Consider the following 66,142-nt stretch of genomic DNA (forward strand, 5'->3'; position numbering starts at 1 on the left):
CAATGAGCCTAAATACTAACAAGCTGAAAATGCGAGCATTGTCATAACGAAAACTTTGTATATTTACGTATTTTAATTCATAATATGGAAAATTTCTATTATGAAAAGTAGTTTAGAATTAATAATTATGTTTTAATGTGCAATTATATCATTATAATTTAAATGTTATGAACTATAAAGGTAGTTTACTCTTGATCGAAATTCATATTTTTTATATAGCTCGTATAAAATTAATAAAATTTTATATAAGGTGTCCCAGAAGTAGTGGAACGGTCGAATATTTCGCGAACTGAACATCGGATCGAAAAACTGAAAAATACGTGTTCAATCATTTTCAAAAATCTATCCAATGACATCAAACACCAACCTCCACTACACCCCCTGAAGGTGGGGTGGGGGGTAACTTTAAAATCTCAAATGGAAACCCCTAGATTTTCTTGCAGATTTGGATTCGTTACGTAAAAGTAAGCAACTTTTATTCAAGACATTTTTTCGAACTGTGGATAGATGGCGCTATAATTGGGAAAAACGATTTATCCTGATACCATGGGTAAATTATAGAAACGGTCTAATATCTCGAGAAATACACTTCCAAATGAGAAACCAAACAATTTTTTTAATACTTTTCGAAAACCTATCGAATAACACTAAACATGACCCTCCAACCCACCCCCCTGGAGGTGGGGTGGGGGGTAACTTTAAAATATTAAATAGCAACCCCCACTTTTTATTACAGATTCGGATTTGTCATGAAAAACTAAGCAACATTTATTCGAAACATTTTTTAGAATTGTTGATAGATGGCGCTTTAATTGGAAAAATACGATTTATTAGCGCCAACTATCAGCATTTTTAAAAAATGTTTCGAATACATAAATGTTGCTTAATTTTTCATGACGAATTCGAATCTGCAACAAAAGGTGGAGGTTGCTATTTAAGATTTTAAAGTTACCCCCCACCCCACCTCCAGGGGGTGGGTTGGAGGGTCATGTTTAGTGTTTATCGATAGGTTTTCGAAAAATATTAAAAACCTGTTTTTTGGTTTCTTATTTGGAAGTTATTTCTCGAGATATTAGACCGTTTCTATAATTTACCTATGGTATCAGGATAAATTGTTTTTCCCAATTATAGCGCCATCTATCCACAGTTCGAAGAAATGTCTTGCATAAAAGTTGCTTACTTTTACGTAACGAATGCAAATCTGCAAGAAAAACTAGGGGTTTCCATTTAAGATTTTAAAGTTACACCCCACCCCACCTCCAGGGGGTATAGTGGGAGTTGGTGTTTGGTGTCATTGGATAGATTTTTGAAAATGATTGAACACGTATTTTTCAGTTTTTCCATCCGATGTTTAGTTCGCGAAATATTCGACCGTTCCCCTACTTTTGGGACACGGTTGCATCATAAATCTTAGAACAAGAAGAGCTTTTTATGAAGAATAACTTTTATTTGTCAAATTAAAAATAAAAGAGTTGTAAATGAAAATGTTCTTGGTATCCATAATTTGAGAAAAATCTTCAAATATTTTTTTCCATTAGAAGCATGTACACAGACACAATACTGGCTAGTGATTTTAGTCAATAATTTTGCCAATTCGACAAAAAAATTTTCTAAATAGTTAATAATTATTACTAAATAATTAGTAATTTTGCCAATTTCGGCAAAATTTTCAAAAAACAAAAAAATTACCTTCTACAATCACTAGCCAGTTGTGTCGAGTTTAGGGAACGACTAGATATACATAATATTTTAATTTTATATTTTATAGCAAATGGAACAGTCCATTTATCATAAAGGGGAAGCCGTATTTATACTGGTATAAACCTTTTTAAAACTGTTAATAAATGATTGCTTTTAAAATATTTATATTCAAATTGTATTTTTGAACATCTTATTTATTTTATATAATAATTAAATTCACTATCAAATGTCATTGATGTTTTTTTTTATATTTAGCTAATGTCTCGACAACTAATGGCCATTGTCATGGTAGGTACGGTAATTTTGAACAGTTAGGTACCTAGTGTCATGTGTAGTGTGTGTGTTGAGTAAGTGTCTTGTTACTTTGCAAAGTCGACGTCATTGCCTTTGCAAAGAGACGCTAATTGTATCCGAACGTCTGCGGTCCCTCCGGTGAATACCGATCCCACAAGGACAGAAACTATATTCATTTATTAATTCTGACCCTGGTGAGATTCGAACCCACAACCTTTCGGATTTTTTCGATCCAAAGGCAGGCGCTAATTACCACTGAGCTACGGAGGGGGTTCATTGATGTTTTATTAATATTTAATTTAAAATTTAGTTTGACATTCACGAAGTGTCAAACTCAAATGTAAATAACCTATGCTTGGCAAATCAAGATTTAAAAAAAAGTAGCCTACTTCCTAATCAACCATTTGAGCTGACGTTTAGTGCGTCTGTAGGAGATAACCGGATTGTGACGTCACATTTTAGAGTTTGAGGTCGATTATTTCGAAGACGGTTAGAGATATCGAAATGCAGTTTTCAGATTTGGATTCAGAAGACAAAACTACAAAAGAATTCATCGATACACTTGCTCTAAGTATTGCAGGAGCGGCAACGCAATAACACACAGACTTTTGCAAATTTATAAACGAAAAGTTTTCGTTGAAAAGTCTTTTCTTTTAAACTAAAGTTCAAATCTGCAACCTCGGATACAATACATAAGAATTCGGTCTTACACATATTTATCCTTAGTCTCCATAACTCATATTCTTCATTTAATTTCCTTCCTGTTTCATGTGGAATATCTCCCCGCCAACAAACAACATTCGTATAAAGAATACATTCCTTGCACCTGCACCTGCACCTGCACCTCCATATGTCAGTAGTTCCATGTACGTGTTCCTTGATCCTGGTGCTTTGTTGTTTTTGACTTTCTTTGGTGCTTTAATCATATCTTTCTCTGTGATTTCGGCTTCCTCCGTTATTATTGCCACAAGGTCTTGTGAGATATAGGTATTCGGTCTATTTTCCTGCATTAATATTGTTTAATGCTTTGTCCACTGTTTTAATGTAATTATCTGTATATTTTTACTTCGTTTATTACTTCTGATGTTTCTTATTTTTTCCATGATTTGTTATACCCCATTGTGTTGTCTATGTATCTGCACATTTTCTCCCAATATTCGTTCTTCTTGAGCCTTATTCTTTGCTTCACTTGTTGTTTGATGGTAATATATTCATCTCGTGTTCCAGGGGTTCTGTCGTTTAGCCATGTAGGAAACGTACTTTTTTTTCTTTAATTATCTCTTCTAAATCGTGACTGCATTAATTTATCTAAATATTTATTCTTGTGTTGTTCAATACCCAGAACAACGTTTGCCGCTTAGTTTATTTTTTCTTGTAGGTGTGATACATTTCTGTTGCTGTCCATTTTTCGTTCATCCGTAGCATATTCTTTAGCATATTCTTATTCTGGTATAGTGTTCGAATACTAAATTGTTATAGAAGTACTACCTTATGCCTCGTGATTTTTTGCATCTCCTTACCTCTCTGGATATTGTCTTTTTGTCATCTTCCCGTGTATATAAATTTCCCTAGTACTAATCGGGGATCACTTCTAGGTACCTTCCATGTGTATCTATGCAGGGCCTATTTTACCACTAGGCCCGTGAGGCAACTGCCTCGGGTCCGTATTTGAATGGGGCCCGGAAAGATCACCAAACAAAACATGTTTATTACAATAACAAAACAAATTTTCAAAATTCTTTCATTTTACGAACAGGCAATGATAAATGATAACCATAAGAGTTAAAATTAAGTGGATAGGCGCAAACTTTAGGCTTCAATGCCCTTTAAATGAATTCATTTTTGTAGAATCCTCAAAAAACTAATAAATATTTTTAAAAAATTTAGACGCAGAATGAAAGATTACACTATTACCGAGGGCCGAATGTCCCTTAGAATAAATAAAAAGTTTCTTTTGAATAAGATAGTATTTAAAATTAAAAATCACACTCAATTTTCTCTTTTTTTAACCCCTGTATTTTATTAAAATAAACATTATCGAAGATTTCCGGGACTTTCGGCCCTCGGTAGTAACGTAATCTTTCATTCTGCGTTTAAATTTTTCAAAAATACTTATTAGTTTTCTCAGGCTTCGAAGAAAACAAATGCATTTAAATAGCATTGAAGCCGAAAGTTTGCGCCTATCCCCTTAAACAATGTTTAATTGTTTAAACATAAATTTTATTTATTGTTAATAAAAACTTTATTCTCTTGTGCTACTATATTTCTATTAAATAATTAATACATTTAAGAAAGTTATTATTATTATTAAATTATATTTAGGGGCCCGAAAATTGTGTAGTGCCTCGGGCCTGATTTAAAGTAAAATAGGCTCTGCATCTATGTACCTATATTTTTATGATAAAATCTTGTATTGGTTACAGCTGAACAGTCTTCTCAAATTCGTCCCAGTATATATTCATCTTCCCTTGTTATATGGAGTTACAATCTCCAATTAATACAAAATATCCCTTTTCGTTTATCACATCCAATACATCTTTTCATCCAATGCAGCCTTCATTTTGCAGCTTAATATACAGGGTGTCCCGAAAAGATTGGTCATAAATAATACCACAGATTCTGGTGTCAAAAATAGGTTGATTGAACGTCACTTACCTATATACAATAGTGCACACAAAAAAGTTACAGCCCTTTGAAGTTACAAAATGAAAATGGATTTTTTTTTCATATATCGAAAACTCTTCGAGATTTTTAATCTATCTCTTAAGGTACGTATCCATACAAGGGTGAACCCCGCTCCGTGTAGCAGCTCCACATAGTGGTTACGTCGGTGATCGCCGTTCACTCTCTTAGATTCAACCGGTTTGCGGTTTATAATATGTAGGGGAGCGCATGCCGTATCCATTCGAGCAGCTACATGGAGCAGAGTTCACCCTTGTATGGATACGTACCTTTAGAGATCTAAAAAAAAACAACAGGGTTTGTACGCCGTACAAAATTTTTATGGGGTTTTGTTCCCTTAAATCCCCCCCCCCCCAAACTTTTGTGTACGTTCCAATTAAATTGTTATTGTAGTCCCATTAGTTAAACACAATATTTTTAAAACTTTTTTGTAGGAAACACAGTGTTCTTAAAACTATTTTGTCTCTTCGTATTTTTTCGAAAAGGCACCTTTTATCGAGATGTGGCTTATTTTTTAATCTATATATATAAAAGAAAGTCGAGGTTGTGTTAGTTACACCATTTATAACTCGAGAACGACTGAACAGATTTTTATAAAATTTTACATCTATATTCTAGCGGTCTGGGAATAGGATAATATGGAGTTTCATACCCGTACGTCATAAGGGGTGTTGCCCCCCTTGATATATTTTTTAACTTTTTGGAAAAACCGTTTTTTACTATTTTTATGAGATGTAGAAGCAAAAGATACATACAATCCTAAATTTTCAATTTTTTATCTCAGACCGGTATTTTTTAATAGCCATTTAAATATTTTACATCTATATATGTATATATAAAAGAAAGTCGAGGTTGTGTTAGTTACACCATTTATAACTCGAGAACGACTGAACAGATTTTTATGAAATTTTACATGTATATTCTAGCGGTCTGGGAATAGGATAATATGGAGTTTCATACCCGTACGTCATAAGGGGTGTTGCCCCCCCTGATATATTTTTTTAATTTTTGGAAAAACCGTTTTTTACTATTTTTATGAGATGTAGAAGCAAAAGATACATACAATCCTAAATTTTCAATTTTTTATCTCAGACCGTTATTTTTTAATAGCCATTTAAATATTTTACATCTATATATATAAAAGAAAGTCGAGGTTGTGTTAGTTACACCATTTATAACTCGAGAACGACTGAACAGATTTTTATAAAATTTTACATCTATATTCTAGCGGTCTGGGAATAGGATAATATGGAGTTTCATACCCGTACGTCATAAGGGGTGTTGCCCCCCTTGATATATTTTTTTAACTTTTTGGAAAAACCGTTTTTTACTATTTTTATGAGATGTAGAAGCAAAAGATACATACAATCCTAAATTTTCAATTTTTTATCTCAGACCGGTATTTTTTAATAGCCATTTAAATATTTTACATCTATATATATAAAAGAAAGTCGAGGTTGTGTTAGTTACACCATTTATAACTCGAGAACGACTGAACAGATTTTTATGAAATTTTACATGTATATTCTAGCGGTCTGGGAATAGGATAATATGGAGTTTCATACCCGTACGTCATAAGAGGTGTTGCCCCCCTGATATATTTTTTTAATTTTTGGAAAAACCGTTTTTTACTATTTTTATGAGATGTAGAAGCAAAAGATACATACAATCCTAAATTTTCAATTTTTTATCTCAGACCGTTATTTTTTAATAGCCATTTAAATATTTTACATCTATATAAAAATTCGCAGGTCGCAGTGTTTGTTACCATACTCCTCCGAAACGACTTAACCGATTTTTATGAAATTTTGCAGGTATATTGGACTGTACTGGGAGTAGGTTGCTGTCTATATTTCATACCCGTATGTCATTAGGGGGTTGCCCATGACGCCGTAACTCTCACAATAATGACGTGAAAAATATGAAATTAAGTAGGTAGACTCCTTGCTTCCGAGCAGAACCGTACTAAAATTTTTTGTCTAGCACAATCGGTGTCCGAAATACAATATCTCAAGCCGTAGCAATATTCTGAGGACAGAAGAAGAACGAGCGACAAATTTCATAGAAGAGAAGTGGCACAGTTTAACTTTGGGACTCAAATTGGGCAAAATATGAATTTTTTAATTTTGCGAAATTTTCAAAAAATATCTCTAAACGGAACCGTAAGCAGGAGAAAAATTCTGAGCACACGAAAAGAACAAGCAGCAAATTATAAAATTTTATTTAATTTTAATTCATTTTGTTTAATTTTATTTAGAGTAAGTATTTTATTTATTTCTGTTTATTTTATTTTATTTCATTTTATTAAATTTTATTTATTTTTATTAGACTATATTTTCTTTTATTTAATTTTATTATTATTTTTTAATTTATTTATTATTTTTATTTAATTTTTTTTTAACTTTATTTAATTGTATTTAAGTTAATATGATTTTATTTATTTGTATTTAATTTTATTCAGTTTTATTTATTTTTATTTACGTTTATTCAATTTCATTTAATTTTAATTTACTTCATTTACTTTTTTATTTAATTTTAATTGAATTTAATTTTATTTAATCAACACCTATAGACTTGGAATCTCCCCGAACCTAATAATAAATAGATGGTTGTTTTGAATGTAGATATAATAAAGCTGTTATATTCATTATAAGATAAACAAATTTAAGATTGTAACTGTTGCACTACAAACTTTATTTTGTTACTTCTAACTAAACTTTATTATTTCAAACATCATGTGTAATTAATTAAAAATAATAATAAAACCTCATTCACATCGAGCATTTTTGTTTATTAATTACGAATTCCTTTTGTTAATTTTAAGTTTATTGTATACAACAGTTTGTTTTTATCTATTGAGGCAGTACGAAGTCTGCCGGGTCAGCTAGTATGGTTTAAAATATACCTAAAAATTTAAACTATAAATAAATCGTATTATGTATTACTAGGTCTCTATAATCGTACTTAACCATATTATACAAATATATATTTATATTATGTGGTGGATTTGATAAATATTAAAAATATCTCAATAAAAACTGGCTTTTCGAAAAAGTACTAAGAGGCAAAAAAGTTCTAGAAACATTCTGTTCAACTAATGGTACCACAATTATAATTTAATTGTAACGTACACAAAAGTTTGGGGGTTTAAGGGAACAAAACCCGCATAACATTTTGTGGGTTGCACAAATTTCACTATAATTTTTTCTTTTTGTTATGATGAGCCTGCCATAAGAATGCCACAATATCCATTTTCCATAAAAAATTTCTAATAGTTTTCGATATATTGGAAAAACTCGATTTTCATTTTGTAACTTCAAAGGGCTGTAACTTTTTTTATGTGCACATTTGCACTAAGTTAAGTTAGGTTCAATCAACCTATTTTTTAGCCCAGAATCTATGGTATAATTTATGACTTATGATCAATCTTTTCGGGACACACCCTGTATATTAAATCATGTATATCGATTTTCTCTGGCAAGATATATTCCGGTTTTTTCCATGTATTTAACCAAATCATCGGGAGACCAAATTGGCTCGTAATCGCACAGCTCCAAGCTCCAAGGCTCGTTTCCACTTTCCGATCTCTTCTCCGAGTGTTAATGTCAAAGTCTAGGCCAGTCTGGCTCGTTCGCCGGAATTGCGCCGGAAACCGGCCGGCGTATCCCAGGCAACCGACGCCTTGACGTCAGTGGAGTGTCAGTCGATAGCTCGTCTCCGGTGCGATGCTTACGTCATGTGGACAGGGATGTAAAAAGTTCAGCACTCCTCGCCGGAGGTGAAATCTTAAAAGTTTTATGAACGCAAAGAAAGAAAATCAGGAAGAATGGTTTGGAGCGTGGGTGGGTGTTTATTTTTAGCTCCTACCTATCCTAACTTTAATTATTTATTTACTGTTTTATTTCAGTATCCTCAGGTGGTTTTGCAATCAAATAATTCAACGACAAACTTAAGGGGATGGGTACGTATTTTCGGCTGCAATGCTATTCAAATGTTGATTCATTTTTTTCGAATCCTGAGAAAACTAATGAGTAGTTTTGAAAAATTTAAACGCAGAATGAAAGATTACGTTATTAGCGAGGGCCGAAAGTCCCTGAGAACTTCTATAATGTTTATTTTAATAAGTTACAGGGGTGAAAAGCTAAGAAAAAATTTAATGTGATTTTTAATTTCAAATATCTCATTCAAAATAAACTTTCTATTTATTCTAAGGGACTTTCGGCCCTCGGTAATAATTTAGTCTTTTATTCTGCATCGCACACATCTTATGGAAAATATAATGTCACTCAAATTCAATAAAATTTATACCAATAGATACGTTTTAAATTAACGGTCAAATCCTATCATTGCGCCAACTCTATATTTTCAATAATAAGAGCAGAAATTGATATAAATAAATCTGAAATCAAATGGGTACGTACATAAGTTAGAGAGAGAAAAAATATTTTAAAATACCCAAATTGTCGGTACTCCATAAATCAGCGGATTAGTTTCACTAATCCGCTTAGGCCCAGCGGAGTTTAAGCTCCTTTTGAATAGCACCCAGAGCAATAGTGACACTTTTACTGACTCCAAAAATGTGATTTCGATAAACTTTAATTGCAATTTGCGCCGTAATTAATCATAATTAAGAGTTGGCGCAATGATAAGATTTGACCGTTAATTTAAAACGAATCTATTCGTATAAATTTTATTGAATTTGAGTGACATTATATTTTCCATAAGATGTGTGCGATGTCCTTTTTCAAAAATATTTATTGTTTTTTTCAGGATTCGAAAAAAATAAACACAATGTCCGTGGTAATATTTTTCAAATCTATCTTTGTCATACAACGCACTCAGTCGAATAGAATATTGTCAGTCAGACAGTGACAATCAGTGACAATTTTAAATATTTGACATGAATCGGGAATATTTTGAGTTGTTGATTAAATAATATTGATATATAGATGTATTTGATAAATAATTGATTTAATACGTGAACTTTATAAAAAGTTATTTATTGTGTATTATTTAAGGAAGATCCAAGCAGAGAATACATCAAGATATATTCTGTGATCCAAGTATTTTGTTGTTAAAGATGTTCAAAATTGTAAGCGTTCCATAGTAACAATATATTATTATACCCCCGATATTCTTGGAAACCGCCTCCGATCCAGGTTACCCCCTCTACAATCTGCTCAAGCGCTGCAGCAATCCAACTTTGACTTAAATACCCGATGGAGAGAGGATTGGGAAAGTAGGACAGATCCGCATTACCATAGTCTACCGGACATCATAGGGAAACCTGGCGAATTTGAACGTCCCCGTAAGATTTGGGCAGCCCTTAATCGAATTCGAACAAACTGTGGAAGATTCGCCGACCCCCTCCACAGATGGGGTAAACTCCCCTCGCCTTCTTGTGACTGCGGCGCTGCAAGACAGACGATCAGTCACATTGTTCAGGACTGCCCACGCAGAGCATACACAGGCGACCCTATAGACTTTGTAGTGGCAACCGAAGGGTCAATCGAATATATAAAAAAATTGGACATCTGTTTGTGATGCATTGTATAATGCATAAATCTAAATATATTCTGTGATATACTTAAGCCATACGCTAAATAAATATATTATTAAAAAATCACTTTCACACTTTTCCTCTTTTCTCGATTGCGTATTAGTTTTTGTTGTACATATAAATTATTACAATCACTGAATACATAGTTAGTTAAAAATTATCAGTAGTAATTGCACAAGAGCTCTAAAATTCTATATTAATTTTAGAGATCGAGTGCAATTTGTTGCGATTATTTCATGAATAAGACTGTTCAAAACCAAAATTTTATTGTAATTTATTTATGCAAGTACAAATTAGTATAATTAAACACACAGTTGTTATAAATATTTGACGGTTGAAAGTAATCACTTTTATAATTTTTAAAACATTAATTATCATTAATTTCACTGAATGTATTTTTTCATAGCAACGAAGGGCATCTGACGTAATATACTTGACGACGGTAAATTATCAAAAATTATCGGGTATAATATCACAAGAGAGTGAGAATAAATTGAAAATAATGCGACAGTTTTTCGAAAATTTGTTGTCTGGCAATAGACACGAGAGCCCGCAGGGCTCGAGTGGCTATTCCCCAATGACAACAAATTTGAGTAAAAATGAAGCATTATTTTCTTATTTATTCTTACTGTCGTGTGAGATTCGTAAGATTATTTTTTAATACGTATATTATGGATATTTTCTTAAATGTGACAGTTGTCAAAACTAGGAAACTGGTTGCCATTAAACAGAAACAATCTACTTAAAAAAATTCTATCGGTAATTTTCTACAGTAGATAATTCTCAGTATAATTTTAATCTGATTGGACAGAATTAAACACGTGATCTTACTATACGATTGGAAGTTAAAATCATTAAAATAATCAGTTTATTTTTATTTCTGTAGCTTTCTATTGGTCAGAATCTCCTATGAATGAAATAATCACATTTATTAACTGAATTAATAATTTGCAATTATACAAATAACAGTTATCCAAGAACATTCAAAAGCCATATCTTTAAGTTAATTATGACATTGTCAAGTAGAATGACATTCTAGTAATATTTACATATCCCATACCAGTGTGAATTTTACTCCACGTAATTTGCCATGTAAAGACAGAAAAGGTAGGGATAGCCGTAAAATATTTGCGAATTATGTACCTATGGCCTTAATAATATGATAAGATTGATATTGCCCAGTTTAACAATGGTTTAACATGGTTTAAAAATTCAGCCACAAGAGAATTTATTCCACATATCAAATTAGCAGGAAATTATTTAGAGTGACCTTGAAACTAAGAACGTTTTTTAAAGTAGAGATAGCCCATGGAATAAGTATTCCTGCTTTTGAATAGTCAGCCACTCCCACACAAGTAGTTCAAAAATATACACATAATCCAACTTTAAATTTTTTTAAACTGCTTTAAATCATATGGTAGGGGAGAAAAACTATGCTAAATTTGCAGTCACTCGAGCGTTATGGAGACCTATTGGGTTGTGATTATTAGGTCCTAAAACCAAAAAAAATTAAGTAAAATTTTCCATTTTAGTGGGGACTTTCCATTTTTTAATTTAATTTTCCATTTTCAACAATCGTTTTTTCAGATTATAGCGCCATCTATCCATAATTCGAAAAAATGTCTCGAATAAAAGTTGCTTATTTTTACGTAAAGAATCCAAATCTGCAATAAAAATTTGGGGCCCATTTAAGATTTTGAAGTAACCCCCCACCCCACCTCTGTGGGGAATCGTGTTTGGTACTATTCGATAGATTTTTCAAAAACATTTTGAAAGTGTATTTTGCAGTTTTTCGATCTGATGTTCATTTTGCGAAATATCGCGGTGTGTGTATTTAAAATTTTAAATTTACCCCCACTCCTCTTCGTGGGGGTGATGTTTAGTGCCATTCGATAGATTTTTGAAAAATATTGAAGGCGTATTTTTTCGTTTTTCGATCTGATGTCCATTTCGCGAAATATTCGCTTTTTTCTTGTGAAACTTTGGAACTCACCCATTTTCTTACGCCCCGCTTAAATCGTCAGATTTTTTTAATATACACTCTTTTGCATGTACTTAACTTACCTTATCTTATAGGGCCGGTTGTTCGAACGCTAATCAACATTGATCACTATCAAATACTCAATTACTGTCACAACTGTCAATGTCAACTTTGGTTGGGTTGCCGAAAACATAATTATTGATGACAATTATGAAATTAGTAAATCAATTATGTTAATAATTGTTATGTTAAGTGACTAACTAATCTCATAATTATAATTAACTATATTTTCAGCAACCCAACCAAAGTTGACATTGACAGTTGTGACAGTAATTAAATATTTGATAGTGATCAATGTTGATTAGCGTTCGAACAACCGGCCTTAAATCTGACAATTTCGAGTATTTTTAAGGATAGATTTTTTTGGGGTTCCCCTTAACGAACTTCCCTGTGTTAAGAGCCAATATATGGTAGAGGTACATCTGCAGGGTACCAGGTTTCTCCCCATATGATAATCTGACGCGCTCGAGTAACTGCAAAAATCCCCGCTTGGGCTCTCCTACCATAGAATTAGATCAAAAGAAAGTATGTAATTTAAAAGACGCTTAAGTCCTTTATGTTTGTTATGTAACATATACAGGGTATCTATTTGTCAGGAATGCAATAAAACTCATAAACTCTCTCTTTATAGTCCAAGAGGCAGGGCTGAAAAATTTCTCTGAATTTACTAAAGCTAGTTATTTCACAGTTGATTACTGTGATTGTGTAGAGAAACATACTGCGGTAGGTCAAGCGAAACGTAGAACAGGTGGTACTGACAGCTTGTCAAAGTTGCTTACCTGCGGAGGTAATTAAATCCATTTACTAAGGCTGAAAATCAGTACACACATCCTAAATTGAATATAAATAAAAGTTATTATAGTCGGTCAGCTGTATGACGGGACAGAACCGGTCTGTCGGCCCCAATGAATGTACAGGGTTATTCACTATATTTTGGCCCCCTCTAAACTGCCTTATTTACAGAATTAGAAAAAAAATGTAAAATACAAAACTTATTCAATTTTTAAATTATGATTTTTTGACATATATATCGTACTAGTGACGTCATCCATCTGGGCGTGACACAATGGTTCCAAATTCTGAAAACGTGGTCATGAGGCGAAAAAGGGAGTCCCTATTTAGGGATTTTCATGTTTACAGTTGTTTTCTCATACTATCGTAGAGTCCTAATACGCGTTGTCCGGGATTATTTTGGTCGACAGAGAAAGTGAAAAAGAAGGCGTATATTGAAAACGCTGTAAAACGTTTTGTAGTTTATCAATTTTATCACTGTAAAGCAGATTCTCCCTTTTTAAGTATGTAGTAATGTAAGATGTAACTTAAATCAACATTTATTAACAATAAATGCCTTAAATTTGTTAATGCATAAATAGTGAAAATATACTTGAAATAATTAAAATTTTGTAAAAATGCATTCAAAAAGTACAAAATTCTGCATAATTCTGCGACTAATGTTTATCAATCTTAAAATATATTGTAAGGAGATACAGAATCACTTTGGTTTAGCTGCCTATAACTGCCTATGCATTGCTGGCAGTTGTTTGAATACAAAAGTGGGAAATGACGCATATTACATGATTCTGGCGATTGTTGAGTATGTATGGGCAGTTGTACATAAATAGTATATTCTGAATATTGTACTTCATAAAGAAAATGTATTGGTAATCAGCAGTTTCAAAAGTCCATTATAATATAAAATTTCAAACAAAAATGCGGCTAATATAAAATTTTCGAATTTCTTTCGTCCATATTGGATTCGCCATGTTGTTTAAAAAAAAGTAAAGTTAGATTTGTAATCAGCGACCTTAACCTACCAAATTTGACAAAAAATTTTCCTTTTTGATTGATATTTTCAATTTCTTTCCGCCATGTTGGATCCGCCATTTTGTGTTTTCAGAAAAAAATAATGCCATATTCGTAATCAGCGATGCCAAAAACCCTTAAGAACGAAAGTAATTCCAAAATGTTAAACAATATACGCTTTTAAAGGTTCATGACCACGTTTTCGGCATTTGGAACCACTGTGCGTGATGACGCAATCGACTATTTTTTTAAATGAGAATAGGGGTCGTGTGCTAGCTCATTTGAAAGTTTATTCAATTCCCTATTCAGTAGTATAAACATTAACATGATTGTTTATAGAGGGTGTCCAAAAAAATTGTTTTTAATGAAATTAATTGTTTAATTAATATTTCAAAATTTTTTTTGGACACCCTGTATAAATAATGATCTTAATGTTTATATTACTGCATAGCGAATTGAATAACCTTTCAAATGAGCTAACACACGACCCCTATTCTCATTTAAAAAAATAGTCGATTACGTTATCACGCCCAGATGGATGACGTCACTAGTACGATTTATATGTCAAAAAATCATAATTAAAAAATCGAATAACTTTTGTATTTTACTTTTTTTTCTAATTCTGTAAATAAAGCAGTTTACAAGGGGGTCAAAATATAGTGAATTACCCTGTACATTCATTGGGGCCGACCGACCGGCTCTGTCCCGTCATACAGCTGACCGACTATAATAACTTTTATGTACATTGAATTTAGAATGTGTGTACTAATCTTCAGCCTTAGTAAATGGATTTAATTACCTCCGCAGGTAAGCAACTTTGACAAGCTTTAAGTACCACCTGTTCTACGTTTCTCTTGACCGACCGCAGTATATTTCTCTACACAATCACGGTAATCAACTGTAAAAAAACTAGCTTGAGTAAATTCAGAGAGATTTTTCGGCGCTGCCTCTCCGTCTATTAGTCCTGACCATCCGAAGGGAGTGGTCAGGCTCCGAGTTTCTACCTTTCCTTGGATAACAGGTTTTTCCATGTTTTCTCTGTCTGCTCTTATAACATGTCCAAAGTTGAAGATGGACTGTGGTAAAGAGCCGTTTGCTTACGTCATGTGGACAGGGATGTGAAAAGTTTAGCAATCCTCGCCGCCGGAGGTGAAATCTTAAAAGTTTTATGAACGCAAAGAAAGAAAATCAGGAAGAATGGTTTCCAGCGCTTCGAGTGTGTGGGTGGATGTTTATTTTAACTCCTACCTATCCTACCATTAATTATTTATTTACTATTTTATTTCAGTATCCTTAGGTGGTTTCGCTAATCAACTTCTAAACTCAAGGAAAAACTTAATAATACACGGTTTAATAATGTGCTACTTAAAAAATCAGCCACAAGAGAATTTATAAGAAATATCAAATTAGAGGGAAAAATTGAGAGTGACCTTGAAATTCTTCTTATTCAAGTATACTACATTCGCTCTCGCGAGATTTTTTTTGACACATTCGGAATAGGAAACATAAAACACAAAAATTCCTACCTCACACTATTAACTGATAAAATCAACTCAAATCAACTTTAATCTTTCATTAAAAAAAGAAGAATTATTAGCAATAGTGCGAGTAGCAGTGTCTACTAATCTCATAAAATTTTGTGAAGTTTATTTCTACAAAATATTTTTATTTTGTATAATAAATAATTTTCTCATTTGTTATCAATACATTATAATGGTACAAATAAATAATTATTGATTGGCGTAAGGTTTATGTTATTTTTATGTCTGTTTACTATTAATAATATTGGATATGAGCAGGTGCGTTGGTTTTGTAGTAATTTCCAGTCACTTCTGACATCTGAACTTTTCAAAAAAGAAATTACTAACCGTCAGTGTCAAAGTGAATCTCGATAGAGCGAATTAAGTATACCATCTCAGCGATATACAGGGAGTGGGATGTTCTGGTCTATAATTCTTTTAATTAGGTGATTGGTTAGGTGTTTATGCTTCTTGCATTCAAAAATATGTGGTTCAAGTCACTTTTAACCTCACATTCTTGACAAATATTTGAATGTATTAATATGTTTATTTTAAATAAATGTGCAGGATAACATGCATGTCCAAATCTAATTCTACTGATGGTGGATATGTATTTGCGAGGGAATTTCACCCTCCCTCGCAAATACATATCCACCATCAGTAGAATTAGATTTGGACATGCATGTTATCCTGCACATTTATTTAAAATAAACATATTAATACATTCAAATATTTGTCAAGAATGTGAGGTTAAAAGTGATTTGAACCACATATTTTTGAATGCAAGAAGCATAAACACCTAACCAATCACCTAATTAAAAGAATTATAGACCAGAACATCCCACTCCCTGTAAATATTCTCTTTATTCTGTCACTGAATAAAAAGAAAATTTTTGACTGTTTGGTATCTTTCTTGTCGGATAGTAAAATATTTTTGTAATTAGTTATAGGTATTTGTAAAATATGTTTAAAAAAAATTAGAAAAAAAAATATTAAAAAAATAAAAAAAATAAATAAAAACATGAAACAAAAAAAAATAAATAAAAAATAAATAAATAAAAAAAATAAATAAAAAAAAATTAATAATAAAAAAAAATTAATAATAAACAAAAATAAATAAAAAAAATTAAAGAAAAAATCACTAAGAGGATTTAAACCTCCGCGGGGTTGAACCGGGTTGACATACTATCGTAGTGACAAAAAAAACATAACAAAATACAAAACAAAAAAAAAACTAAAATAAAATACAAAAAAGAATGCATTTATTTTAATATTAATATTAATATTTTTATTTGTAAAATGTATACACTATGTGTTCTTGATAAACATTAAGTAGTATAATATATTTATATTTTTAACATAGTATGTACATTAGCTGTAATGAGTAGGTAAATAAGAAGTAAAAAATTGTAATAATATTATAATAACCAAGTTTCACTAATTGGCAATATCTTTAATACATTTACTTTTGATTGAGACTGGCTGAATGACCATAGTCCAAGTAAAAAAAAATCTCCGCGATGAAGGTCGGCAATCATCATAGCTCTTCGGATTTTAGAGACGGCTGTTCTGAAAAGTTCATTTGATGTACACCTGTATACCATTCTCTCAAGTTGCACAGCCATGATATTCTACGTCTCCTTATGCTCCTTTCTCCTTAAATCTTTCCCTATATAATCCGTTGCAGCAAGTTGTATCTCTCTCTTCACGTGTATTCTGTCCCGAGACATTCCAATTTTTTTGTTTTGGTTGTATTTAAGATTTCCATTTCTTTATTCATCTTTCTCAAATAGTCTTTATTTGTGACGTGTTCTGTCTACGATCTTTGAAAATTCTTCTTTACACTTATCTACTGATTCCAGTTTTTTCATTGATGCCGCCTTCAAGATCCAAGCTTCCATTCCTAAAACGTCGAGAAAACGCAGCACCTAGCCAACCTAACTTTTAGCTCCAAATTCAAATCTCTTAAAAATTGTCAAAGTACTGTCAAAGTATAAAGACGTATTTAAAAAGTTCTTTCCAAAACTTTAAATATTTCGAAGTTCTAAACCTTTTTGAAGGATCAGACAGGCTGCCGACGAGTTTGTACAACATCGAATATCTTAAAAATAGGTATACATTTCGTGGGGCAGAAAAGTAAGTTAAAAAAAAAAACAATTATAAAGAGGACCGATGGAGGTAAGTCCAAATATTTACTCAAATCTTCCGCTGTTTGATAATTCTGATATTGATATTGATCAAAATAATGAAAATTTAACGTGCAATGCCTTAAACGGCGTTTCTAAAACACCTAAGGCCATAGCGGAAAAGAAAAAACAGAACAACATGGAACCAGAACAAGAATCAGAAATAGTAGAGAAAAATAAAACTAAAAACAAAAATAAGAAGGCAGCAAAACGTCAAAGGCCGAATGAGTGCCAGGAAGATGAAGATTCAGTGGCTGAAATGAAAAAGCAACTAAAAGAAAAGGACGAAGAAATTAAAAAACTCAGAAACCAAATCCATCAATTGAATGAAAAAATCAATGGACTACAAAATACAATAATAAACTCACAAGAAAAAGTAATCGAAACTATAGATAAAAGATTCGACGAACTTAAAAACGAAAACCAGACAACCGATATACAAATAAATGAAAAAAAATCGATGACAGCAATCCCAAAGAAAAAAATTGAAGATACTAATAATAACATCGCAAATACAAAAAATTTACCCATAACACCCACAACAAAAACAAATGAAGATTTCCCTTCCCTGCCAAAAAAGGTCGGAAAAGACAACAGCGTGCCATCAACATCTAAGATACAAGAACTATTTCCTTCCCTACCGAATAAGGGCAGGGAAGAGACAATGGAAACAAGCGAAATTGATAATATCCTTATCACCGAACAAAACAATCAAGAAAGCACTATAAACAGGTCCAAACCAAAACCACCCGTCATAAAACTACAAACAGTAAACGAAACAGGAACAATATTGAAAATTGCTGAAACTCAAAAGATATACACAGACAATAAAATCTCCAAAAACGGAAGAGAAACACTCATTCAAACAAAATGCCCTGAAGATTATAGAAAATTTACCCATATCTTGGAAGATTATAACAAAGAAATCAAAATTCAGTGGATCGCCTTCCCATTAGACGAAGATATCAAGCCCAAAATGGTTATTAGAGGACTTCCCTCAAATACAAAACCTATAGATATACAAACGGAACTATTAAATAAACATGAAATAAATACAATTAACGTAACAAACATGAAGTCTAGCAAGGCAGACAAAAAATCTCTGCCAATGTTTATAATTACAGTGGAAAAAGAAGACGTATCCAAAGCCAAGAAAATTACCAACCTTATGTACATGAGAGTAGTAATAGAAGATCTAAGAAAGAGCAACGGACCAACTCAATGTTTTAATTGCCAGGGCTTCCACCACGCCCAAAATGCATGCTTCAAAGACGCTAGGTGCGTAAAGTGCGGAGAAAATCACAAGAGTAAATTCTGCCAAATTCCAGCAGAACAAAAAGCAAAATGTGCTAATTGCCAAGGGCAACACCCGGCAAGTTATAGAGGATGCCCAAAGATACCTGCCTGGGGAAGACCCAGACAAATAACAATAGAAAACAGAACACAACAACCTAAAAGAAACAATGGGCAATCGTACGCCCAAATCACCAAACCAACCCAAAACCCAACAACAGATTCGACCATATTAATTTCAAAAGAACAACAAAAAGGACTGGCCACGATGATAGAAGAGCTAGTCATAAAAACGGTAAGTGAAGCGATTAAAAATGTAAAAATAGCACTGAACTAAGGCACGAAACTAGGGGATACCTGAAGATAGGCTCCTGGAATTCAGGCGGCATAAGAACTAATACAAACGTGCTGGACGAATTAATAAATAGATATGAAATGGATGTCGTAGCATTGCAAGAAACTAAACTAACTCATACCATCAATATCAAGTTTCCAGGATACGACATCTACAGGAACGACCACAGAGCAAATTCAGGAGGAACTGCTATCCTAGTGAGAAAAGGAATAAATCATACATTACAACATACGCCACCACTAAACACTATGGAAGCAACAACAATAAAAGTCCAGATGAGACAAGGTGAAATAAGGATCACTTCAGCATATGTAAGGCCAACAGATCCTTTAAACGACGACGACCTGAATACGTTCCTGAACGCCGAAGAACCGTCCATAATAATAGGAGACCTAAACGCCCGATCCCCTAACTGGAACGATAGAGCTACAAACAGAAACGGTAGAATACTGAATAATTATCTAGTGAACAACGAAGACACCATGGTGATTGGGCCTATCGAACCAACCTACTTTCCTGGAAATGCTCTACCAACCCATTTAGATATAGTAGTGGCCAAAAGCCTAGGACTACAAACAGACATCCGAACCTTAAACGAAGGATCAGCAGACCACAACCCCATACTCATAGAAATAGGTACATGGGAAGAAGATAACAGAACAACAAAGAAAAGAAAGAAAACCAAGTGGTCTAACTTCAAACGCCTAGTGAGCATAGGAATTGGAAACATTCCTACAATTGACAATCCACAAGAAATAGAGGAAAAAGTCCTAGAGCTCGAAAACATCATAAAAGAAGCACTAAGAAATAGCACTACTGAAGAAGAATATGAAATTCATATGGGAAGATTTAGAGACATAAATCAAGAAATAAAAGAAATGATAAGGGAAAAGAACAGAGCCAAAAAGAGAGCCAGAAGAACAAGAAACCAGGAAGATAAAAATAGGGCAAATCGACTGAATCGACAAGTCAAACAGGCACTAATAGACCATAGAAGCCAAAAGTGGGAAAACTACATAAAAGAAATGGAGGAAAGGAGCCAAAATATGCAAGAAATATGGAGGCTCCAAAGAACTTTAAGAAACGATAGAAAACCCATTCCCCCACTACATGGAGAAAATGGGATCGTCTACACAGAAGAAGATAAAGCCGAGGTGATGAGAAGGACACTTGAAAGAGAGTGTACACTGAATTATCACCAAGACGAAGATATAGACTTTATCGAAGAAGTCGAAGAAACAGAACTAGAAACGCCCGAAGAACAAGAAGAAACAATAAATCCCACATCACCAAGAGAAATAAGTGAACTGATTCGAAAAAGTTCACCAAAGAAAGCACCTGGTCCAGACGAAATCACTAACAGAGCTCTGAAGTATCTTCCCTCGAAAGCAGTTGTGTATTTGACAAATATAACAAACGCAATACTAAGATACAGGCTCTTCCCAAATCGATGGAAGGAAGCCCATGTAATTATGATACCCAAGCCAGGAAAGAACCACATATTTCCTCAAAATTACAGGCCGATTAGCTTACTTCCAGCAGTCAGTAAGATAGTGGAGCGGGTCATCCAAACCAGGCTCCAATCAGAGACAGACAGGCTAGGCATAATCCCAGAATCACAGTTTGGATTCAGAGCTCAACATTCCAGCGAACTTCAAATATTAAGACTTACCGAATATATAGTAGCTGGATTCAATGACCAACAATATACGGGAGCAGCCTTTCTGGATGTAAGCAAAGCCTTTGATAGAGTGTGGCATGAAGGACTGACATACAAAATGAGAGATTATGGATACAGCGGGGCCATGACGAAACTCATCTCCTCGTACCTAAGCGACCGGAAGTTCAGGGTCCGGATAGGACCAGTTCTATCAGAACACGGAATGCCGGAAGCTGGAGTACCACAGGGGGCAGTTTTATCACCCCTTCTGTATACCATATATACAGCAGATGTTCCAAGAACACCCGGAACATTGATCAGCCTTTATGCAGACGACACTGCAATTGCTGCAAAACACATGAACCTAGATATAGCTGTAAGAAATCTACAGACGGCATTGGATACAATAGAAGAATGGAGTATCCAATGGAAAATAGCAATAAATCCAGATAAGACCCAAGCGGTTATCTTCAAAAAGAGAAGAGATAACCCAGAAGAACAGCTAACATTGCAAGACAGACCCATCGAATGGCAAAACGAAGTTAAATATTTAGGAGTCACAATGGACCAAGGTCTTACATTCACATCACATGTCAACGCAACAGTCCAGAAAACAGCAGCGGCCAGATCGGCAATAAGAGGACTCACAGGAAGAAGAAGCAAATTAGCTATGAAAACAAAATTAAGACTGATAAATAGCATTATACTGCCAATAATTACATACGCATCTCTTGCATGGGGTCACATAAGTCAAAGTAACAAAAAGAAGATACAAGCGGCACACAACAACTGCCTCAGAGAAGCTGCAAACGTGCCCAGATACGTCGCCGAACGGTTCTTATTTAGAGACCTAAAACAAATAAGAGTACTGGATATTATGGAGGAAAAAGCCAGAACAAAATTTGCTGAGCTAGAAGACCACCCAAACCGGATCTTGCAAGAGATATTAAGGTATGATGTGTACCATAGATGGAAACATAGGAGACCCAAACAACAAATATTAGTAAATATATAATAAAGGCTAGATAATCGTAGCTCTATCAAAAGAAGACAACTTGCTCACCTTTGGCATCTCATTATATTTATTAATGTTGATTTTTATAATTTTCAGACATCCCTCAAAAAAAATATACAAAAAACTTCAAAACGGCTTCAGCCAATAAACAAATCAATAAAATATTAACAATAGGCGAAAGCCACAAAAAAAAAATTAGTAACAAAACCCAAAAAAGGGCACGAGGGGCCCACATCCTCGAGCGCCGAGTCGCCGAACTGGACATAGCCCAGAGCGGGGACTCGGCGCCCGAGCAAGCAAAACAGATCGAAGATAAGTCACTAGAGATAGCGGGAATAGAGCGCCTCACGCTGGCCTGCATTGATCGGGGTAGGATTTCATATGGGAGTCCGTGTACCCAAGACTCCCATATGATAAGCACTTTGCTGATTGAGAGCCCCTATAGCGCATCAGAGTGCTATCGGGGGGTAAGTGGATGGTCTGGAGCATTGAAGCGGGGTGGAGTGATTCCTGCTTACGGGAGTTAATCCTCCTCGCCCCAATGAATTGTATCACCCGAATGTCATTCTCTAGGGGTGAGCAAGTCTCTCAGGCTGGGTTAAATCACTATGCTTGCTTGCTTGCTTCAAATCTCTTGTGTAGAGCAACTCTTTTCATTTTGTTAACAGTAGACATTAGCTAGCTAGACATGAAGAATTTGACAGCCAGACTGTGGAGTTAACGGAGACAGTAACAGCAATGGTTACCAGAATAACAAACGATGAAGTGGCTCAAGCGCTTCAAAAAATAAAGAAAGGAAAAATATACAGGGTGGTCAAAATAATAATTTTTGAATTAAATTAATTGACGAAAAAAGAAGAATGTATGCAATTTATTTAACTCAAAATGCATTCTATCGCCGTCAGAAAATAGAAAAAGAATGTTTATTTGGCAAATAAACATTGCTTTTCGCTTAAATTAAATGTTCAAACTGTCTAGAGGTAGGTGGGAGGCTGTTTGTGATTTAATTTAAGCGAAACGAAATGTTTATTTATCAAATAAACATTTTTTTCTGTTTTCTGTCAGCAGTAGAATGTATTCTGAGTTAAAAAAATTACATACATTCTTCTTTTTGCGTCAACTAATTTAATTCAAAAATTATGTTTTAATAATATTATCGTTTATATTAATGAATAGAGAATTGAACACCCTTTCAAATGAGGCGGCACACGACCTCTATCCCCATTTAAAAAATCATTGATTACGTCATCACGCTCAGATGGATGACGTCACTAGCATGAAATATATGCCAAACAATTGTAATTTAAAAATAAAAATCGACATGTTTCAGGATTTTTCTCTAAAGTCGTCCATTTTAGAGAAAATGTATTCCATAAATATACTGTATAATTACAGTGCTAGTCAAAAGTCCGTACCCCCCCTCTTATCTTTTGAACGGTTATACCTATAATAGTGAATGTTGTTCTGAAGCTATTTCCTTGTGGCATTTTTATGATTAAATATTTATATGGGAAATAAGCCACAATTAAAATGAAAAAAATAATTTTATTTAATTTTTAAATAAATAATTTAATAAAATTATTTTTTTCATTTTAATTGTGGCTTATTTCCCAATATAAATAATTAATTATAATAGTGAAATTTGGAGGGAGGAAATAAACGGACGTAAGCTTCTTAACTAGTCATGACAGGTGACGTAACAGTGACAGATGACTTTACAGCGCCACTGTGACAGATAATTTTAAATGGGACCTTATGGAAAGTGATACCTCGTTTGAAAGGTATTGAAATCAGTCATACTAATTTTGTTTGAGCTTAAGCTAATTTTGATGAATAAATGAAATAAATATAAAATTGTAGTTTTGCATTTAATTAATAAAAATTCAAAATTCCGGATATGATTACTTGTCAAAAAGGTTGACGTTGACGTAAAAACTACTAGAGAATTGAAAACCGGCAACTTTTTTGACAAAAAAACCATAGGCGGACATTTGAATTTTTATATGTATAAATGCGAAACTACAATATTATATTTATTTAATTTATTCCCCAAAATCAAAATTAACTAAAACCCAAAAAATTAGTATGACTGAATATAGGTCTTTTGAATACCTTTCAAACGAGGTATCACTTGCCATAAGGTCCCATTTAAAATTATCCGTCACAGTGGCTCTGTAACGTCATCTGTCAGTATTACGTCACCTGTCATGACTAGTTAAGAAGCTTACGTCCGTTTATTTCCTTCCTCCAAATTTCACTATTATAGGTATAACCGTTCAGAAAATACGAGGGGGGTACGGACTTTTGACTAGCACTGTATAATGTGTAAAATATTCTTTATCGCCAACCGTCACTAAAGTCATTCATTATTGTACTCATTTGACGCCATTTGCGGCAGTAAAGTAACACTTTATTGTACTGAAAGAAGAATTTTACTTTACCTGCCGCGATTAATCAAATTAACTGAGATTGAATGTAAGCGGTCGATGGCAGTAATCGATTATTTATTTGAGTGAACTTAAAATTTATTTACTTAAATTATTATAAATATTGTATAAAATCTACGTTATTATTAATTAAATTTATGTCAGAAAGTGTAACTCTGTAGTATTTTGCAATTATATTCATAAAACATAAATCGAAACTTTACAGATTTAGTAATTAGGTACTTATTCAATATTGATTAATTGAACAACTATCGATTAAACATCGAAATTGGCCATCATGCAAAAGCATTCTGTCATCGTCATTACTGTCATACGAAATTTTTATTTCGTCTAAAAAAATTAATATAATTCTTAAATCTTTTAAGTTTTGTATTAATGCAAATATATTATGAAATGGTGATTTTGTTAATTCGATTATATATAGGACGGTGACAGATATTAATGATAATTTGTTAGCAAATATATTTAATTAGATTTATTACTATTCATCAAGGGAAAAACAACTGCGCTGAGGAAGTTTACACTTCATAAACAATAACGTAACTATTAACGGTATTTTTAATTTTTGATATTTTATTTTAAGTGTTAAAATTGGTTTAATATTTAAATAAGAATACGATTAAACTGTTTAAAATATATTTATTCCGTTGAAATTATAATACTAGAAGTATATCGTCTTATGTGCGTACCAAGTACACACACTCTTTTTTCACTAGGATGTAATTAAGTAAGTGTTAAATAAGTGTTAATCTTTTTATGATTGGCGATAAAATTTTGCATGCACCACGTCAGTAAAGACTCTTTATCGAACTCGTCTGTTATTCGCCTCGCTCGCTAACGCTCGCTCTGCTCATAATATCAGACTCGTTCGATAAAGAGTAACTTTACTGACTTGTAGGCCAGGGTAATAAGACAAAAATATACCCTGTTCGTGACACTTCAGCAGCCAGCGTACTGAAGCGTTTTTTCGACAAGTAATACCTATAAGAACAAGTTGTAACTATTTCCTGCGTAGGATCTGGCGGCCATTTTTATTTATAAACAATTAAGTGTCAAAAAATGGCATTTTTCCCTTTTTTTTTCAAATCAATGGAAAACAGTGAAACTTATGGTTTTTATGAAAAAGCTTTAAAATGACGTATTACATAGTTTGATACACTCATTTATTGTTAATATAATTGCGAAAAAAGGTCGAAACTGCAAAAAAAATTATTTTCGCAATAACTGCTGTAAAAATTAGTGTACAGGTTTGAAATTTTTGTCAAATGAGGGTTCTTTGGTGCTTAATCTGTGATAAAAATTTCAAAGCGATTCATTGAATTGTTTAAATTTTATTCGAATTGTTTATCTCAGAGAGCATTTTTTTGCAATAACATAAGTCAGAAAAAGATGACGTTAGAACCATTCCACAGGTGTCAAATGGAAGAGCATGAGCTATATTTTCAACTTGGTTTAAAGAAAGCGAATAAAAAATGCATTTATTAGTAATAAATAATTATGCAAAAGTATCGTAAATCGTTCCTTATAAACTTTTTGAATAACTTTTTCCAAAAAAAATTAACTTTTTTACCCTGTTTTAAGTGCACAACTACCAAGTAATGTTATTTATATCATAATTGATAAAAAATTGTAATAAATATATATAATTTCTTATATAACAAAATAAAAAGTTTATAAGGGAAGATTTACGATACTTTTGCATAATTATTTATTACTAATAAATGTATTTTTTATTCGCTTTTTTTAAACCAAGTTGAAAATATAGCTCATGCTCTTTCATTTGACACCTGTGAAATGGATCTAACGTCATTTTTTTCTGACTTATGTTATTGCAAAAAAAATGCGCTCTGGGATAAACAATTTGAATAAAATTTAAACAATTGAATTAATCGCTTTGAAATTATTATCACATATTAAGCACCAAAGAATCCTTATATGACAAAAATTTCAAAGCTGTACACTAATTTTTACAACAGATATTGCGAAATTAATTTTTTTTGCAATTCCGACTTTTTTTCGCAATTATATTAACAATAAATGAGCATATCAAACTATGTAATACGTTATTTTAAAGCTTTTTCCATAATCTCAAAGATATTTGTACTAAAAAAACCATAAGTTTCACTGTTTTCCATTGATTTGAAAAAAAAAGTGAAAATGTCATTTTTTGACACTTAATTGTTTATAAATAAAAATGGCCGCCAGATCCTACGCAGGAAATAGTTACAATTTACTCTTATAGATATTACCTGTCGAAAAAACGCTTCAGTACCCTGGCTGCTCGAGTGTCATGGAAAAAACCTTATTACCCTGGACTATTGGTACATAAATAACTATTACTTCATTTTTTGTGAATATTTTTTCAGAAAGTTCTAGTTGATAAGGTTTTGTAAATATTGAAGTATTAGTCCAGGGCGCATCTGTTTTGAGAGGGACGTTGAGAGATGACTCATATTTTTTGTAAAAATTGCTTGGAATTAACTCATATAATAATAATTGAGATATCCCCCACTCGAAAAGGTCCGGAACATTGTTTAAATTATCAAAATGTCAAAAAATGAAGGAAGAATTCGATTTTTTTCTTCGTTTTTTGATTATAACTTTAAAAGTGTTCACTTCCGAGAAAAGTTGCATAAAAATTAAAGTTGCGTAATTAAATTTCCTACAATACAGGATTGGTTAAAAATTTTAAAAATTGTCACCCTTGTTGCAAAATAGCAATAATTGCGAAAACCCATAAAAAACAAGTATTCCCATTTTGGGTTTTTCAACCATTTGTGCTACTCTTAGGACCTTCATATTTTACCCAGAAAAACTTTATGATACAATAAAACAATACTGAAAAGATCGGTTTAATACATTTTGCAAAATAAATTTTGCAATGCAGGTTTCGCAAAAACAATTCATTTTTTCAAAATGTTGCAGGACTGAAAATAAAGAAGATAGCAAGTTGAATTTTTTTACATATATAAGAATACTGTACCTTTCATTTGCAATTTGCCAAATTAAAATCGATTATCTACCACGTTAGTATTTTTTTTAAATAAACATTAATTTTTGGTGTTGCGCGCAGGACAACGGTGTTCGATTCACACAAGTTGATTTCCACCAAAATTTCTTCCAATCTTTATCAAATATATTATTTTCTTGCTCTATATTTTGTTGTATTTTAATATTTTAATTCCACAAAAATCAAACTAATTTGATTATTGTTTGTGAAATATTGTTTAAACAATTGCATATGTTTAAAAATAATAAAATTTTATTATCTAAGTTAAAATATATGAACAAATAAAGTTTTTGCTAAAAAAGTGTTATTTCAAAGGACAGAGTACCTATGTGTTTTTATTTTGCAAGAAACAAATTTATTTATTTATATCGAAATGTAATAAAAATTAAAATTTATCAATCATTATCAAAGGTCATTGGAATGCCCAATCAGAGCAAACCTATCCGCTGTCCTGCGCGTAGCACCACAAATTAATGTTTATTTAAAAAAAAATCTTGACGTCGTGGTAGTTAACCGATTTTAATTTTGCAAATTGCAAATTTTAATTTTGCAAATGAAAGGTACAGCACTTTTCTACATGTAAAAAAATATTAAACTTGCTGTCTGTTTTATTTTCAGTCTTGCAAACTTTTGAAAAATGAAGTTTTTTGCGAAAGCTGGATTGCAAAATTTATTTTGCAAAATCTATGAAACATATCTTAATGAAATTTACAGTATTGTTTTATTATATTATAAAGTTTTTCTGGGTGAAATACCAAAGTCCTAAGTGTAGCATAAATGGTTTAAAAACGTAAAATCTGAATACTTTTTTATGTTTTTTAAGCAATTATTGCTATTTTGCAACAAGGGTGACAATTTTTAAAATTTGTAGCTAATCCTAAATTATAGGAAATTTCATTACGAAACTTTTATGTTAGTGCAACTTTTCTCGGAAATGAATACTTTTAAAGTTATAATCAAAAAACGAAGAAAAAAATCGAGTTTTTCCTTCATATTTTGACATTTTGATTATTTAAACAATGTTTCGGACCTTTTTGAGAGGGAGGATAACTCAAATAATATTATATGAGTTATTTTCAAGCAATTTCTGTAAAAAAATATGAGTCACCAGTCACCTCTCAACATCCAAATGTACTAATATTTTTACAGATGCGCCCTGGTCTATAATATAGTCTTCTTTAGTTTGTAGAGAGTAGTATTTTCTGTCATTTGGCGTAAAAATTTTTTTATGGTGAATCGCAAATGTTTCCGCTTTTTCTAGTGCATTTTTTGCCCATTTGCTTAGGTCGGCTCTCTCTTTTTATGCAATTCAAAAAATGTTGCGCTCTAATAAATTAATGTTCTAGCTTAGCGTTTCCCAACCGGTGAGTCGCGACCCACTAGTGGATCGCGGACGGAGTTCAGGTGGGTCGCGGCGTAACTTTTACAGTAGCTGAATAACCTCGGGATGTGCCTCGGGAAAAGCCTGGAAATTATTTTCATAATTGTAGGTTCACCGCTAGAGGGCGTAATTTAATTTCAAAAATATAAAAATCAAAATTTTACAAAATTTGCCTAACGAAAGGGCACTGGAAATCCGATCATCGTATTCTTCATAAAATTCTGTGCATATTTGATTTCACAAGTTTAAGTCTACCTTTGCAAATAAGAGGTGGGGGTGAGTGGGAACCTTGTTCTGAAAAAATGGCTGTAAGTCCGGTTCTGCTAAATCGAATTTTGCAAACTTTGTCTTGTTAAAAACAGCTCTTTTTCATCAATGTAAGAGTTATAATTTCGAAACAGCCTATTAAGTAATATGGCAGCTAGGAGACGTTATTTAAATATTTTCAGAAATCTAGTTTCATTTGGAAAATAATAAATACAAGTATGCATTTTTCATCGTGTATTACAAAATTAGATCAAATTAGCAACAGAATAGCGAAAATCGCATGTCGATACCTTTTTTCTATCTCGAAATATCTTAACAAACGTGTAAATTTTAAGCATAACTGTTACTGTCACCGGTAAACGAAGTTAAGGAAAGGTAGTGTGCTGTGGAAAAAACAAAGAAACATTTTTTAGATGTCAACGTGTATTAATTAAAACAACAATAGGACAAACAACACTATAAAATATAACAAAAAAATAAAAACTACTACTTAGTGACGACTTAAATGTTCAAATTATGGCCCATAATTTTCGATGCAAGTATTGAACAGCAGTCTCAATTTCTGCTCTCGCAATGCTTTGCATGGCGTTTCTCACTCCCTGGACCATGTTTTCTCGAGTAGTGGGCCTATCGGCAAAAACAAGGTCTTTAATCCGGCCCATAAATAGAAATCTAAAACAGTTAAATCTGGTGATCTGGCTAGCCAAAAAATAGGCTTCCACGTCCTATCCATCTATCATCGAATGACTCATCTAAAAATTCTCTTACTACTCTGGAAAAACGTGCGGGACAACCATCGTGCTGAAACAACATGGACCTACGAATTGCTAGCGGTACATCTTCCAGAAGAAGAGGCAATTCATTCCTTAAAAAAATTAAAAAGCGTTCACCAATAATAGCATTATCGAAAAGAAAGGGTTCAATTATCTGACTATCACCAGATTTAACTGTTTGGTGTGGGGACGGTTTGGTATTTCACTTTTATTTAGGTATGGGGAAGGATTAAAGACCTTGTTTTTGCAGCTAGGCCTACTCGAGAAAAAATTATCCAGAGAATACGAAACCCCATTCAAAGCATTTCGAGAGCAGAAATTAAGACTGCTGTTCAATCTACTCTGGAAAGAGTAAATGCTTGCATCAAAAATTATGGGCAATAATTTGAACATTTAAGTCGTCACTAAGTAGTTGTTTTTATTTCTTTTTTATATTTTATAGTGTTGTTTGTCTTATTGTTGTTTTAATTAATTATATACGTTGAGATCTGGAAAATGTTTCTTTGTTTTTTCCACAGCACACTACCTTTCCTTAGCTTCTTTTACCGGTGACAGTAACGGTTATGTTTAAAATTTACACGTTTCTTAAGATATCTCCAGATAGGAAAAAAGTATCGACATGCGGTTCTCGCTATTCTGTTGCTAATTTGATCTAATTTGGTAATACAGGATTAAAAATGTATACTTGTATTTAATACTTTTCAAAGAAAACTAGATTTCTGAAAATAATTAAATAACGCCTCCTAGCTAGCATATTACGTAATAGGCTGTTTTGAAATTATAACTCTTACATTGACGAAAAAGAGCTGTTTTCAACAAGACCAAGTTTGCAAAATTCGATTTAGCAGAACCGGACTTACAGCCATTTTTCATAACAAGGTTCCCACTCATCCCCATCTCTTATTTGCAAAGGTAGACTTAAACTTGTGAAATCAAACATGCGCAGAATTTTATGAATAATACGATGATCGGATTTCCAGTGCCCTTTCGTTAGGCAAATTTTGTAAAATTTTGATTTTTTAATTTTTGATATTCAATTACACCCTCTAGCGGTGAACCTACAATTATGAAAATAATTTCCAGGCTTTTCCCGAGGCAACTTTTGTTATAAATATTTTTTTCTCAAAGCTGTACTATAAACGGTTCCTGAGATATGGCCGAGAGCCATTCTTATTGGGACACCGGGTACTAGGATGCCACAAGGAAAAAGCTTCAAACACCATTTCGGAAGAAAGTACATATACAGTAAAGTTTGTAGTAGGATTTTTTTAGGAAAAATTAAAAACAATGGTAAAAATTTTTAATTTTATTAAGTATGCTGATGTATTTATTGATCATGGTAAATAAATGTTATGTCTAATATGTGAACTCAGACTAGAGGACAGTTCAAATAATCTGTTGCACCTGTGGTAGTGAGTATCCAATCCTTAAAAGCAGCAACTCTCGTCATAACTGTCGGGTTCTGAAAACTTCCACATTGTCCTCCCCACGAAATTATCCCTTGTAAACAATTTGTAAAGGTGGCAGGTCCTCCAAAATCTCCATCGCAAGCTGTAATATTTTGGACGTCGTAAACCCCAGCACAAAACATGTTTAACGATATGATTTTGGTCGGGTACGCCATTTGGCAGGAACTTCTCGAGATTGAGGAAGGATATCCCATTTGGAGCACTTCGGTAAAATTTTCGCCCTGTTCAAGAGCACCCCAACCAGTCATAGCAACCCCTTTATGATCGGACACATCGCTTGTATCGTGGAAAGGTACAAGAGCAATTGAAACATTGCTTCCCTCCACTTCTTTTGCGAATTTGAGTAGAGCTATGTCAGAGTTATAGGTTTTCTTGTTGTATTTCGGATGAATTACAAAATCGTCCACGTCTATTATGTAACCCCCACTTGTAAGATTGGCAGATCCAGCCCGCACGGAAAGATCTGAAGTGTGTTGGTTCAAACAGCTGGCAGAAGTGAGGGCCCACTGTTTGGAGATAAGAGATGCTCCACAAAAATGTTCTCCTTTATGTCTTAAGGATAATTGCCATTGGTGTCGCATAATTGTAGTGTTATGACCACTGGAAATCGCTGAAACATATTTCACTATATAATTTTCCCAAATCTTGCATTAAAGTATTGTATATAAAAAAAAATAAAATAAATCAACTAAAAATCATTTAAAAAGTTTTACAAACTTTTTGTTTGCCGGTGATCAAATACTTTTAGTAGAAGACAAAGACGATATCGTCTACAAATGATAAAAAAGCTCTAAGAAGAATTTGGAAGTTGGTGTTTGGAAATTAATTATGATAAAACGCAATAGGTAAATGGTCATTATTGGAAACACCGCTGAAGACCTGGAGATAAATTACAACTCCATAAAATAAACAAATAAATATAAATACTTGGGGATAATTCGCCTTGAGGCTTTCGAAATGTGGTGCTGTGGAAGAATTTTAAAAGTTTCTTGGGTGGAGAAGATTCGAAACTCCGCAATACTAGAACGTCTCAGCAAAACTGCGCAGATTGTAAAAAGCATCAAGAAGAGAAAGCTGGAATATTTCTGACATGTAATGAGAGGTCCCAAATACAGATTGCTACAACATATTATGCAACAGAAAATAGCAAGCAAACGCAGTCCAGGACGAAGAAGAACTTCACGGTTGAAGAACTTGCAAGATTGGTATGGTGTTGATACAAGCATGCTATTTAGGGTGGCAGTGAATAAAATTAAGATAGCTATGAATATGATGGTAACCAACGTTCTGAAACGACATGATACATGGAGAAGAAAATAACTTTAATAAATAGAGGATCAGATTAAACGGATCTAATAAATAAAGGAAAGACAGTAAGTAACCCGACAATTAATTAAGTACATTCGGTTACATGGAATGGAGCCATGGGTACCCCCTAGCTTTTCGGGTGCTGTAAACTATATATGGTTATCCAAGGTATACAAAATATAATGTGCAGTCTGCCCCCCCCCCCCTCCTGAAAATGTTTATATGAGCGCCCATGAATAGAACGACAATATTACCTACAAGCAAAACTAAACACCAAATCTTTAAGGTGTCACTGTATGGCTGGCTCAGAGACGTAGGTGACAACGACAAATAAAATAAATGGAAAATGGAAAGGAAAAGGGAGGAAAAGTAGACGCCCTAGGCCCTAGATCCTAGATTATAGTGGTACGGACAAATAAAACAGCAATGAAAAAAAGCCATGATTTTATTAATTGCAAAACTTCTTTATCATGCTGCATATTGCCAATTTTATCACTTTCATCTGGTTAATTAAATCTTCTTTCACATTGATACAATGCATATTTATTATCTATTCAGAAAGCGAGAATATATGTACCTATCTAAATAATGGTGAAAACTATGTACATATAAGTACATCTAATGGAAAAACGGTGAAGAAATGAAATAAGGAATAAGGAAATCAACAAAAATTTTAAGGTTTAGTTAAAAACAGCATGAAATTATGTAATGCACTGAAAACAAACACGTAATCCAATATTAAGAAAATATTTCTTATAAGTATTTAAAATAATATGCGAAATTTTGAATACTACATTGTTTCAGTAATTCTACTATATGTATTGAAAAATAAACTATTGGAATTTGGAAAATGAAGCCTAACTTTGTATGATAGGTAACAAAAAAAATATACTCCCAACCAAAGTCAGGCAAAAATGCAGGCTGAAAAGCAAGATATATGCGCATATATATGCATATTATTTGTGTCAAATATGCATGTATACGAGCAATTCCAAACGATTTCGCTGAGTTTTGTGGACGAGGTCCTCGGATTTCTACCAAATTTTAGTATGTTATTGTACCTCATTAAAAAATATTTTCCTGAGAATTATAGGCCCCTAGGTCTCATAGGGCCTGAGATAGGGGCCCTGAAAAGGCCTAAAATTGACCTTTTAAAGGTTTTGAGCGTTATTTTTAAAATACGATATCTCGAAACCTCTTGAAGCAAATTTAATTTTTCAAACTGATTTTTTTTTGTCTTGACGTCCAGTATTTACAAATAAATTTTCAAATTTCTAAATAATAAGCGTAATTTTGGGGAACTCATTAAGTACGAAGCAAATTTTGAAAAATTGATATTTTCTTATCTTTTTCACTCTATTGCCAAATTTGAACGCAACGTCGAAGGATCTTTTGCAATATCTTATTTTTAAGGTATTAAGGCAAGGTTTAAAATAGTTATAGGTATATTTTTTTATATTGAAAGGCAGCGAAGATATATGCATTTGAGCAGGGCCTTTTTTGTGCAAAACAGTGTTTTTTGGAATTTTCAGCCTAGTGCAACTTTTTTCTTCCTATTTTTTTGGCCTGAAATTTTTTTTTGGGAGTAGTTCTCTATATGTGTAATAATCTCTAGGTACGGAATTTCTTGGCCCGGCCTTCTAAGTCTTCGTTTTAAATCCAAAAAAAATCAAGATTTTTTGTAGTGAGTAACTCAAATTACCTAGTTTTTTAGGACTCAGTGTAATAGATTCGAATAATATTCCAGGCTGTATGCTCGCCCCCGTTAGGTAAATTATTTCGATTCGTTTTTTTGCACAAACAGGATGCCAGAGGGTATCGCGGTCGGAAAATTGTTTAAATTTTTTTTAAACAAATTTAAAAAATAATTTTTTTTACTTCAGACAAATTTTTTTTAGTTTCTTTGATTCATTCTGAGCAAAAATGATTTTTTATGATTTTTTACTAAAATTGATTGTTGTCGAGTTATACGCAATTTAAAATTTGAAAAACGGGAAAATGGGAATTTTCAAAGCTTAATAACTCGGTTAAAATGATCATTATGAAAGTCAGAAAGTAATCAAATCAAAGTTTAAAGCTCTCCCTACAAGATCCTGAAGCAATTTTTGTGTTTATTTTATTACGAAGCTGTTATTGTTAATTATCAATAATAAGCGTTGAGCGCGTATCGAGGCGAGTGGTGAGTGCTGGAGAGATACACGCTTAGCGCTCATTGTTATTTTTTAAAAATAACAGCTTCGTAATAAAATAATGACAAAAATTTCTTCAAAATCTTGTAGGAAGGGGTTTAAACTTTGATTTGGTCACTTTGTGACTTTCATAATAATAATTTTAACCGAGTTATTAAGCCTTGAAAATTCCGGTTTTTGCGTTTTTCAAATTCTAAATTGCGTATAACTCGACAACAATCAATTTTAGAGAAAAATCACAAAAGATCTTTTTTTTTTGCTCAGAATGAATCAAAGAAACTAAAAAAAATTTGTCTGAAGTAAAAAAAAATTATTTTTTAAAATTGTTTCAAAAAAATTATTTAAACAATTTTCCGACCGCGATACCGCCTGGCATCCTGTTTGTGCAAAAAAACGAATCGGAATAATTTACCTAACGGGGGCGAGCATACAACCTGGAATATTATTCGAATCTATTAAACTGAGTCCTAAAAAACTAGATAATTTGAGTTACTCAGTACAAAAAATCCTGATTTTTCATGGATTTAAAACGAAGACTTAGAGGACCGGGCCAAGAAACTCCGTACCTAGAGATTATTACACATATAGAGAACTACTCCCAAAAAAAATTTCAGTCCAAAAAAAATAGGAAGAAAAAAGTTGCACTAGGCTGAAAATTCCAAAAAAACGCTGTTTTGCACAAAAAGGGCCCTGCTCAAATGCATATATCGTCGGTATACTGCGAAAACCAGGTAAATGACAAATTTTAAAATATTGAGTTAAGTATACCAAAATTCTCAGCTCTTTACGCTCTACATACAGGTAAAACCCAGTAAATGATACGACTTACCATTCAGCAGATAATTTGTGTGATAAACAAATAAGTTACACATAACCAACTTTTCATTTTCAAGTAAAACAATATATCGCTACTTACTTCCACAAAATTAAAGTTATGTTGCATGTAAAACCAAGTAAGCGCACATATATTATTTTTCCGGACAACAATATATTTCTACTGATGTGTACCATATTCAGTAAAAAGGTGATAAATGTCTTTAATACATTTTACATGTATATTTTATTAAAATTTCTCATTCATATCGACTGGTAAAATCGATAGTATCGACTATGTTTCTTTAAATGGTCAAGAGGTACAGGTATGTGAGAACTTTTTTTTGTAAGACACTTTGTATATCAGCGTCGTTAATGCAAGATTTTGTAAGAAAAATTGATATTCTATGTTGTTATGCAGATACGGGCAAAAGAGGCAAGCATATACTGGCAAATAAAACAAGCAATGAAAACCGAAAAATTGTGAAGGCTCATATTGAGTCTTTTCCAACCATGGTATCACATTATATTCGCCAAAGTTCGAAGCGTAGATATTTGGACAAAAATTTGAGTATAAGGAAAATGTATCAACTTTCTTTATATAAATGATTGTCAGCTGAAGAAACCGGAAGGTATTAGCGAAATTACATACCGAAGAATATTTTCTAACGACTATAATTTAAGCTTTTTTGTCCTAAATAAGATCAATGTTTAGTTTGTAATAAATAATATTTATTAGCCCTATCATTTATGATATTACCTTAGAGTATGGAAAATTTTTTACCCTCTCAGGGAGAGGGTAAAAAATTTTCCATACTCTAAGGATATTACTAATCCAACTAAGAAACCGGATTTAGAAAACAGTTACAGACAACATCAGAAAAAAAAGAAGTATGGAATCTCGAAAAACGAAATGATAAGAAAAGCTCTAATCAACAACGGAATTTTGTTTCAATAACCTTCGATCTACAGGCTATACTACAGATTCCAGATTACCTGGACAATTCATATATTCTTCCCGAAAATTATGGGCCTACAATTTGTGTGTAAATGAAGCCGCATTACCAAATGTAGCTTACCGTTTTGCCTGGTCAGAAATTAACGGTAGACGAGGAAGTTTTGAAATAGAAAGCATTATACTCAACTACTTATCAAAATGTGCCCCAGAATATCTAAGCAAGTGAAATAAGTGTATTTTCTTATACCTGCGGAGGACAGTATCGTAACATAAATTTTTGGAGTCGGGACATTCTTGCATGGAAGTTGACTCTATACATAGCACCATCTAAACCGCTAGAAATCAGGTCTCTCTATGGTATGGTAAGGTCAGTGATAAAAAAGTATGTATAGAACCACACAAGTGTAATTTTAAATAGGTACTACGACTTTTATGATTTAAAAAAATTGTCACACACTTTAATTAAAAACCGAACAAAAGACCAAAACGGCGAAAAAATAATGTGGTTAAAGATAAAAAGATGAGATTTGTGAAAGAAGGGACAAACAGAATCCATTTCAATTATGACGCGTCACCAAGCTTCATTTCCTTATTGATACTGCACGGCAGTCAACAAGAAAAAAGCAAGCTGGGTTACCCACTAACATAAGCATGCTTATGTTAGTTGATAAAAACTTGCCAACTAGCATAGCAAAAAACAGAGATTTGTTACAGCTATTTGATAAGGGATTGATATCGGAGGAATATAACAGGTGGTATCGTATTTTACGATGTCAATGGAATCTTGTCAGATCCTGCTTTCAGTGACTAATATGACGAGTAATACGCATAGTAATATTATTTTGTTGTATTTATAACGTTCAAAATAAATTTGTTTTTTCTAGAAAACTGACTATCATTTATGTAAATAATATCCATGTAACTACAAACAGCTCTGAATAAAATGTTCATGGAAAACCAGTTAAATGTTATAGTTATAATTATCGACTAATCCCTTAAAAACATTGCTATTAACTAGTTAAAGCCTCATATTCCGATCACAAAACTACAAAATATTATATTTGGTTTATTATATTTGTTATAAATGTGTTATTTTAAGGATAACTGATTAATATAGATTTACAGGTAAAACAGGTAAGTGACCGCATCTCCATCTTAAATTTAGGTTTAATCAGCTAGGTGTCTTAACTTTTTCAAACTAATGATAGAATATCATTTCTGAAATATGCATGTTTCACTGGAATAACGAATATCAAACACAAGTTGTCCTCTTAATTCAAAATAAAACACTAAACTTTAAAAACGTTTTTTCTCTGTTTCGGTATTTCGGCATTTACCTGGTTTTCGCAGTATACCGACGATATCTTCGCTGCATTTCAATATAAAAAAATATACCTATAACTATTTTAAACCTTGCCTTAATACCTTAAAAATAAGATATTGCAAAAGATCCTTCGACGTCGCGTTCCAATTTGGCAATAGAATGAAAAAGATAAGAAAATATCAATTTTTCAAAATTTGATTCGCACTTAACGAGTTCCCCAAAATTACGCTTATCATTTAGAAATTTGAAAATTTATTTGTAAATACTAGACGTCAAGACAAGGAAAAATCAGTTTGAAAAATTAAATTTGCTTCAAAAGTTTTCGAGATATCATATTTTAAAAACAACGCTCAAAACCTTTAAAAAGTCAATTTTAGGCCTTTTCAGGGCCCCTATCTCAGGCCCTATGAGACCTAGGGGGCTATAATTCTCAGGAAAATATTTTTTTATGAGGTACAATAACATACTAAAATTTAGTACAAATCCGAGGACCTCGTCCACAAGACTCGGCGAAATCGTTTGGAATTGCTCATATGCATTTATCTATGTCAAATATGCATGTATATGCATGTATTATTTGTGTCAAATATGCATGTATTGTTGTGATCTTTATTATTGATATGAGATAATATTCTTATATGTCATTTAATTTAATCAATGCATTTATAATAATCTAATTAATTTACCAGATCACATATCAATATGTTTTCAATCTCAGGGCTTTTTATAAAATTAATTACTTACTTACGTGGCTTCTAAGTATTTCTCAATGGTTCCTAATCGGGATAGGAAAGAAAAGAGTAAAATAATACACACATATGGGTTACAATTATAATCAAAATATTGTTTATTTTATTTAAATGGCAATCACTGCTTAACCCGCCATTACACGCGCTATGAGGGAATCCCTCACCATATTTGTTTATAACCAATGAAATTGTGTAAACTAATACGATAACCTTAAGCACCCAGGAATGCCTTTAGCATGTTTCATGAGAGGGTATGAAAAAGTTATAGAATATTTCAGGCGGTCAGTGTGCTGTGTGATAGTTGAAAGAAGAGATATCCCTCTTCAAGTGAGGGAATTCCTCACTGCGCGTGCAATCACGGTGAAATCACGTTTCTGTTATCTCAAAGAAACTTTTAGGTTTTTATTTAATATTTGGGTAGATTTAATTAAAATATTATTGTTTGGATTAGGTTAGGAACAGTGGCACACCGAGCGGGGGGTTTGGGGGTTAAAATCCCACCCAGAGCATATAGAAATATATATAAAAAAAAGTAGGAAAATGTAACTTATCTTTCAAAAATAATACAAAAAAACTTTCGTTTCGGTGCCCAAGCAAACCCCCCTCCCCCCCAGAGGAAAATTCTAGGTGCGCCACTGGTTAAGAACCATTTTTAAATTTACCTGTTCTAATTGGGAAATAAGCCACAATTTAACTTGAAAAATTGATTTTATTGACGTTTCGAAATCCACCTCGGACGTCGTTATCAAAATACAAAATATTAATAGTTAATTACATAAATGCCACAAAGAAATATTTTTTATTATTTTATTATTTTTACTTTTGTTTTGTTAAATTAATAAAAACAATTGGTTTACGAGACTTTCTATAATATGTGAGTACAACCCATTTTATATTTATACATGTTGACATTCATTCTTCCTCGAAATAAGTCGAATTTATGTAGGTGAGGGCGACGCTCATACGCGTGCAACCACGTCACAATAGAAGACGCGTGTAACGGCGGGTTAATATTTGCTATATCTTATTATTCTTAAACATAACATTTACACATGGGAATCTTATTTCCTTTTGATTTCCAATTGAAAGTTTTTATTAACATTTAACTATTAGGATTTATTAGCAACAATTCTATTTAAGTTTGATGAAGCTTTTCTGATATTATTGATTATGTTCTTCAATTTTAAATGTGGTATTTAATACGAAAAACCCATACATTCATGTCCAAACAAATGAGACTGACCTTTTTCTGGTGAACTGAGAATGTCTTCACACAAGACCCGTTTCCTGCTATCCTTGGCTGCGATCAAAACCTCGTCCTGGCTTCCAGTAATGTTCTCCTTTGAAAACTAGCTCGTATAGCTCCCGTTCCTGCTTCTGTCGTGATGCCGTGTTTCTACCTTTTTCGAAACTTCAATCAGCTACCGGGACACTCTTGGCTCAAGGAGGTTCTTTTACTCTCAACCTGGCCTACCTCTCGTTCCACGATAGATCTCCACACTCACGGAACTACACCGGCTTTCTCACTCTCCGTACACTACCGTCTACTACTGGACTTCACTTCTCGACAGCTCAAAACATTCTGATCTCTATTTGTCATTCATTCCCCTACTTTCTAAATATCCCTTCCAGATTCACAAATCAAACTTCCACCACCAACTCTCATTCGCAGTATTCCTCAAAACCAATTTTTAATCTTTCTAAATATGCTTAATGGATTTCAAAAGAAAAATAGTTAATTCCCATTCTAAAATTACTTTCTACTAATTACAAAATTTAATGATCTATTATCTACTTCAACTGAGTCTTATTTAGCATAAGCTAATGATCGAACCTTCCGCGAACTACGATAATGACCTATTATCGATTTCACTTGAGTTTTATTTAGCATAGGCTAATGATCGAACCTTCCGCGAACAACGATAATGGTACGCCATTCACTTTGTTTATTCTAAGCGCATTTTCCCGAGTTTCGTTTAATCACTTCTTAAAATTAAATATAACAATTTGTTGTATACAGGTTGTTCTAAATTTATATGCCCGTGGTTGAGAAAAATGAAAATATTTTATATTAAATTGAATTTTGTTTATAATTATCAAAATTTAATTTTCATGTCAAATAGAAATATAACAGTATGTACATATTATTTTAAGTATGAAAGTTGCTGTGGTACTATTTTATTTTTCACCAATTCTTTGAAAAGTATTAGTGGTTCGGAAGAATCTATTGGCTTCAATTCAGCAAAAATTTCTGCATAAAACATTGCAGCCTCTAATCAAGTTCTCATCCAGTAACAATAGGTTTTGGTGGAAGAGGAAGATTCGGCAAATGTTCTTTATACAACTGATACCTTACAGGTGCCTTAAGAAATATTTTGTTCATATTTGAAATAAAATTATTAACAAGAGGAAATTTATTTCTAATTTCTTCTGCGACCCTATTTAAACCATGTGCTAGGCAAGTTGTATGTACTAAACGAGGATAAAAAATTTTCAAATTGCTTCCTACTTTAACCATGTAAGGTGCAGCATCTGAAAGAAAAATAAAAATGTTTCGTTGGGAAAGCTAAAGGAAGAAAAAAAAATTGCTAAATTGTCTTTGCAAAAACCTTAAAACGGTTACCTAGTGCGTTGGTTTTACTCAACATCTTGGAAGCAATTAAATGCGATTTATAAGCTTGCCCATTTTTAAGAGATCCGATTAATAAATGTGCGATGTAACGTCCAGAAGAATCAATTGTTTTATCCACATATACATAAAAATAATTGTCTCCTATTGTCTCTAATTTTATGTTACTCAGTACCGCAGAATATCTACTTATACCTACAGAATCGACCTCGTTTCTTCTTAAGCTTCTTTCACTTGGAATATTCCATTTGCAGTATTTTCCAAGAAATATTCGCAAATTTTCGTTTGATAATTTGGACTAAGATATATTTTAGCTTAACAATGCTTCGAACAAATCATGGTTAAATGTCTCTTGCTCACTTGATTTACGATTAGTTGATTTTAAGCACCTAGATATCGAATCTTAAGGCCGCGTCCCACCATCAAATAATTTGATCAAACTGGTTTGAGCAAACTGAAAGTGACAGTTAGTGACGTCACATCCTGAGTGTTCATTGTGGATAATAATGAAAAATTTTAATTTTAAATATAGTACAAACAAGTTAGACAACTCAATACAAAAAATTTGATCAAACTAGACTGATAGTGAGAGCACAGATTTTTATAATTTCAAAAATACTGCAATTGTGACGTCACTTTGACGTACTTCCGGAGTTTGCTCAAACTGTTTGATCAAATTATTTGATGGTGAGACGCGGCCTTTAGGTACCTTTTCTCTCCCGATTCTAATTTATTTTTTTTACCGGTGTGTAAAGCAGTTTTGCAATGCTGGACTATTTAGAATTTTTTTTCGCATGGAATCTGCAAAAAAATTCCTACATTAAACTAAATAATTTTTAGATCGGCGGTTATTTGAAGCATTTTAACTTAAAAATGTATATTTTTTGGTTTTATGATTATTTTTATGCAATTTAAAATATTTAGGTTTACTTTGTATTTACTTACTGCATGCTGAGCATAATAATTTTCCCATATCAATGACCAATTCTGGATGCCTTGATCCACACAGAAATATCAGGTACGAAGGTATTTGAACCGTGAATAAACAAATAAATTCGCTTTGAAAACCTATTATATGCACTTTATTTTTAAATATACCAGTATATGCAAAATTCAAAAGAAACTACAAAAATATGCAAATGCATATGCACTATTGCATATTTGCCTGACTCTGCAACATCATTGGTAGAAAATATTTAACAGGAAATACTTCTTTTCCAACGTTTAGCCCCATCTATACGACATCGGAATATATCATAAGTGCCAACAAAATTCGAATGATGTAGTTGGTGCCATCTAACGGTATCTACCTACAGTTTAACCTAAGGAGCGACTGTTCGCCATATTTTATCCACTTAATACATTTTTTTACATGAGACACAGTCTAAAAACATAATATAATTTACATATTATTCAATAATTGATGAATCCAAAAACACTGCAAGTGCAAAATCATATAAAAATTAGAGATTTTTTGCTTTATGCAGTTAGAGAAGTCATTTTAAAAAAAATATTGAAATAAAAACTGGCATTAAATTGGAATCGTGCAAGTTTGAAAATGATTTTCGGATTTTTAAATCAAAACTTCGGAATCCAAAAAATTGCATTACCCTTCATTGTGGATTATTTCCATATAAAAGAATACAAACTTTCAATAATTTAAATTTATTTAAATTAAAGGTTTACATGTATTAATACACACACCCAAACTTATGAATATATGGAATCATATATGGAATCATCTGATATTTCTTGTACTATTTCGTGCAAATTAAAAAAAAACACAAGAAGTCAAACAATATTTATTTTAATGCAATTTAATAACAAATACATAACAATTAAATAAAACAATAAAGTATTTAACAAACAATTAAATTGAAAGTAGTTGTTTTAAAGTCAATAGCATACAAAATTTCAATGTAAAACGAATACCTAATGTTTAAATTGTTTTTATTTATTTTTTTCTTGTATTTTACGGTAGTCAGTGTTATCACCTCTAGTCCTTATGCAAGCTTCAGTTATTGCGTGGGCACGCTCCTAATCAAATTATTAACATTTTGTTGTGATAGGTTGCTCCCTCCTTTAAGAGCAGCTTGTACTAGCCGTGCGGTGTTTTGTGGATTATTCCGGCGAGCTCTAATTTTTCTTTTAAGCATATCCCACGAATATTCTATAGAATTAAGCTCGGGTGAGCAAGCAGGCCACTCCAAACAAGGGATACCTTCTGCTTCAATGATGTCTGTAGTCACTCTAATGGTATGTAGAGGTTCATTATCATGCGATAAAATTAAATTTTCTCCTGTTGCACCTCTCCAGCAGAGCCTGACTACAGGTTATCAACATACCTGTGAGCAGTTAAAGTTGATTGGATGAAAATTAAAGGAGTTTTTTACGGATCACAATTCCTCTCCAGAACATTACACTTCCCCTTGTATATTTGTGAATAGATCTGACAGTTTTCGTTCTTGCTTGTCTTCCTCGACCTCTAAGTACACGATTTCATGAGTCATCTGATTTTACACAAATCCTGACTTTTTTTGAGAATGGCACATTTTGTCAATCCCCAATGTTCCAGTTTTTGTGGTAAAGACACCAATTTAGGCGATTAATCTTGTGCTGCCTGGATAACTTGGGAACCCATAACTGTCTAATGCTGTATACTTCTTGGTATGAACTCTTCTTCTTTTCGTTTCAACTGAAATTGTTACACCTGTAGCTTCCAAAAGCTGCCTTTGGAGCTGCAGGTGAGAAATAGTTGGGTGTCTTCCAGCTGATTGGACAATTAAACGATCTTGGAGAGCCGTTATTAATTTTGGAGACTTTCCCTTGCTTTATTTTTGAGCTTTCCTAGTTCCTGTTACCTAGCATAAGTTTTGGACAGAACGCCCTGTATTACGCCTAGCTCTACAGCTATGTCCCTCTGAGAACATTACTTTCTCCACAAGACCAATAGTCTTTCCTCGTTGTAAGTTCTATAACCCCACATCAGGCATATTTTCTTCGCAACAATAACAAGTTTTTTCAAAAGAAAATTATATCAGTTATGTAATAGGTATTATATTGTTACAACTTTTTCAAAGTAACTTTATTCAAACTTAAATACAATATAAACTTTAACAAACTGACAACTGTCGACTACTAAATCTGAATTACAACTGAACTATAGAATGTCAAACACATAATGTTTATATAGTTTTCTGACGTTCTAGATGTCACCAGACATTTCTGGGTTATTCCATGACATCCAGAATATTCTCGTACGTGACTACTTCTTCTTTCACGTCGAGGGACTCTTTCTATGTAGGAACAATCTACGGAACTGTCATAACAATATTATTAACATGAATAAACAGTATGGAATATTGAATTATTGTAGTTGATATTGTTCGTCCGCTACAACTTTTCCTATGCGTCACGATTCATTTTCAAAGAAATTAAGTCAAAACGTAAAGTTACATAAATCGCATTTCTTACACCATTCTTCTACATCTCGGCGACAATTGATCCAATAAAATCTGTCTCGAACTCTGGCCAGTGTTCTTTTTACTCCAAAATGTCCTCCAGACAGGCTGCTATGAAGATCTTCCAACACACTTTTAATGTGTGATTTTGGCAGTACCACCTGTTGAACTATACGTACTCCATCGGAACTTTCCCACTTCCGATATAACAAACCATTCGAAAGATGCAAGGATTCCCATTGAGCCCAGTACGCCTTTATAGTTCGACTGTATTTAGATATTTCCTGCCAAAGAGGTCTTACTCCATTTTTAAGCCAATCTCGTATAACTCTTAATTCGTTATCTTTCTTTTGACTCTTCTTAATGTTTTCCAGAGAAATCTGGTCATTATCTTCTTGCTGTTCAACTGTGGTCATCCGCAGACTAACTTCTTCGGTTACATTCTCTTTTTGTGCTAGCTGACGTTGGCTTTGAACTTGTAATTCATTTAATGCATTTTGGTATTCTTGCAATTGTTTATTTAACACATTCTTCTCTTTCATCAGTTTTTGACATTCGTTTTCTAGATTGGACTGTGTAGTTTTTGCATTATTTTGAATTACTTTACACTCTTCTTGCAATATTGTCACCTGTTCTCTTAATCTATCTATTTTATTTTTACTAATCGCTAGTTGTTCCTTCAAATGGCTAACTTCAAATTCCAGTGTATTTTCTTCCTTTCTATGGTCAGTTGTAGGAAATATGTTTCTTAGTGACCATCTACCATCATTTCTAGTGAGACTTTGCGACAGGCTTCTGGATGTCGAACTAGGCGACCTTCTGATCTCATTCTTGTATTCTTCTTTTCGTGCTTGGGATCGGCTTCTGCAATTGGATTTTAGATGTCCCATTCTTCCGCAGTTAAAACATCTTCTGTTTTCATTTCGAGGTTTTTGTTGGATATTTTGTAGTAAGCTTAATATCTGGGATAAAACTAGTTGTTCATTATCTGTGGTAGTGACTTGCTTATTTTCTGTAAATCTTATTTCTTTTAATTGTGGAAGAGATCTAGAAATATTTTTCGCCGCTTCGTACTCCTGAGCGGAGATTAGTGCTTTATCTAGCATTTTGTGGTGTTGTAATCGCAGAGCCTGTTGCATTTCGATATCATGCAGTCCATCTATGAAAGCCTGTATACCGATTTGTTCCAGAAAATCTCTTGGTGCCTGAGGATATGCCAAATGTAATAATCTTTTAATATCGGCTTCAAATTCTTGCAGGCTCTCATTATGTTTTTGATACCGAACTTTAAGCTGACTTTGAAAAACCTGCTTCAGATGTTGTTGGCCATATCTTGTTTCTAAAGCTTGAACAAGTGAGTCATAACTAGGTGAATCCTGAGGAAGAAATTGAAGGACGGTTGCTGCCTGACCTCGAAGCGACACCACCAAGGAAGCTGCCATTTCTCTTTCAGTCCAGCCATTTGCTTTAGCTGCAGCTTCAAATTGGAAACGATAAGTTTCCCACGCTGTTTGGCCATCAAACGTGGGTGGTTTTAAAATTTTGCTACTTCTAATTATGCCTGGATCAACGATGGAAGAGGAAAGGGCTGTTTGTTCGGATTCGATATTAGTAACTGAAACAATATGAGATAAAGAAGCTTGGGTATTAATTTTGTTTGCTAACTCTACTATTTGTTTTTCTAAACTATATTTCAAATCGTTTTGTTGCTGCTTTAAATCGTTTTGTTGCTGTTCTATTTTATTTTCTAAATGATTTTGTTGTTGGTCTATTTTGTTTTCTAAATAATTTTGTTGTTGTTCTATTTTATTATCTAAACAGTTTTGTTTTTCTTCTAATATATCTATTTTATTAGTAATTCGACTTACCTCTAACTGAAAATGCTCGTGAATTTGGGACAAACTATTCATAATTTCTACCTCTGCTTGTCTACGCCTCTCCTCCTCTTCTTTTCTAAGCTTTTTATCTTCCTCTTTCTCTTCTTGCCTACGTTTCTCTTCATTTTCTTTCTCTTCTTGCCTACGCTTCTCTTCATTTTCTTTCTCTTCTTGCCTACGTTTCTCTTCATTTTCTTTCTCTTCTTGCCTACGCTTCTCTTCATTTTCTTTCTCTTCTTGCCTACGTTTCTCTTCATTTTCTTTCATTTTTAAAAACCATGCTGGTGGTCCGGATGTATCCATTTCCTTCTCAACTTTAGATGATCTGGTATTTACCATAAACAATTCTCAATATCTTCTTCAATATCTCTTAAATCCCACCGCTGTCACCAATGTTACAACTTTTTCAAAGTAACTTTATTCAAACTTAAATACAATATAAACTTTAACAAACTGACAACTGTCGACTACTAAATCTGAATTACAACTGAACTATAGAATGTCAAACACATAATGTTTATATAGTTTTCTGACGTTCTAGATGTCACCAGACATTTCTGGGTTATTCCATGACATCCAGAATATTCTCGTACGTGACTACTTCTTCTTTCACGTCGAGGGACTCTTTCTATGTAGGAACAATCTACGGAACTGTCATAACAATATTATTAACATGAATAAACAGTATGGAATATTGAATTATTGTAGTTGATATTGTTCGTCCGCTACAACTTTTCCTATGCGTCACGATTCATTTTCAAAGAAATTAAGTCAAAACGTAAAGTGAAACGAACGTCGATGTGTACATACATTTTGTATACTGTAGGTATACTATACAGGGTGTCCAGAAACTCTACCGACAAACGAAGACAGGAGATTCCTCAGATATTTTAAGACAATTTAACCAAATTCACCTAGTCCGAAAATGCTTCCTAAGGGAGCTAGAGCTCTTTGAAGATGGCGTCTTGTCATTAGTTTTTCTTAAATACCTCCAGAACGCTTCCAGTTAAAAAAAACGAAAATTGGTAAACTTATTTATCTTCCAGAGATAAATCAATTCGATCCATTGTGAATTTCTAGTACCAGTCATGGGCGTCCGTTTTGGGTGGGGCAACGGTTATTTTATCGCATAACTTTTTTGTCTTTAACTTTGAAGCATTTTTGATACCAGATTATTAAATTGTGAGGTATTCTAGTACTAAAAGTTACTCTTGCTTTAAGGCGATAGGACACACCGTTTTCTATAAAAATCGATTTGAAAATTTTTCGTTTCCTGAATTAAAAAAAAATTGAAAAAAATTTTCAAAAAAAAACGGTATATTTTACCAACTTAAAGCGAGAGTAACTTTTAGTACTAGAATACCTCATAATTTAATAATCTAGTGTCAAAAATTCTTAAAAATTGAAAACAAAAAGATATGCGATAAAATAACCGTTGACCTATCCAAAACCGACGCATATGACCGGTACTAGCAATTCGCAATTAATGAAATCGATTCATCTGTAGAATTTAAATAAAATTACCAGTTTTATTTTTTCTAAATAGTTTTTTTTGAAATTTTTTTAATAATATGAAAAAAACAAAAAATTTTAAAATCGATTTTTATAGTACCTTTTAGTACTATAATACCTTACGTTTTAATAATCGAGACTCAAAAATGCTTAAAAATTAAAAATAAAACAGTTATGCGATAATATAGCTGTTCCCCTACCCAAAACGGACGCCTGTAACCGGTACTAGAAATTTGCAATGGATGGAATCGATTTATCTCTTGAAGATAAGTATATGCATCAATTTTCGTTTTTCTAAATATAAACGTTCTGGAGATATTTAAGAAAAACCAATTACCAGACGCCATCTTCAAATAGCTCTAGCTCCTTTAGGAAGCATTTTCGGACTAGATGAATTGGTTAAATTGTCTTAAAATTACCTGAGGAATCTTCTGTATTCGTTTGTCGGTAGAGTTTCTGGACACCCTGTATACTACAAACATCGGAGTACGTTTCACTTTATGTTTTGACTTAATTTGTTTGAAAATGAATCGTGACGCATGGGAAAAGTTATAGCGGATGAACAATATAAAAACTCAAGAACAATATAAAAACTCAACTATGATAGTACAACTAGATAGATACAATCAGCTGCTAGGGAACGTTTTCAAGAAACTACATGGGGAGGAGACAGGTATTAAAATAAAGGCCACATAAAAGACCCAAAAAGAAACACCAGAAGACCAACAAAAACTGCTCATGGGGTCCATCGATTGGAGAAATAAAGCAAAATACCTAGAAATAATAAACACAGCAAACAGGGTGATGCCCACTCACCACATCACATGTATGGACGCCATCCTACACAAAAGAAGCAGCGGGCGCGCGTAGTGAAGGTTAGAAGACTCGCAGAAAGAAGAAGAAAACTATCCAAAATCCAGTCTTATACATGCATCCCCCTCATGGGAACACATGTGCACTAGCAACAAAAGGATGATCCAAAGAAACTACAACAGACTTCAAAAAGAAGCTGCAAAAGTAGGTACTTTGTTACGTGAATGAAAGCAACATCCTCTGAAAGACGGTAGGATACGATGCCTTCCACTAATGGTAGCAGAAAAGATCTAAACAACAATTGCTTGGTAATGTATAAATACTAGACAGCACTTTAACTCAAGGAAATCGAAGAAAGCCTAGCTCGCCTTAGATGATAATACCTTCCCTCAAATAAAATTATAAAAACCTTAGAAAAACAGCTTGGGCCACCAAAAAAATTATGTAATACTAGCAAAAACGACATCTGCCACAAAAAATTGTTACTAATGAAAAAACAAATAATAATTATAATATCGTATGGCATTTTTGCCGGTGAGATCCTTTCGGATTGCTCCGGCACTATAGTTGCATATTTAACACTGTTTCGGATATCTTGTGTCAATGCACACCTAGCCCAAGGGGACCGACAGCTTTACGTGCCCTCCGAATTACGGTGGCAGCTCTTTATCATTTTTAAAAATGAAAATGTCTTTGTTGGTGCTGTGAATCGAACTCTAGCGATCGGGCTTAGAAAGCCAGTATACAAAAATAAGAAAAAAGGGTAAGAGGGGTCCACTCACACTAAACGGGGCCCACTCACGTCACGTGAAAATATTAAATGATTATAATAATGTAAAGCTATTAGTTAATACATGTTATTAAGAGACATTTTGGAATATTATATATGCTAACTAAGATACTTCCAAATCACTTACCTTGAGCAACACCAATAAATGCAAATATAAAGTAAAATGTCCTCATTATGCAAAATTTGTCTGTCCTACCAAAAAAGTGTATAAGAATAAAATACACTGAACTGGAAATATTTCAATTGAAATTGTGACGAACTGATAACCAATGATCTTGGTATTAACAATAAATTATTCAAGTGCTTGTAAATAAAAGTTATAAAGTGTTTAATACTTTTAAATAAGACGACTCGTATCTTTAATTTATATTAATTAATGATAAATTGCGAGAATTTATAAAAAAAATAGTCAACAAGCTATTATAGAACCAAAATTAGTTATTATTATAAAAATATATAGGAATAAATTGTTTAATTAAAATTAAAATCATTTAGAAAAAATAACAAGCTACACAATATAGAAAAAAATGAATAATAATAATAATAATATAATAAAAAGTGATAGAAAAATCAGAAAAACTTAAAGATCGAAATAAAGGTCTATTAAATAAATAAACGGCTATTATAGGCTATTGATTATGTTTAAAATAAAAGAGCTAAAAGGAACTACAACGTTAACGGGATTTTATTATCTCATATGGTCAATGGATCTCTAAATTTGAAAAACCCGCGGAGTGCTATTATTTAAATGGGTGCGTTTTTGAGAAAGGGTGAATTAGTCCCTAGGCACAGAGTGAATTAGGGTGAGTTCTATGCACTTTAGTACAAACACGTCTACAGGAAAATAATTGTTCCAGGTTAAATTTACTATTATAATCGAAATATCACATTTTAAAGCCAAAATATTTTTTTTTACAAAAATATACTCAAAAGAATAACAAGAAAAAAACACAAAAGGAAGCAATTTTGTTTTTTGCCCCATAACTTTTTTCCTCAGGGATATAGGTATAGGCATTGCTTCAGCGAAAAATAACTAAAATCCTTCCTCGTTAAAATAACGTGTGGTAGAGGTCTCTAGGATTTACAGTTTCCGAATTAGGATTTTTCAAAGTTCGCCGCTTACAGCATTTGTGGACCATTTTCCCCATTATTTCGCAAACATTGTTCTGTAACTTTTTCTATGCATTTCTATGTATATGCAATGCTACACTTAATAGAAAGAGAATAGTCCTGTCGCCAGGGGGGGTACAACGGCCTCCTTAATTCAGATGGACTTACCCAAGTTTTTTTATATATTTTGACCCGTAGAATACGAATTTTTTGGGTAACAGTTGATCCGGATGTCGATAAGATTGTTATAGACAAAGAACTTGAGGAATTACATAACAGCGATTTCTCGCAAAACGAAATATCTTTTTGTAATTTTTGGGTCATTTTAAGCAAAAAATATTCTTACAAGTTTTTTCGTAGAATCCATAGTTTTCGAGATAACCGCGGTTGAACTTTCAAAAAATCGAAAAATTGTAATTTTTGAACACGAATAACTTTTGATTAAAAAATAAAGTAGCAATTCTGCTTACCGCATTTGAAAGTTTAAGTCAAATTATATCGGTTTTGATTATTTGCATTGTTAAAAATTTATTATTTTATTGTTAAACAAAGTTATAAACACCTAGTATGTGAGTGATGTTTTCAATGATTTCTCATTTAAAATCGAACGAGTAGGTAGAGTAGCTACAAGTGCAAGCGAGGCAATTTCTACGTAGCATGCGTTAAAACGCATGTATTAGGTACGGGAAACACTATGTGTTTATAGATTTGTTTAACAATAAAAAAATTAATTTTTAGCAATTCAAATAATCAAAACCGATATAATTTGACTTAAACTTTCAAATGCGGTAAGCAGAATTGCTACTTTATTTTTTAATCAAAAGTTATTCGGGTTCAAAAATTGCAATTTTTCGATTTTTTGAAAGTTCAACCGCGGTTATCTCGAAAACTATGCATTCTACGAAAAAACTTGTAGGAATATTTTTTGCTTAAAATGACCCAAAAAATACAAAAAGATGTTTTGTTTTGCGAGAAATCGCTGTTATGTAATTCCTCAAGTTCTTTGTCCATAACAATCTTATCGACATCCGGATCAACTGTTACCCAAAAAATTCGTATTCTACGGGTCAAAATATATAAAAAAAAAACTTGGGTAAGTCCATCTGAATTAAGGAGGCCGTTGTACCCCCCCTGGCGACAGGACTAGAAGTCAATTACCTTTAAAATAGTCTATTGTATAGGGTTGTACGACTATTTTTAAGCAAGTTATCTATACTTTTTTAAGATTTTATACTTTTTCAAGATTTTATACTTTTATGATTTTTGATATTTTTTATGATTATTTTTAGAATTTTTCATTATGACTTTTTTTCTTGTACAGTCAGGTATATACATTGTGAAATAAAAAAAGCATATTTTCTCTACTTTAAAATGGTGTATTGCAAAAAATTCTAGGACTATTTTTAAACAAGATATCCGTAGGATATCCAAGGATATCCGTAATTTGAGAAGAATTTTAAAAATTTTCATTTTTTTTTTTTTCAATTAGAAGAATATAATGGTATATTATAACATAATTTTTAATTCCAAATAACTTAATAACACTTTTCGATATTTTGAAATATAAAGCTACTTTACTCTTGAGTGAAATTCATATTTTTCAACATACCTCGTACACTATTGACAAAATTTTATATCTGATGATTGCATCTTCGGTTTTAGACTATGCAGAGCATTTTATAAAGAATACCTTTTTTCATAAAGTTAATAATAAAAAAGTTTTTCATATGATTCCAGCTTAGTGTGACCTATTGCATGTGTATGTGACATTTTGAAAAAGCATATCTTGTTTAAAAATAGTCCTAGAATTTTTTACAATACACAGTTTTAACGTAAATAAAAGTTTTCTTTTTTATTGCACAATATATATTCCTAAATATATAAAAAAGTTATAATGAGAAATTTAAAATTTTAACTATTTATAATGGGAAATAAGCCACAATATTATTAAAAAATGATTTTTATTAACGTTTCGACGCCCAAATCGGGTGCCGTTGTCAAAATACAAAATACTACTAACATCAACAAAAATGTTGTTGCTTAGTAAAAAAATTCTTCTAATAATTTATTTAATTTGACTCATTTATATCGGCAATTCAGATACATAATATGATACATTTTAAAGTAGAAGATTTGGGCGTCGAAACGTTAATAAAAATCATTTTTTAATAATATTGTGGCTTATTTCCCATTATAAATAGTTAAAATTGTAAAAATGCCACAAGAAAATAGCTTCAGAACAACATTGAGAAATTAAAAAATAATAATTGTAAAATATTATTAACAGTATACAACTTTGAAAAACCATATCTTGTTTAAAAATAGTCACACAGCCTTTTACGATAGAACATTTTAAAGATAATTGACTTTTCTTTCTATTAAATGTGACATTGCATATACCTAAAGCTGCGTAGAAAAAAGTTACAGAACGATGTTTGCGAAGTAACAAGGAAAATGTCCCAAAATCGCTGTGAGTGGCGAAATTTGAAAAATAATAATTTGGAAATTATAAATAATAGTGACTTATACCAAACGTCACTTTAAAGAAAAAGATGGAAGTTTTTTTTTCTGTGAAGCAATGCCTATACCTATATCCCCATTGAAAAAAGTTTTGAGACAAAAAACAAAATTGCTATCTATCGTGTTTTTTTCTTGCTTTTCTTTTGAATACCTATATGTTTGTAAAAAAAATATTTTTAACTTTAAAATGTGATATTTCTATAGTAATTTTAACCTGAAACAATTTTGCTGTAGACATGTTTGCACCAAATGTGCACAGAACTCACCCTAATTCTCCTTGTGCCTAGGGACTAATTCACCCTTTTCTCAAAAACACACCCCTTTAAATGGTAGTCCTCCGCGGTTTTTTCATACTGAAAGCTCCATTGACTATGACTATATGAAATAATAAAACCCCGTTAACGTTGTAGTTCCTTTCTAAAATGCATAATCAATAGCCTATTAGACAATAAATACAACTTTTTGCTTTGTGTTCGGAATGACATCAGGAAAAAACTCGACAATAGAAAAATGGGTGGAAATGGATAATAATTATTGCATTTTAAAGTACATATCATGCATGCAAAAGTGCATAAACATATCAAAATAAGTGTATTAAGGCCAGATGTTGTTACTAGGGGGTTTTTTGGGAACACTGAACACGAATACGTAATAAGAACCGACCTCCAATAAACCTGGTGTCCTGGGTTACTGTTAACCTTAGAAGGACCAAGGAGGGTTAAAAAGTATCCACAACATTGCATTATATCCGATTCTCTAAATACCTTTGTTCCTAAAAATCTCAAATAATTAGTATTTGTAGGCGTACTACTGCCCTATTAGATGGCATAATTAGCATTTCTATAATTTAATTCATTTCCTCATACTTTTATAAAAACTTGACAGTGGACTATAAATAATCCCCTTGAATACCTTCAACATCATCCCAAAATGGAAAGGGACGATATCATTCATGTGTCAAATTAGCAAAATCTAAAAGGAAGAAGGCCAATAAGTGGGCAAAAACAACCATAGTTTGTTCAAAATACAAGTATGTATGCGGTAAGCATAGCAAGAAGTCAAAAATGTTTCTGTATCCCACGATGATGCCAATTCCACTGAAGCCGAAGACTCCGGGTAAATTATAGATTCGTATCTTTTAACTGTTCCAACGTCTGGGAATAATATAAAAGTGTTATTCTTAAATTAGTTTAAATAAAGAAGCACATTTTTGATTAATTTGATACTAAATTGATACAAATAAATTACTCGGGTGTTTATGGGTTCGCGTTACTGAACACGAATTCGCCATCAGACTTGTGAAAACCGAAAACTCTCGAAATTTCAAAATAAGATGACGTGAATATCACTCACTCTGGGAAGGTGCTCCGAGGTTAGATTCTGATGTCATATTCGTGTTCATCAACCCCCAAAACACCCCGAGTAATCTGTTTATATCAATTTAGTGCCGAAAACCCGCGAAACTCCAGAAGATGATGTAGTGAAAAGAGTGAGATTTTGACTGCATCTCCTTATAAAACTACGTTTGGGAAAGGGTTTAAGGAATCACAAGAGAAGATAAAAAAAGCAGCAGAGAAAAAGAAAAGAAGATGCAACCAGTCAGAAAAAACCAAACCAAACAGCTTAAACAAAGAAAAAAAACAGAATAAGAGTCTTGATGTGAATAGACAAATTTTCACGTTAATGATACCAAGTACTGGAAGTTTAGAAATTAACACTAAAGAAGAAGCAGAAACTACCGAGGGTCTCATCTGCGGAGAAACTACAAAAAATTTAAGGCTCTCGGGGAGTACCGACAGAAGTGAAAACTTCTGGCGAACCAAACGCCTTCGGGTACACACTCTTTCTAATTCAATACTTTCTTCCCGTCCAAAAAGTGCACAACGTCCCTAAAGAAGTTTTCACGTCAAAAATTTATTTCGCCGAAGTGATGACGGTCGCTAATTCAATACTTTTTCCAAAATCAAAAGTGCACAACGTCCCTAAACAAGTTTTCACTTCAAACATGTATTTTGCCCAAGTGATGACGGTCGCTAATTAAATATTTTCCCCATCCAAAAGTGCACAACGTTCCTAAAGAAGTTTTCACTTCAAAAATTTATTTCGTCGAAGAGATGACGGTCGCTAATTTATTAATTTTTCTCATCCAAAAAGTGCACATCGCCCTAAGGAAGTTTTTACTTCAGTGCACAACATGCAATAAGCGGTGGGCGAACGTGGCGTGCACGAATCAAGAAAATCTACTTTTTTATAAGTGTGAAAATTGCGCAACATGAACATTTGTAAGCAAATAAAATTCAAAAATATTTACATAACTCACAAAATATTTAAAAAATATTTTGATTTTTGCAAATATTAATTTTTGTGCGAACAATAGATATAAACATCTGTACATTTAAAATACTGCATTTTTATTTCTTATGTGTTTCTAAAAAAATTATTTTGAAAAAGCTTTAGAGGTGTCCGGTACTGGCAAGTCTCTCCTACGTCAAACACCGATATTATAAAATTAAATTTCGACCTTTGCCTGACCAACTTAGTCTCTTCTATAGGTTTGACTAGTCAAAGGCCGAAACTGTAATTTATTTCGGGCTTTGGACTAAGACCGTCAGTCACACGTGAGGATTGCCTAGTCAAACCTAGGAGTGCCTGAAATTCGGGCCTTGACTATAACATAATAGTCCATAAAGCCACTGCGCATCCGCTAGGAAAAATATTTTAATTCGGATTTTTTGCACAATCTTACTCAAAAAGGACCCCTTTTAACAAATTTGCATGTTGCCAGGACCAAAAGTTGGTCAAAAATTTTTTTAAATTTTTTTTTTTTTGTTTTTTTTCCTAAAATTATTTTTTTTGCATGGAACAAAATTTTTTTAGGTTTTTTGGATCATTCCAAACAGAAAAGGTCTTTAGTGACTTTTCTCTAAAGTTGATAGTTTTTGACATATAAGCGATTAAAAATTGAAAAATTGCGAAATCGGCCATTTTTAACCCTCAAAAACTATGTGAAAAACTAAAAATTTGAATATTACCAAGGCAGGTAGATATTCTTTAAACATCGATTGATGAAATCCCGAAGAGTTTTTTGCAATACAATATCAAAAACCCCTTTGTTTCTTAATCGCCAATCAAGCGTGCGCGACACTATTTTCCATCGTTGCATGTGTATACAGTATGGTGCAAATGAAAGGAATAAATTCGTTATTTCGTAAACCGGTGACTTTAAGGAAAAATCCCAAAACAGGTAGGTTTTTATTTTTAAGTTGATATTGTGGCGTATATAGTATACTAGTGGCGTCATCCATCTGGGCATGATGACGTAATCGATGATTTTTTTAAATGAGAATACGGGTCGTGTGCTGGCTCTTCAAAGGTTCTTCAATTCTCTATTCAGTAATATAAACATGTACATAATTATTTATATAGGGTGTCCAAAAAATTTTTATTAAATTACTTAAATCATTTGGCAAATTGACAAAAAAATTAAATTATTGTACACTCTGTATAAATAATTATGTAAATGTTTATATTACTGATAGAGAATTGAAGAACCTTTCAAATGAGCTAGCACACGACCCCTATTCTCGTTTAAAAAAATCATCGATTACGTCATCACGCCCAGATGGATGACGTCACTAGTATACCATATATGTCACAATATCATAACTTAAAAATAAAAATCGACCTGTTTCGAAATTTTTCCGTAAAGTCGCCGGTTTACGAAATAACGAATTTATTATAACAAAGGGGTTTTTGATATTGTATTGCAAAAAACTCTTCGGGATTTCATCAATCGATGTTTAAAGAATATCTACCTGCCTTGGCAACATTCAAATTTTCAGTTTTTCACATAGTTTTTGAGGGTTAAAAATGGCCGATTTCGCAATTTTTCAATTTTTAATCGCTTATATGTCAAAAACTATCAACTTTAGAGAAAAGTCACTAAAGACCTTTTCTGTTTGGAATGATCCAAGAAACCTAAAAAAATTTTGTTCCATGCAAAAAAAATAATTTTAGGAAAAAAACAAAAAAAAAACGTTTAAAAAAATGTTTGACCAACTTTTGGTCCTGGCAACATGCAAATTTGTTAAAAGGGGTCCTTTTTGAGTAAGATTGTGCAAAAAATCCGAATTAAAATATTTTTCCTAGCGGATGAGCAGTGGCTTTCTGGACTATAATTTATATTAAATCCCTGATGACTGGACTAATTATGAAATTTAGATTCAGAACTGTGACAGGTCCAGCCTGACATGCGCTCTGATAAATTCATTAGTTCAGAACTGGTTCTAAGATTCTACTATAAAACACAACAGATTGAACAGATATGTTTAAAATTCTTGAGTAATTTCTTTTTTATTCTCCTAGATAATTTAGATTAGAAGAAAAACACTGACAAAAGAGACAGGCATATTGTTTTACACATAGCATTCTACTAAAAATTCCAGATAATTATACGAATCAATCCTAAATTTTGAAAATAGAAAATTAAACATCTTTGATTGTTGAAGATGTGTTATTGGTTATGACATAATATAAATATACCTACATAAGAAAGGATTCTGCAACTGCAATACAAAAAGTTTACGGTTTACTGATATTGAAAATAAAAATGGCAATGAATTATTTGAACATATTATACTTAACATGCATTTTTTATATGTTCGTGATTCATTTACATTGTTCTGTTTTATGATACATACCTATATTGTATTGAATTGCATAATAAATTACTATGTAATGAAAAACTTACCTAAGACATTGATACTCTAATCTGAACTACATTCTAGTATGAAGCACTTGTCACAGAATTTTACTAAAATTTACACCGAATATTCCGAGTTTTGAGAATATTTTTACATTATAATAGTTCTTACAGTTTCGAATTGTATGTACGGTACAGTATCTACCATACCATTTCACTAATATTTTCACCGAATTTTCCGAGTTTCCGATTAATTTTACAGAAAATATCGCAATCGGCGTTATAAGACCACGCGTGACCAAGCCGTTGTCCACGAACAAAATGGCTTGTACCTTGTAACAAGCGTTACAAAACCTAGACACAGCCTACTTGTAATATTTTTGTCAGAAATTTTGTCAATTTTTGTGACGTTGCTGACAAAAAACTTGTTTAATGGATATGCATGACACACGGAATTTTGTTCTCTTTTGAGTTTTTATTGTAGCAGAATTTCTATATAAATACCTACTGGAGGTGTAAAATCGTTTAGTTGTTTCAAAATTTTAATATAAATAAATGATTTCGTTACTCGTTATCTTAGAAAAATACTATATTTAAAACATGACAATTTGCATGAAAATCCTTTCTAAAACTTTATAAATGAGTAAAATATCTTAAATGTAAAATAATAGTGTTGGTAGATTTTCTAGCTAGATATTATCTAGCTCATGCAAAACATAAAATGATAGGATGTAAGGAGTATGATCTTTTTTTCTAATTTGCGTCAAGAATGTAGGAATTATTACAAAATATATCCTCAAATTCAAATACTCAAAGTATATATTATAAAAAAGATTTCTAGAATATGAGTTCATTCCCACACTCTTTTCTTATTTTTTTTATTTCTTATTTATTATCCAATTTTCACACACATAAGTCAGGATACTTCTTGTTATGGTGTTATAATATGTTCTTTTTGTTTTTATACTGATGTTCATACCTATCTCACAGTACCAATCACAGGTTCAAATTTCGTATCAGTCTCTTGTTTGTCATGGTCTATTTTGTATGTCTTCTTTAGTTGTTCCTCTGCATGATATTATGAAACCTACCTTAATACCTACTTGTATGTTCCTTTGATTTGTTTACCTTCTATTTCCAGCTTCTATTTCCTTCTAACCTTCTATTTCCAGCTGTTTCTGTATTCTCCGTTGTTAGGTATTCGGTTTTCTTTGTTTATTTCCATTCCATTCTTCTTATATTCCTGTTCCAGTTTTTTCATTTTAAAGCTGAGGTCACTTTCGTCTTGTATGCGATCACTATTCGGTCGTCATCAAAACTTAGGGTAGGTATATGCGTTTCTTACTGGTATGCCCACTCCTTCGCACTTTCTTTTCCATGGTTCAGGTTTTTTCCAGGATTCCAGGAATATTTTGTACAGGGTATGAGATGTGGAATTGGAACAGTCCTGTAGTAGCCCCTTTGTCGTCTTAAATAGACTGCATAGTCTATTGCCCACATTGCAAGCTACTGAGACATGAGATGTGGAACAGTCCTGTAGTAGCCTCTTTGTCGTCTTAAATGGACTGCATATTATATTGCCCATATTTGCAAACTACTGAGACCTATACAATAGTTCAGTTTTTTCTAAATCTTTTGAAGGAATAATTGTAGGTGCTAAACTTGCTCAGTTATTGAATCAATGCCAGAAAAGCATGGGCTACTCCAATGCCCGAAGAACATGGGTTTATTCTGGGAAGTTCTACTGCTTTGGAATAATTATTGTTGGATGCTTTTGAAGGCTATGATCCGGGTGATGTAATTTATGCTGATTTCACCAAGGCATTCGATAGAGTAAGTCATACCGTCCTAATCTCTAAATTATAAATGCAGGTTTACATGGAATATTATTAGGTTAGATAAAAAGCTACCACTGTATGATAGAACTCTTCTTCTTCCTCGTTATAAGAAATTCTGCTTGTTCATTGGCGGATTGATACCTCTATGGAAGGTTGTCACTCCATCTTTTGCGCGGTCGGCCGATACTTCTTCTACCGATTGGTGATTTATCTCGTGCTATTTTGACCATACGTATCTCCCCCATTCTGCTTGTGGTTATTCCATCCTTTTTTGAAGTTATACTTCTTTAGGCGCGATTGGCGGATTTTTATTATTCTGCGCGCATGCGCACACAGAAAGTATGGAGTTCGTTGCTAAATGTTTTAAGTTATGTATGTATCAGTCCAAAAAAGGTGTGGAAAGAATAATATTAGTGTTTTTAGTAAATATATTTATTATAATGTTTGTGTCTTTGGATTTATATACCTCGGGGATAATAAGTTTTATAATTCACTTGGTCTATTTGTCACTTTGTCTGAGAAATCTTGTAGCCGCATAAACAAAGGGAGTATAGCTCAGTGGTAGAGCGTTCGACTGAAGATCAAGAGGTCCCCGGTTCGAATCCGGGTATTTTCTAATTTTTTTTATTTTTGGTATTGTTTTAATAAAAATTTTTGGAAAGTAGTAAGTAAAAATTTAGTTTAATATTTAAATAAAATACAAGGAAACTGTTCGAAAGTATACTTATTTCGTTTAAATCATATTATAATAGAAGTATAACTTCTTACGTGCGTACAAAGTACACACACATTCTTTTTTTTTTTTCTATTTAGTTCGTGCATACACTGTACGTTACATTTTCTTCTATCTTCACTCCTCTTTCGAAATCTCTGCCGTTTCCAGTAGTTTTTGGGTTGTGGCAGCATCGGGTAAGTTTCTGATGCATTCATTGTTGGTCTTATACTGGATTTATAAATTCTTGACTTCATCTCAGTGTTAATATGTCGGTTTCGACATGTAATGTTATCAAGGCATCCTGCCAGTTTATTTGCTTTTTGTACTCTATCTCTCACATCTTTGTCCAGGTCCTCATAGCTGGACAGCTATGAGGCTATATATTTTATTTAAATTACTTGTTCAATACTGATGTCATCAATTTCTATTTTGTATCTCATTGATTCTTTACTGATTGCTATTGTTTTAGTTTTCTGATATTAAATTGTCATATTGAATTATTTTGCTCTTAAATCTGTGGACTAACCTTTGCAGAGTCAGATATAACTCAAGTTGTAAAAATTAAAACTTTTCTCATCTCATCTAAAGCTTATTTAAAGATAAATTTAATACTATGAGGTAATGATGAAGTAAAATGATAAATTTGAAAAATGTATCAATTAATGTTTTTTGTTACATGTTTCGTTCCCATATTATATCTTGCTGGAAACCTTTTCCGTTATCTTAGCTCCAGTGCATATTGAACCCAGCCATGGACTGGCCAATTGCCAAAATGACATCAATAGAGAGAAGCATTTGTTAACCAATTTACTGGTACCTACTTAATTAATTATGGACTCTAAATCCGAAGATGAAGACGTAATTATGTTTAATTTAATTGAATAAAGAAAAGAAGAAAAATAAGTACATATACAAGAAAATAAGATAGAGCTATGAAGAGTTCAAGTGAGTCGCCCAGTTGCAAAACTCGTTTTGTCCATTTTTTTTTCAAAATTGAGATAAGACAAGATAAGAGATAATTTTGTAGAGTTTTTCCTCCTGCATCCAAAAACATATTTGTCGTGTTGCAAAAGTCATTATAAACCTGTTTAAAACGTATCAGAAAATCAATAAATGTTGCAAAACACGAAATAAATATTTCATTGATATTTTTAAGATGTGGTCGGCCAGAACTAGTTTCAGTGTGCAAAAATAAAAATCTCTTTGTAAACACCCTAGGTACATCAAGAGATAGAATTCAGTTGTTTTGTAAAAAGTTCCTTGAATAAGGATATGTACACAGAGACCAACATGGGAGGGATACAAGGTCATTGAAATATATTATAGACAAAAAAATGCTGTAAAAGCTTTTATAGAAATTCATAAGGAAAAATTTCCTGTAGCTGGCTGTATACCATTAATTACAAAAATTTAAGAAAAAAAAATCAATCAGTTGGCTTTCACCTTTCTCTTTGTGAAGACAGAGAAATCGACTCAACCACCCACATGCTTCGTGGAATAGTCATATGATGCTTTGAGGTATCTCTCTAAATTTCATCCATCGCCAGGATTTAATATACAACATGTCAATGTAAGAATTTTAGTCGACATTTTAAGGGTTTTAACCCATGCATTTTTGGTGGCTTAGCATGTAGAGCTTGCAAAGAACACTGAATTGGGATACACAGCATCTCAGTAAACATCATATTAAAAATAAACCTTTTACTAATTAAATGCCCGTGGTAATGTTTGTTTTTAATAAATACGATTAACCTAGTTTTTGCATCGATGCATGCTAGTATTTGATACAAGGTCGAGTTGCAATAATATTCAGTGGGTGTTTATTAACAGTCAGCACTTTTGAATCACGTTCACCTTGGCTTACCAAAACAGTAAATAAACAATAATCGACTTTAATTATATTTTTACGAGAACAGATAAATCAATTAGCAGTTGAGATTCCAGGGGGTAACATCGATTTCCAGTAAATACTATACCGCCAGTTACTTTCTGTGATATATTTAACGGGTAAATAAATGTATTAACAACGAACGATATTTACTACATCAACCCTCATAGTCGGGGTAACCACCCCTAAGTATCCAGGGTGGCTCAGAAGACAGGAGCCACCATAACACTGATGATGCTCTCTCTAGCGCGAAAACGTTATGTTTTTTTATGTAGCCCTTTATTGGGGTTTCAAATAAATATACCTTTTACACAGAAGATTCTTTTAGAGTCCCTTCAAGTATAAGTCATTACTGTTGTAGCAGATGGATTTCTACTACAATATTTTATAAAAAATATCCATTAATTTTAATCCTATCCCAAGAAAAATATTAATTTTTTTAATATATTTTGCGAGTTTATATATCTTTAAAATTTCCTAAGCCGCTCCTGTTCGCATTGTAAAGGTTAGGAAATTTCCTATTTATTTGTGTAGCAATAACCAACTACATAGATTGTTATTGAAAACATCCATTATTCGAGAATGAATCCTCTAAAAGGTTCAGTGTTTTTCCTTTAAGTTTTGAGCGCTAAAAATCCCATGTTATTATTGGTCTGCATTTTGAAAGATCCTTGAGTTGTAGTTGACGATTGGTCAATAGTTTTGGCCGAACGATCGAGAAGAAATGCATCGTTTGGACGCGAGAGAGACGTGACGATGTAAAGTTAGTTCTAAAAGTACATCAGCTCTGTAAGCATCTTTTTGTTAGAACTCAAAAAGTCGCACTTTGCCGGCCAAAATGGTTTTCTTCTTATAGTAAAAGAACTAATGGATTTCTAACATGTCAAGGAATATAATGACAATAGTTTCACGGCATTTTAATGGATATATTATTGTGAAACAGTTCTATTGTTATGCAGTTTGATTTGCCGGTAAAAGAAGTGCGTGGTTTCCTGGTTCCTGTCCTTTATGTAGCTGTTGCTATTTTTATGATGTTTTGATTTGTTCATGTTCCAGTAAGAAATGCCCAGATGATATTATTTGGTATCGATTTTATCCAGTTTTGTAATGATTTGAATATCTTCCCCTCCCAGCCCCGTCTGAATGGAAAATTTTGAAGTTCCAAGTGTTGTGACATGGATTTTTGTTTTAACAAGGTATGATAATGTTTATTTTAAATAATTCACAAGTGGATATTATTGGTAAAGGTTTTACATAATTAAAAATGTTTGTTTTCAACATGGAAAATATATTATGTAAAGTAAATATTAGATGGCAGTGACATTTGACAGCCATGTCAAATTTTTGTTTTGGTACACTGCTAAAAATAAGGTTAAAAATTGTAAAATCATGTATTTTGTTATTATTATTCATTTCTGGTTTGAGAATGTGTCTATTCTCAATAAAAATAAAAAGGTATTAAGGTTTAAATAAACATTATAAAATGTACACATCTTTATTTCTGTAACCTCTTTATTTAAGAAAATTATTAACAGATATCTAATACAAGTGAATAAGTTTTAGAACAGAAGAAAATATAATGGCATAGAAGCCAAATGATGATAATTTGTAGCCCACTATAACCCCAATGAGGAATCTACGATGAATGTCCCCAGTTGCTTTCCAGTAAGTACTCGATATGAGAATTTGAGGATTTTTCGAACGGCGTCCCAATTTGTTTAAATAGTAGGAAAGTCCTCAAGTCTGTGTAAGTATCCTTTGCTTATTTGGTTATGTAGTTAGTCTTCTTTAAACCCTCCTACCCCTCCCAACGAATCTACGACCCGCCACCGCACAAAAAAAATGAGCTGCCGTTCGCATGAAGGTTTGCGTGTCTGTTCCTTCTACTAGCCCCATTTCTACCCCACAGTATCTCTATAGATAGTCTTTCCTTGTCCCCATAGAGCAGACATGTAAAACGCTTCAACTGTCGCCCTAGAACGTGGGGCATGTCTTTTTTGCCTCCCTCAGACCCCATTTGCATGTTCCCACTACCATGTCCTTTTAGCCTCCTTTCGGTCTCATTTGTACTACAACTGTTAGGCAGTGCCCGTCCCCTTGGGCAGCCGATCTCAGTTTGTGGTGCAGGTGTTTCCGATAACATGGAAGCTTGACTTTTGTCATATTTTGTGTACGCCCACTGTTACAAGTCTAGCTTGTAGACATGTTCAACTAGTAGTTAGCCTATCTACTAGTCCCCAATGTCTTTAGCCACCCCCCACTTAGTGTTACATTTGTAACATACACCCTGAAGTTTGACCTGAGTAAATATCGCCCCAGTCTTCCCCAGTAGTTTAGCCCAGATTCCTCTTGTCTTGCCCCCAGAAACTGTTTCATGTCTTCTAGTGCCCTCGAAACTGTTTCAGTCTGTTAGTCCCCATGAAAGAGCCCATTTTTGTAGTTTTTGTTGCAGAATGTTAATAATTTTTTCCGAAGAGGTATAAGTACGTACACATAGTATTGTGGTGTTGATTTGGTCGTACTGTTGTTTGTATAAGTATGTACCATTTCATACATCATAGTGTATTTACATTGTAACCCCATATTATGTAAACCGTAGTATACTGGTATTGTATTTTATGTATCGTACAACAGAATAGTATGCTAAATATTGTAGCGTACTTACTATATTGTATTGATATTGTACCCATGATGAAAGCATTGGTTAAATTTTTTGGAAAAAATTTGATGAATTTTATAGACAAACGGATGAGTAAAAAATAAAGTAAAGTAAAAATTTTTTTTAGAAAATTTTGGTATAAGTAACGTTGAGATTTTTTTTTTTGAAAATTTTGCTAAAAGTTACAATTAGAATGTTTTTAATATTGAATACACTTATAGAGTATAACAATATGTTGTATTTTTTTGCATGTATTCTTATAGATCAACAGTTTTTTTTACAGAATAAACGTTTTTTGTGATTATTGATTTGGTCGTTTGAGTAGATGTGTGATAATAGTTGGTATGGTCCGTGTATGAGCTAATTCGGTATGGTCTGTGTGTGTAAGTCCCGTGATTTTCCAGCGAAGCCTATCTATATTTGGGTATATTATTGCCACAGGTTAGTTGGAGAAGTCATCCTTGAAGAAGTAACCCCATGAAGAAGTGAAGAGGGAAACCGTGGCGAGGCCCCTCCACTTATTAATGAAGAAGTAGACCCCTTGTTTTTTCAAGCAGCCAGGAGAAAAGCTATCACTTTTTGATTTGAAGATAGCGTACTCTGTCGACACTGTTTTGAAAATAACCCTTGATATATGGATTTGTTCATGTTAGAAGTGAAGAAAAAGTAACCCCATGAAGAAGTGAAGAGGGAAACCGTGGCGAGGCCCCTCCACTTGTTCATGAAGAAGTGAAGAGGGAAACCGTGGCGAGGCCCCTCCACTTATTAATAAAATGATGTATGTTTTCTTGTATCTGGCATATCACAAGTGTAATACTCGTGATGAGGAA

The 66,142-nt window shown here is 32.8% G+C and overlaps 1 protein-coding gene and 1 non-coding gene across 2 annotated transcripts; one reads left to right on the forward strand and one right to left on the reverse strand.

Moving 5' to 3' along the window:
• Positions 1 to 31,279: 31,279 nt before the first annotated feature.
• On the reverse strand, positions 31,280 to 50,200 carry LOC114326920 (trypsin). Its single transcript, XM_028275384.2, has 2 exons — positions 50,008 to 50,200; positions 31,280 to 32,067 (listed from the first exon to the last, which is right to left on the reverse strand). The coding sequence occupies exons 1-2, from the start codon at positions 50,051 to 50,053 to the stop codon at positions 31,358 to 31,360; spliced, it is 756 nt and encodes a 251-aa protein (XP_028131185.1). The 5' UTR covers positions 50,054 to 50,200; the 3' UTR covers positions 31,280 to 31,357.
• Positions 50,201 to 60,594: 10,394 nt separating this feature from the next.
• Positions 60,595 to 60,666, forward strand: Trnaf-gaa (transfer RNA phenylalanine (anticodon GAA)). The gene has a single exon. It is a non-coding gene; the product is annotated as a tRNA-Phe (tRNA).
• Positions 60,667 to 66,142: the final 5,476 nt, after the last annotated feature.

This window comes from Diabrotica virgifera, chromosome 5 (genome assembly GCF_917563875.1).
Source record: "Diabrotica virgifera virgifera chromosome 5, PGI_DIABVI_V3a".
Taxonomy (NCBI): Eukaryota; Metazoa; Arthropoda; class Insecta; order Coleoptera; family Chrysomelidae; genus Diabrotica; species Diabrotica virgifera.

What these genes read in the sequence shown, in the direction of transcription:
- LOC114326920 (XM_028275384.2), bottom strand. Translation starts at nt 50,053, where the DNA reads ATGAGGACATTTTACTTTATATTTGCATTTATTGGTGTTGCTCAAG. An exon ending in ATTTATTGGTGTTGCTCAAG is followed by an intron (nt 32,068 to 50,007) that starts GTAAGTGATTTG and finishes AATATGTTTCAG; the next exon opens with CGATTTCCAGTGGTCATAAC.